Raw genomic sequence first — 69,058 nt, 5'->3', positions numbered from 1 at the left:
ATAGGAAGTGCTGATCAGAGGATGAGGTACAGTTGGGGCCTGGGATCTTTATTGCATGAAGACGACGGTGAGCCTGCCTTCCCGCTGGGAAGGGTCTTCTCACATCATATGGGCAGAGAGGGAGGGAGCACTGGTAGTGTGAGCCCCTGGGCAAGGTCCTCATCCATAAGGACATTGGTTTTTCTGTAACTGCCTACTAGATAATCATTGTTATTGCTATCATTCAGTTGCTTCAAGAATATTCCCATAAAGAAGCTGTGTTATTTCTTCCCCACTCCACATCTAGTCAAGTTCCCTAGTGTTTTTTTCATCACAGCCTTGTGAAAAAAAAACAAACAAAAAACTACCAACCCAGCTGCTGCTCCATAAGGACTAAAGAAATTATTTGAGCCACTAAGTTGGGTTTGGGGAAAATCCATCAGAGAGCCCATGCTGTGGACTTCAAGTACAGTGGGGGGAAAAGCCCCGAAGAGCAAGGATTACATGATGGCTCATTTCACCGGGTGGTACCAAGGGCACTGAGCCTGTTGCTCTGGCTGGTGGCTAAGTGCTGGTGGTACCAAGGGACTGAGCTTGGGGCTGGTACTTTCTAAACATGGACAGGATATTTTTTTCCAGTACTTCAGGTATCCATGGAATGTGCATGCGTCTAGCCCGTGGGGAAGGCATAAGTGGCAGCCTGGTTATAAAGTACATCTGGTGCCAAAAAGACATCACCCGCCCCATCTCTGCTCCCTGTGACCCACTTGTTCTTGAAGTCCTCCACCAGGTCCTGCATGTTCCTCAGCTCCGAGTCCAGGCGGCCCCTCTCCCCCAGGATGCTGTCCAGCTGTCTCCTGAGGTTGTTGATGTACTGCTCAAACAAGGGCTCCAGGTTCTGCCTCACGGTCTTGGTGCCCTGCTCCTGGAGCAGAGTCCACTTGGTGTCCAGGACCTTGTTCTGCTGCTCCAGGAACCGCACCTGGAGAGGGCAGAGTTTGAAGGTGGAGAAACTTGAATTTCATGTTTCGATGATCAATTCACCAGTTTTCCTCCCATTTCATGCTGGTCCCCTACACCTTTCCATGCAGTGCCTGGTCCCGGGCCCCAGGAGGGGAGGTCCAGAGTGAGGTGCTTGCCCTCACTCCTCTATGGGAGACAGGACACCCAGACTGCACTGGACACAGCTGGGCAGCTGTGAAGATCCTCAGGCTACTGCCCGATGAACTCCTCTACCTTTCTATTCAGTCAGCCCTGTTACAGGAAGCACAGAACTCTTCTCTTGGCCCCACAGTCAAAGAGCCTGTCTGAGGTCATCTCTGAAGGGGAAGAGTAAGACCCTCTCTTCTAAGCGGCCAACAAAGTGGTCTAACTAAGAAAATGGGCCACAAATCCAGGACCCAGAAAAAAATATAACGGCCAACTATGAAGGTATTTGCACAAAGTCAGAAAACCTCCCTTCTTCCCACTTTCTTTGGCATTTACTCCACACTCACGGTGGTTTTTCACAAAGGATCCCACTCACCTTGTCGATGAACGAGGCGAACTTGTTGTTGAGGGTCTTGATCTGCTCCCGCTCTTCAGTCCGCACCCGCTGGATGGCGGGGTCGATTTGCAGGTTGAGGGGAGTCAGGAGGCTCTGGTTGACAGTGACCTCTTGGATGCCTCCGGGGGGGCACACGGGGAAGCCAGGACCACCGAAGCCTCCTCCAAAGCCAGCGCCGCCACCAAGCCCAAAGCCTCCACCAGCTCCACCGCCAAAACCAAATCCACTCCCGGCTCCACCTCCGAAGCCATAGCCGCCTCCGGCACCAGCACCTGCACCAAATCGGTTCCTGAAGCTGCCACCACTAGCGCTGATGGAGATCCTCTTGGAGCCTCCCAGGTTGTAGAGGCTCCGGCTGCCATAGCCACCTGCTCCGCAGGCACCCCCTAGGCTGACCCTGCCAAAGCCGCCACCGCCACCCCCGGACCGGGACACGGAGGTGAAGCTGGTGCGGGAGACAGACGGGGTAATGGCAGAGGCAGCGCTGAAGCTACGGCTGCCTCCACTCCGGAAGGATACACTCGACTGGCGAGACATGATGGCTTGTTCCTGGTGGAGCAAGAGTACCGGGCACTAGGGGCTGGGAAGTGCTGGAGAGAACAGAGCTCAGCAGGACGCAGAAGGTGGCTCTGTAACCCAGGAACTGCAATCCCCCCTTTTTATTCTCTAGAACTGGGCTGGGCGGGAGAGCTGTCGAGCTGTGAATGATTAAGTGGGCTGGGCATGCCTGGGGGCAGCCGTGAGCTCACCGTCACACTTGCACAGTGGTGTGGGGTGCAAAAGCTTGCTTCCTGGCAGGCTGTGCTCAGTTAGGAATAACCTTGCCTTACAGCGCTGATGTCCTGGCAGAAAGCTGGCGATGCTGCCAGCCAGTCTCTCTTCACCAAGGGGGCCCCGGGGCTGCGAGCACCCAAGAAGGACAGCTGAAAGTAAGGGGGCATTTGGCCAATGTCCGGAGGGCTCCTTACAGGACCAGGGATATCGTCCGCCATCTCAGCATGGTGTACACTGTCCGTGAATTGGAGGCCAAGCCAGTCCCCCACTGGCAGGGATCTGCTCTCTTCACTCTTTTACGCAGAGGGTTGTTGCAGTGACCTTGGCACTTGGAGAGGCAACGTGACCTGACATCTCAGCTATGTGCTAGAGGGGAAAATAGACTTCTGTCCTTTACTGCAGAATTCCCTTTCTTGGGGGAGGCAAAGTTACCATCCTGGAGCCCACTGGGCAGATTCTCTGGCAGAGTTTGGGCCAGAAAGGCTCCCCAAGCCGCAAGCTCCAGAAACAGAGAATGTGGGACATTCTCAGCCCTGCGTCTAGATCACTTTGTGCCCTACAGGGGCAGGCTGAGCCCTCTACAGCTCCTCCTGATTCAGTATTTTCTGTGGCTTTGACCTTTCCCCTTGCTCTTTGGCCTCGCCAGGACCCTGCAGGGGCTTAGCAAACCCCAGGGGCCCCATGCAATCCCTCATAAAAGGTCCCTAGACTCAGCCTGGCAGTCACGTCTCTCTTCAGAGGGAGCTGCTCTGCTTCGCCCCCCCCCCCAACCCCCAGCTGTGTTCCAGCAAGCCCTCAGTTATTCCACTAGGGAAGAAATGAGTCATCGTATCTGTTGGTACAGGCTGAAGGCTGCCACAAACACATACCTGCAGGAGCTTCTAATCTCATCAGGAACATGTTGAGAATCTGCCGGCCTGTTATAACGGAGAACCGCCCCGTTGCGAGCCGCGGGGACCGCTGCACTTTCTCTAAGCGCCAGCCCGAGGTTTCCTTGAAGGCCAGGGGAATGGAAAATGGAATTCTAAGTCTACGGATCATCCTGCCAAGTAGGCCCCATGGAGCAGATCTGGGGGACCAGTCAGCTGGCATCACAGTCGGCCACAGCTGCCTTAGGGAGGACTCCTTCAAGACCCCTCTGCCGTGCTTGTCCAGGTGGGCCACGGCACCACATGGAGGAGAGGGGTCTGCTTAAGTTTTAGCAAGTGTCCATCTTAAACCACACCCCTCCTTTTGGCCGCAGACCTGAGTCGGCCCACCTCTCGGTCTCCCCAAAACAGAAGCAGGACTCTAAGTCAGCACAGCACTGGGCCATTAAGAGCTGGAGCGGGGTGGGGAGCACCCCTGGGGAAGTAGCGGATGGATTGAGAGCCTTGGGGCTGAGGGAGTACATTCTCAAGAATAAAGGAATGAGGACCCAGCCCAGACTCAAGAATCTCTAGTCAGGCCGGCAGTTGGGTCCACGGAAGCCGCAGCTGTGGGAAAATGACTCGAAGCTGCCGGGGATCAGCTAAGATGTGCTTGTTCACCACAGAGGGCTGCGATGAGCAAGCAGTGGACAGGTAAATCCAGACAGACAGACCGATGGCCAGAGCTCACCTCACAGGTCTTGAGCAATGAGGTCTGGGTTGCCTCCCCGCCTGGAGAATTCCTGAGACTCTCGGAGATTGATTTTACCGAGTTCGCCAGTTTCACACTTTGTTGCCCCTTGGGGAACAGATGTGAGTGTCTTGGGGACCCTGAGACATACTGGGGGACTCTCAGCTCCTGAGAGATCAGATCCAAGCTGAAAGCAGGTGTCTGAGGACTCCTAGCATGGTTCTCCCTCTCCACTGGGAGATCACCATCTGGGTATGCACCCCCCACCCCCGCACAGGTCCTGGGTACAGTCCACTGCCCTTGGGGCAGCCCCACCCCTCCCGAGACACGAGGACATTCTCTTCTCTCCATCCCTCCTCCTCCCAGCTATGTAGAGGAAAGAGAGGGACTCGGTGGAACAGGAATGCATTCCGGCCAGGCTGAGAATCTCTAGAGTGTGCCAGGCTCAGAATCAATGCCAGGGACCAAAGGTGTGTGGGTGGCGAGTAAATGTGGCAGGGAGTGTTTGGGTGCTTGACTTGGGGTGGGGGGGAGCGGCACTTTTCTGTCCGAGTTTTGTGGGAACCCTCCCCCCAGCAGGTAGGGCAGCCCCTCCTGCAGTGCCAGACATGGACAGCTATAAATAATGGGGGGTGGCGGGGGGAGCCAGGCACCGGTAACACCACAGTGTGGGAGAGTCCCACCCCGGCCTGGCATGTCACTGTGGCAGGAAGAGAAGGATTACACGGAGCTCGTCCAGCTTCTCCGCTGGGCACCCGCAGAGGGAGTTACCAAGTCATGGCAGCTCACGTTGCCTAGCTTTTCGCATCAGCAAAAGACGAGTGCAGGGCTAAGTGAGCTGTAGTGGCTGGCCCGGCAGGTCTCCCCGCAGAGGGCGGCAGGACACCCTAGCCTCCCTCACAGCGGTGTGCCTCACAGAGCAGGCGGGGAGAAGGGTAAATCCAGATGTCCATTGGCAAAGGTTGGGCTCGTCCTGCAATGCCAGGCCAGGGTGCCCTCCTCGGAGCCCCATTGCAATCCTTATGCCTCTCATAGAAGATGTAAGGGGTAGACCCTACAGGTAACAAGCTGGTTTTGCACACAGCCTCCAGGTCTCACCGAACCAGACACTCCCCAAGGTTAGGGAACACACCTGGCTCCCCTTCACATGGCCACCCCACGCTCAGCCCAGCCCGACGCACTGGAGGTGCTTAGCAAACATTTTTTGAATTGAACTGGCAGACATAAGGCATTTCCCTCCACTCCTTCCCCAGATCTTGGTGTGAGGCTCTCCCTAGCCCCATGCCAAGTGTCTGAGTCCCATCCACCTGCTTCTGTCCTGGGTCCATGTTCAGAAGGCGGATCTCTTGTCCCCTGTAGCCTGGGCACCCTCTGAAGACAGAGCTTATGACTCTTCATCCTTTGCACTTTGCTCCATTCTTCTCCCACCACTCCTGGCCCTGAGAGCACTCGGCACCTAGCAGCCCCTGTGCCCTGCCCCTGTCTCCCTGTACCCCTCCGGGAGAGAAAGAAAGTTATAGTGTCCTCGCCTTTGCAGGCTTTCTATCCCATGCATGTTCAGCACAAAAAGTGGGGAGCAATAATTGGAGCATGAATCACCCTATTCACTGGGCAGAAGCTGGGAGCGCAGAGCCAGATCCGCCAGGATGGGCAAGGGCAGATGGACCATGTGCCAGCCCCAGCGCCTCCGCATAAAGCCCTGCCTCAGGGAAGAACCAACGGAAGAATTTTCCTGCCTCCACCCAAAGTCAGCAGAATCTTGCCCCCACCTCAATTCTGCGTCCCAGCTTTGATCTCAGCTAGAATCTCAGGATTGCAGAGCCATAGAGGAGCCCGGCCCCTCTGCAGACTGGGGAGCTGGGTACACCACCCCACCCTCCTGTGGCATGTGTGCTGGGGCTTCCTTATGCCGCTGGGAGGGCCACCCCACCTCTCCAGGACTGTCAAACCCCACAACTGAAAACAGACCTGGGTAGGAACGCAAATGTCCACAAGCAAAGCAACCACTCTGCCTTGGCTGGGGTGGTTTCTGGAGGTGGTGTCCTGTTGCTGTTACTTGGGTCATGGTGGTAAGTGGGCCTTTGGAGCTGATTTTTCTGGTGCAAGGACTTCACACAAACTGGGCTGTAGCATAGGTAGAAAAGCTTGTGGGACTACTCTGGGCTATGTCTTGGTCCTCAGGTAGCCCCTTGCACTGTTGGGACCCCGGACGCAGCCTAGCCTTGCCCTGCAGTTTTCCCCCATGGTACTGGGAGGAAGCACGATCAGCAGATGCAGAAGGAAAGGGGCCGTGCGAGCTGGAGTTGTAATTTCAAGCTGGCTGGGGTTGGCAGGAAGGGTGGGGCAAACACGCAGGGGGCCCTGGGGAGCTGCCTTGCCCCCCCGACACACACACTGAGCAGGCGATTGGCGCTTGTGGGACAGAGCTCTGAGCTGCCCTCCGACAGGCCCCTGCAAGTCTGGGGAATGCTCTTCCCTCATTTGAAGGGTGTTTTGCCAATGGCGTACCAAAGCCTTTGAAAATCCGCCGGGGTTGACTGAAACTATGGGCTGGAAATCAACAAATACTTGAATTAGTCAGAGGGACTTTAAAAAGGATACACAGCAAAACCCTCTGTGCTTGGCTTTCTCAGGGAGGGTGCTTTTATTTTCTTAATAAACACTTATAGAGTCCTCACCACATGCAAGACACTGTCCTACAAACTTCGCACTGTACACCTAAAATGGTGAAGAAGCAAAGAAGGGCTTTTACCGTTTTCTTGGCATTTGCTTTTGTCCTCACACGTGGGTATGAGTGTGCCTGGAACTCTGCGAACTTGCGCACTTTCTCTACGGAGGAGAAGCAGGGACCCGACTCATTTATCCCAGGTTTCTATCCTGTTGGGGTCAGAGGTTAGGGATGCAAGGAACCCCTCTTGCATCCCTAACCTGCCATGTTCTTTTCCTCCCTGCTCCTTCCTCCTCCCTTCACCGCGCCACAACTAGGGAAGGGAAAGAGAGGCAGAGGCCGGGGCTGTCCTCTCCGACGGAGCCTCTGCTTGGTGCACTGCTTCTCGTCCTGCCCTAGGGTAAGGCACAGGGACAGAGACTGGTTTCCATTTGCCCCCCCAACAGCCCCCCGCCAGTACTGTGTGAGATGTAATCACGTGGGGTGAGCCGGTGCAGACAATGGTGTGGGGGAGGTGGGGAGAAGAAGATCCAGGGCCATCTCAGGAAACACACTGGAAGCTGGGACAGTCCTGGAGGCACACGGACATCTTCCCAGCCCAGGCACACCCTCCGCGTGCTCCCCAATCCTGTCCTCACTCCACATAGGCACAGAAACTGCTGGCCTCGCTCATTGTCCACTGGGACCGACGGTCACTGTCGAGGGCCCGTGAAAACAGGTTAGGCTTTTCCAAGAGAGACACAATGTCCAAGGCAACACTTGAGAAAATACTTGTACCAATCATTTCATCATTTCTTCATTCAACGTAAGTGTTTTGAGCAGTCAGGGGAGGTGCCATGCACTGGGCTGCCACCGTGGGAGTGCGGTAGTAAACAGGACAGGCCCGCGGGGGAAGACTCAGGGTCTGAGGACAGGGCTAGGTCTCCCCGATCTCCTTGCCAGGCCCTATCACCCGCCTGGGGACAGCAGGTAGTCATGCAAGGGCTGGGTGGAGACTAGCCTCTGAGCCAAAGTCAGTACCGAGGCCCTTTCCCCCCAGGGCATCTGCCCCTGCCAGGCCTGGTCCCTTCAGGCTGTGGGTGTTGGTGCCAAATGGGAAGAGGAATGGGTGACGGAAACCCCTTTCCTCCTGCCCCTTTCCCATCCCTCCTCCTGCCGATGGAAGGAGTGAGAATCACACACTGTTCACCTATGTCCAGACCACATCGTGCTCTCAGCTGGCTGTCTACTCCAATCTATATCCACTGGAGCTGTTTTCAAGGGCTCGCATTGTCCCTCATCCCACCCAGTCCCTGGATTCCCATGGCCGTTCAGCCTCAATTCCCCTGTCCAGCCAGGTGGATCCATTCACACCCTTACCCCCGGGCCCACCCTCTCCCCGCCTTCCATGCTAAGAGGGGCAGTTACACTGAGTGTTGCCTCTGTCTCTCCATCTGTCTCTGTCTCTGTCTCTGTGTGTGTGTGTCTCTCTCTCTGTCTTGGCTTCTCTGCCACAAAACATGAGGCAGAGACCCAGAGGCTTCTCAGGCAGTCTGTTCCAACGGGGGTCTGACAATGGCTAGATGGGGTGCCTCCCTGACCCTGGACTGTCTGTGATCCCAAACCACTCGGTACATGGGATGGGTCATGCTCAGGATGTGTTCTGTGGTACGATAGAAGACAGTAACAATAGGCACACTTAGACAGCACTGGCTGAGGGCCAGGCACGGGTCTGGATAGAGTAACTCATTTAATCCTTACAATGTCATGAGGTGGGCCGGTTATTATCCTTATTTTACAAATGAGGAAATTGAGGCCCAGAGAACATAAGTAGCTGGTAAGTGACGGAGCTGCGATATGAACACAGACAAGTGTGACTCCAAAAGCCCTTGTCTTCACCATTGTTGATGCTCAGGTTGTTGGTCCATGACCCTGACTTGACCTGACGAGGACCTCAGCAGCGGCCCTGGTCTCCGGCCAGCCTGTGAGGGCAGCAAACACAGAGGGCCTCAGATGCCACTCATCAGTCAGCATGTGTCAGCATCTTGCAGCAGCCCTAGTGGGGAGGAGGCTCCATCCCTGAGTGGGGATAGAGGGGTGGTCCTAGGGGAGACCCTTTCCCCGTCAGGATTGCCAGGACCCGAGGTGGGGTAGCTGGGACTCTGGGGCAAGACTCCAGAGGATTGTGGTCATCCTATACAATGTCCCTGGGGCGGAAGTTTGGGGATCGCCTACTACCACTCCTCTCCCTACGTCCCTGACACCAGACAGAGGGCAAAGGCCCAAATGCCTCTACAGTAGTCTATCCCAGATGGCCGAGATGTGTCTGACAACCACTTCTCCCAGTGCCGCATGTGTGGCCCCGTGTCTTGGTTCGGCCTCCAGCCTTTCTTTCTATTGCTCATCTTTCCCACCCTTAAAACTCTCTACACCAAGACACCCAGATAGGGTCCCCCAGAACCTTGCTCTGGTTGAACAGAGGCCATGAAGTAGAGTGGATAAGAAGGGGTGACCCAGCCTGAGGGTTATTTGGCATTTTTTATTCTTTGGGAAGAATGGGTTACCAAGTGGTCTCATAGGGATTAGACCAACTCCTTGAGTGAGGCCACCCTACTCAGAAAAGAAATGAACCCCGTCTCACTCAGATATGTGGCCTCATTTCTTTTGGTGACCTTGGGCCTGATTTCCTTTCACTCTTTTTTGAAATAAATGGCTATGGGAGCCTCACTGTATGCCTGAAATTGTGCTAAGATTGAACATGCGTTGTCTTATTTACTACTCACATTACCAGGCAGTAAAGCTATTATTATCCCTGTTTTCTGAACCTCAGAAAGGAATCGTGTCTTGTCTAAGGTCATTGGCTAGTAAGTGGCAAACCTGAGATTAGTCCCCAGGTCTGGCTGTTCCTAGTGCCTGTGTTCTCAACCAGCACCCAAGTGGTGATGCCCAGAGGACCCCAAGGAGCCCAGCACCCCTGTGATGTCCATCAGCAGCCCACACACCAAAGCCTCCTCAAATTACCATACCACCTAAACGAGAAAGGTGTGCTGCCCTACACACCAGCTCTAAGCCAGCCCTGACATGCCGTTGCCTCTTCCCAAGCAAATCACAGTCCCTAAACCCCAAGCCCTGCTCATGCAGAAATTCTGGAGGAACCCCTAGGGCTATCAACCCCATGATGCCCCCGCAAGGTGGGACTTCCTGACTCTGGATCTATGAGGCCTGGGTGTTCTCCACTCAACCATCAGCCTTCCCAGACAGGGTATGTGTCAAGGAGTGAACAAAAGCTTCATTCACGATGACCCCCCCCACCCCGCCCCCACCATGCCCTACTTCCCCCCTCAGCGACCCAGGAGCCCCAACCGGTTTGAGTCTGCCTCAAGGGCCTGTCTCACCCATCGACCTCCTCACCCTCCAGACCTCCCCGGAAAGGGCAGTCTCACCATTCAGGGCCAGGGAGACACTCGGTGGCAATTGATACCTCCCAGCCTTCTAGAATGTCATGACCTATCCCACCTCTCAGGCAGTCCCTAGCTGCCAGCTGACCTGGGCATCCCGGAGGGCTGGGGCCCCTCACTCTGGCGCCAGCCATGGCCTCCTGCAGGTTGGCACACTGCCCTCAGCAGAGAACAATAACGTGTTATGGTCTGCAAGACCTCAGACATAACATGGCTCCATTGTTCTGAGTCTGGAAAATGATCTCACATTAACCCTGAGAATTGAAGTTATCCCCAATCACCTGGTAAAGCGTGGCCTTCCTTTGCTCAAGAACACACAGTAGCTTCCTATTGGCCTTATACTCACCTCCTCATTCCTCTGGATCCCCCTTCCTCACCATCCTTACTACCATCTGGGGTGGGCACAGGTCCATGCCCTAATCCCCACAACCTGGACAATGTTATGTTACCTGGAAAAGGGAAATTAAGGCTGTAGAAAAAATTAAGGTTGTTAATCAGCTACCCTCAAAATTGGGAAATTACCCTAGATTATCCAGGTGGGTCCAACATAATCCCAAGGGTCCTTGAATGTGGAAGAGGGAGGCAGAGGGGAGGTCAGAGTGACATCAAGCCAGAAGACCACCATGGCCATCTTTGAAGAAGGAGGATGGGACCTGCAAGCCAAGGCAGGTGGGTGGCCTCTAGAAGCTGCAAAAGACAAGGGAATGGATTCTCCTCTAGAGCCTCCAGAAGAAACGAAGCCCTGCCCACACCTTGATTTTAGCCCAGTGATACCTCTTTCTGACTCTGACCTCCAGAGCTGTGAGATAACTTTGTGTTATTTCCACCACTGAGTTTCTGATCATTTGTTATAGCAACAACAGGAAACAAATACACTGTCTCTATCCAGATTCCGCTTTGGCCAGGAAACCTACTCTTTACCCTCCACACCACACCCAGGTAACCCTCTCCCAACCTCAAGACCTCACCCCTGCCTCCTCCACCTAGTCCTGCCTACCCTTCCCTCCCAGTTCTTCTCCTCACAGCCCCCCTGTAAAAGCTGCCCATGGCAGAGAACCACCCTAGGTCTCATTTTCTTGCCCATTGCCCATGTTGTGCCACCAGGCACTGGAGTAGGTCCATGGAACAGCAGTGAACAGGCTGTGTTCACCATCCATTGTGGTTCCTCTGCTGGATGCATGTTTTTCTACCCCGAGGACTATATGCATTCTGGGTTTTTGTTCACTGCTCTCAGTTGGAGAGTTCACTCTAGATGGGTCCCTGAGTCCATCTTCTTCAGTACTGACCTTTCCCTCCTGACGCCTCCACATTGCCTTGCCCCAAGGTTCAGCAGGAGCGGTGCCTGGCACAAACTGACAGTAGCAGGTGCTTACTCATTGGCAGAGGGTAGAAAGTACCTGGGCTGGAATTAGACCCATCCATTGGTTACTATTTGATGAGGGTGAACCATCAAGTTCATGTCTGCTCTTGGGCTGGGCCCAGCCTGCTTGGAAAAGACCATCCAAATTGCCAGGCTTCATCTTAGTTGTCTTGAGGGGATTGGTCTTGGCAGCCAGTGGCCTCATTTCCTGGTCACCTGAATTTGCTCATTCCTGCTTTTATCCATCTCGGGTTCTCCCCCTATCACCTGCCACCAACTATAAGTCTTCACGCTGGTGTGGCCAAGAAAGGCAAGATGGCAATTCATAGGAAAGAGTCTCTGACAGTTGGTGAAGAGTGTGTTCTGGAATATGACACCACAGCTGGTGTCTCGCTGAGGACCTTGGCCTCATGGACAAATGCAGTGGTCCAGTTCCTTATGAGGGAGGCAGTGGAAATGGCCCCACCCTTGCCCAGACAGTCCCCAGAGGGCTTACTCCAAACAGAATGGGCTTTGTTCATCTTCTCAAAGCCCCGTAGTCTTCTTGGTTGGCCGAAAACAGAGAGTACCCTGTCTTTGTATTGGGATCTTGACCGAAGTTCTACTCTTTGAAAAGAATGGGGCATGCCTGATATGAAAATAGCTCTGGGCTCCTCAGGAATTCTGCCCTCCCTGTCACCTTGCACCCTCACGAGGATTCCCACAGCCTGTGTCCTCTCCACATTGCTCCAGGGAAATAAGCATGGTTGGCTCACGGCTCTTCCACTGGTGAAGGACAGCCCCGGATGGAAGTGGAAGGATCTGAGTAAACTGATGTTTGGCTTTACTCCCTGAGGAAACCTGTGCAGCATGGCTATCCTAACACCCAAACACAGGGTTCAGATTGCCAAACTGGGCCCCACCTCGTGAGTCAGTTGGGCCTCCAGCACCATCAATTACCTGCCTCAGTGTGGTATGGGGATTCAAGCTGGGCCTCAGGCTGGGCAACAGGTTGGCCATGTTCTTCATTCTGACAAGCTCAGCTCCAGGCTGTGGTTGTTTTCCGTGGACCAGAGTCTCGAGATGTCTGAGGCAGGGTCTCCATCCGAAAGTCTCCTGAGGGAAGGAGCACCTTCTGTCAGGTTCCACAGAGTCTCACTCTCCCTGCTCTCATTCATTCCATTCCTAGCAACCAGAGTTGGCCTCAACTGGCCTGCTAAGCATGTCCCCTCAGGCTGGGCCCTGGGAACACTGGCATGAACCTCACCTCAGCTGCCTCTGAGAACATGGTGGTCGTGTCCCTCCTACCTTGCCTCATTGGAGAGTCACACTGTACTTGCTAGGAGGAATCCGAAGGGTTACCCTTCCCTGGCCCTACTGGAGGCCAGTGAGGGGACCACTCTCCCCTGCCCCAGGGCCCATTTTCAGACAGTTCCCATTAGAAGAAAACCCTTCCTCACTGCGAGTTGAAGTCGCCTCCCCACAACATATGCTTCTTGGTCGTGGTTCTGCTCAACGGAGAGACACAGAATAGGCTCAAATTTCTCTTTCCTTCTGGCAAATGTTTCCACATTTGGGGACATTTTTGAGTTGCTACCCCCTCTCTGATTTGGAGGACACTGACTTCCAAGGAGAAAAATGTGGTTCTATCCCAAGCTGTTTACACTGTGGCAGCTTGTCCAACCCTGCGCTTCTCATAGCCCTCGGGAGCTGGCTCCGCCCTGGCAGCCAACCCAGAGCTGCGCTGGGATAGCTGGCCTCCCCAGCCGGTGCCTGTTTGCCCCTCTCTAACGTGTACACACCTCCTCCAATATTTCCCCATCTACAGCCATTCAGGTGCCATGCCAGGATTTTGCCCATATCTACAAACCACCTAGACTGTTATTTTCTTTAATATTTTTGCTTTAGATAAGCTTGCAAGTTTACCCAATATATTTATTTTATAAAGCAACTTTTTAACTATTGAATGACATCTTTTCTAATACACATCAAAATAATGTTGGGACTATAAGACAGGTGATGACAGAGCCTGGGATGGTTTTGTGTGCCAGCAGGCCTGGCCTCCGTGCTTTGGGAAGCAGCCTCTCACGTGTCTGCAGGGAGGGAACCAGGTTCCAGGGTCCCTCCTGCTCATCTCAGCCCCATCTTCAAGCCTCTGTGCCAGACTCCTTGCTAACGTGCCTCCAGGTTCCTCCTTCTGGGGTTCTCTAAAATAGGACTGGACCGTCCCCTCTGTTTCCTGGCTCCCTGCATCCATTCTCCACCACAAGGCCAAGCCTTGCTCTCTGCTCTCAGGCCTCCTCTCCCACCAGGCAAGGAGGAGACCGCTCTGTGGCACTTAGGACAGGGCAGGGGCAGGGGGCAATACCTGGGCTGCATTATGTCCTCAGAATGTCCAGCTGCAAACCCTGGGCCAACAGGTACACCTGACCCAGAGTCAGGGAGGTGGCAAGTCCATTTCTGTAATTATACCATCAAGTGTCTGAAAACCACAAATGAGCACTTAGAAAGCCAAATTACAGTCCTTATAGGGCGAAAGGGTGAGTGTAGCAAGCAGCAGCTTCTGACAGGGCAGTCAAAACAACTGGGGCTGTGGCCGATTCAGCCCAGGTGTGTTTGGGGGAAGAGAGGGGTGGCTTTGGCACCTGACCCTGCCCCCCTGTGATAGGTAGTGCCTACCTAGAGGTGCCGAGAGCCACTGTCACTGACCTCAGGCAGGACCCAGGAGAAATTCCTGAAGAGCTTCTCCTTTGGAGACATTTGCCCCCTCCCCAGCACACCAGGCTCATGACCATGGCCACACTGGCCACCCCCTAAGCACGACCTTGACCATGTGGCATTCAGGCCCCTGCATGGCCTTGAGCATATCTGGCAGTCCTGCCCAGTTCACAGTACTGGCTCCAGGCTCACCGTTTGCTCTCCCACACCTGTATCATCGGCTCCACACAGAGTCCCCAGCTTCATGGAACACCTCTCCCAATACTAGTGTCTCAGACCTGGCTCCTGAAGACAGAGCCAAGCCCTGGGGCAGAAACAAGAGGGAAACTGAAATTTCCTCGGCCCCATCTGCAGCACACGTACACCGTCCAGGTAGGAGAGTGGGGGGGCCATTTCCGGTTCATGCCCTAAGTGCATTTCATAGTCGCTCTGGCCCTAAGTTTTCTTATTTCTATAAAGTGGGGGTACTAATAGAGTTGTTGATGAAGATTTAATAAGGAAATATCCTTAAAGAAGGTAGCCCATGCTCTGGCACCCACTAACTTTCAATAGACAGTAGCTTTTTTCATTATTCCTACCTCTAATATTTCCCGTCTCTCTGATGGGCTCAGCACCATCACTTTGCCTGCTTCATCATCCTGTCCTTTGACACCCACAGCTTGGCCTACGTGCCTAGGTCTGCCCCAGTTGGTGTCCCAAGTGTGGGTCCTTATACTAGGTCACCAGGGCCCCTGCACTGGACCCTTCTTTAGCGGGCCCTGCTTTGGTCCCTTCCAGGTGTCCTTTCCCCACAGAACTAGGAGTCTCTAGGGTCACTGGGACAAGCTCATCTGCAGCCACTCTCCTCTTCTAGGCAATCCAAACCCCAGAATTGCCCACCCACTACCCAGCCCACACCAGGCTTGTGCGGGTCTCTTCCCCAGGTCCATCTTCTGGAGCTCAGACTGCCTTGCTGGTGGCACTCCTCCAGTCTGTCTGCAGCTGTGGCTGGAGCTTGGAAGTGTAGGCCACGGTTCACATGAGGTCTTTGTGGTGAGGACAGAGCCAAGAGTAGGAAGAGAAGGGCAGGCTGTGAGCAGGGATCTGGGGGCCCTCTCCGTGCTGCCACATTCAGACCTGGAACTCTGAGGAGCCCAAGAAGACTCCATTTGAGCCTGGCCTGATGGTCTGTCTGTTGGGGACCCAAAGCCTGGATGTCTCAGCAGGAACAAGATCACCTCCTATACGCTTCTGTACTACCAGCCTTTGGCTCAGTGTGTAGAGGGGATGGGGCTACCTGGGGTGCTTGGGGCTCTCAAGGGGTCAGACGGTGAGTGTATTCTCCTTGGTACTTCAAGTCTATGAGCCGAGGATGGGGATGCAGAGAAGAAGCTACTGGGGTCTTCCCCTGCAACAGCAGATGCAAGGCTGAGGGTCCAAATATCCAGACCCTTTCTCAGAGACTAATAAAAGCTACTTATTTAATCAGTTGTTCTCATTGTTTTTTCTTAGGCATTTCATAGTATTCTTCCCATTTTCCCTGCCATTTTCTGAAGATGCCTTTCTGAGAGTATTGGACCCCCCCCACACGCACGCATCTGGAAATAAGTTGCTAACTGGAATGTGTGAGTTTGGGCATGAATGCATAAATTAAAAACATGCTTATCTATATCAAGTCAAGTGGACCTGATTTTTCCACCTGCTAGCTTTGTGACCATGGGCAAGTTCCTTGACCTCTCTAATCCTCACGTTCCTCATCTACTAGATCTCTAAATAAACTCTAAGAACATTGCCAACTCCAAGACTCTGGTGCGTACCCTCTTTGCTCTTCCTTCCCCCTTATTCTGCAGTCACACCAGGGCAATCATCTCCTGCTCAAAGTGTCCTTCGCATTCCTGCCCCTAAAGCCTGACTTCATCCAGGAAGCCACCACTGCTCTCATCACGTGAGAAGAGATCTCAGCAGCTGTAAGAGGACCTTCTCATTCAACACACAAGGAAGCTGAGGGCAAAGTGAGGCAATGACTTGGAGACAGAGCCAGATGTCCTTTCACCTCTTCACTTCTGGGGTCCACAACTCCCTGGGCCACCATTAGAGCTTGCACAAGTTATTATTTCTGTGAGCATCTGTGCCTCCCTTAGATCATAAGACCTCTGAGGGCCAGAACCATATTCCCACCCTCCCCGCCCTGCACCAGCCCTCCTACACAATCCCTGTGCCAGAGGGGGCCTCAATGTTTTAGTCAGGGTTCCCTAAAGAGACAGAAGTAACAGGAGATAGGTAGATAGATGGATGGATGGATAGATAGATAGATAGATAGATGATAAATAGATAGATAGATACAGATATTCATTATAGGGAATTGGTTCACATGATTGGGAGGCTGAGAAGTTCCAAGATCTGTAGTTAGTAAGCTAGAAACCTAGGTGAGCTAGTGGTGGTGTTCCAGTGGGTATTTGAAGGTCTGAGAACCAGGAGAGCTGATGTGCGAATTCTAGTCTGAGGGACAAGACCAATGTCCCAGCTCAAATTGTCAAGCCAGCAAAGTTTCTTCTAACTCAGCATTTTTGTTCTATTTGGGTACTTAATGGATTGGATGAGGCCCATGCACATTGGGGAGGACCATCTGCTTTACTCAGTCTACAGATTCAAATGTTCATCTCATCTAGAAACACGCTTACAGACACACCTGGAATAATGTTTGACCAAACATCTGGCACCCCATAGCCCAGTCAAGCTAACAGATAAAATTAACCATCACACTCAATAAATGCCTGTTTAGTTCAACAAAGAGAAATTCCATTTTCATCTCTGCCAAAACCCATTGTTCCATTTGAAGCCTCCTTTTATTCTTATGTCTGACCAATGATGTGCTGGGGCAATTTCAGCTGGCTGACAACAGCCAACTGTTAGATTTTTAAGAATTTTGTGAGCTGCTTATTATACACAGCCATAATTTGACTTAAATCATCTAAGCTTACAATTAGATAAATTAAATTAAAAACAAAAGTAAGAAATGCTTAAAAGTCATAACTTCCTAGTTAGGTTACTATTACTAAGCTCTTGAGATGACTTACATCTCTTGAATTGGTATGGTGGAAAAGCTATGCAATGATTGTACACTCTGTAATCAGCAGCATCATATTGGTGACTTGAAATCACCATTATGGGAATATTTACACCAAAGGAATCACCAAACACTACAAATCAGACCTTCATTCATTGTGGTTTTCTTTGTAATTTTAAAAATTGAGATATAATTGACATATAACATTATACTCGTTTCTCGTGTACAACATAATGACTCAATATGTGAACATATTTTGAAGTGATGTATTGTTTTGTTTGTTGTCTAAAGCTATAATGTCTATCACAATTGCCACTAGTCCCATGTGGCCACCGAGCACTTGAAATGTGGTTAGGCCAATTTAGATACATCGTAAACTTAAAACGCACGCTGGATTGGAAAAGATTTAGCATGGGAAAAGAATGTAAAATATATCATTCACAATTCTGACATTGATTCCATGTCAAAACGATAATATTTTGTATATGTTGGGTTAAGTATAATGTATCATGAGAATAAATTTTAGCTGTTTTTTTAGTGGGGCTACTAGAAAATTTTAAATTATATATATATGGCTTGCATTGCCATATATATATAATTTGGACAGCCCAGGCCTAGATTTAATTAAGTATTGGAGAAGATGTTGCACATTAAACTTAAAAGCATGTCATTTCTATAGCCGTTACATGGCGAACAGCAAAAAAAAAAAAACCCTGACAGAATAACCTTCCAGTATTCAAGACCTATAATCTGATTTGCTGAAATCATCACTCACATCTCTGAGATTGAGTGAAGTTCTAACATCCATCTTTATTGCTTTACTTTCAACTTAATCGTTAGGATGAGAATACAGACCAGTGTCCCTGTGGGAGCTCCACTTTTTATTAGTTGCAACCACAGGCTACCATGGATCCAGAGCTTCACAAATCAACTGAAAGCATTTGGTGAGCTCAGCTGGCTTTCTAGAGTTTACCATAAAGAGTATTTTATTATTACTTGTTAACTGTGTACTATCTATTTTATGTATCAGTAAAACTTGTAATAAACCTAGGTACAGCGGCACCTGGCTGGTTCAGTCAGTAGAACAGACGACTCTTGATCTTGGGATTGTGAGTTCGGGCCCCATGTTGAGTGTAGAGATTACTTAAAAAAAAAAATCTAGGGGCGCCTGGGTGGCTCAGTCGGTTAAGCGTCTGCCTTCGGCTCAGGTCATGATCCCAGGGTCCTGGGATGGAGCCCCGCATCGGGCTCCCTGTTCAGCGGGGAGCCTGCTTCTCCCTCTCCCTCTGCCTGCCACTCTGCCTACTTGTGCTTTCTCTCTACCTCTCTGTCAAATAAATAAATAAAATCTTTTTAAAAAATAAATTTAAAAAATTAAATCTAAAAAAACCCCCCCAAGAACCTATGCATATACATATGTGTGTCATATATGTTTGTATGTATATCTATGTATACACATGTTTTTTAGAGAGTTGGCAAAGCTTTTATCAGCACACGGCTGTCTCCAACCTTCCGGCCGCCCCCTGCCCACCGCCCCCCACACCCCGGGCCCTGCCCTCTGCAGCTCGGCCTGACTGTCCCTCCCTGTGCTTCATTTCCAAATCTGCAGACCTCAGAGGTGTGGACTAGAGGGGCTGCCCCACTTTGTTCCATGCAGGATGCCTTTTTTTTCAATCTGTTCTCCTCTCACCTGTCCTGGCTGGCCTCCCAGTTCCAGGACACCAGCTCTGAATGGCCAGTCACAGTGCCACGGAGATGCTGTTGCCGGGCTGGACACTTAGGGGAGCCCTGCCTGCCCGCTCTTGGCCTGGGACTCTCGAGGCAGGAAGTCATCTTGAGCGGTGACTACTGGCGCTCCTGCTCCATGGGGATGTCAGGTGGCCATTCCCAGCCCCATCAGAGATGGGTCGGAAGTGAGGCAGAGGGGTAGCTGAGCCGCAGGGAGGGGCATGGTGCAGGGGCTTGGTGTTCAGAGTGCTGGGACACGGCTCTGTAGGTTTCTGGTACCACCATCATCAAAAAGAGTGAGTTCAGCTCATGGCAGTTCTGTCCTAGACGCTCCCTGCACAAGAAAACATCACTCCTCCCTGGCTCTGCCCGCCCGGGAGCCCAGGGAGGGAACAGACACATCAGCCGAGACTACTAAAAGGCAGTGGGCACTTGGGGGTAAGACTAGCAATCCTGTTTAGAGTAAATCACCAATAGCAACACATACATGTCAGGGGTGAGGCATGGCTTCAGGAAGAGATTCTGGGGGTTTGGTTCAAGGAAACGTACAGGAGCCAAAGCTCCATTATGGTGAGGAGACACTGAGCCGGAAGCCAGGGGCTCTGAATATCTGGGTTAGTTCCCTGAAGGAGGCAAAGTTCAGACACATGGGCTCAAATACCAGAGTCTGGGGTATGAGGAGAAGACAGGAGGAGACAGGCACTCTTGCTGCCAGGAAATCAAATTAGGATCAGAGTGCCCAGGGAAGCCCTAAACATTACCCTTGGTTTCCTAGGTTGTTACCATTGTCTCAATAGTAGTAGTGAGAATAATAACAATAATAGCAGCTAACATTCATTGTGGGGCTGGCATTTTATGTCTCAACTGCAATGGTGCCAGGAGGTAATTCTTCTTCCCCTCTTTGCAGAAGAGGAAACAGACGGAGAGAGGCTAATGAACTTGCCGTAGGGCGCGGCGCTGCCTGACGGCACCTGGGACCAGAGCCCCAGCCCTGCAACCACACACAGCCTCGCCTCTGCAGCGTCGGGCCGGCATCATTGCGAACGCTCATGCTGGGTTCCTATAGGCTTCCCCTCCGTTGCTCCTTCTGATGATTTTCTAAATGTTGTGTAGTTGACAGAGTGATCTCATCCTCCTTGTTGAGATGAGGACACAGAGATCACAAAGAGGTGGCAGCTTGAAATAGTTTTCCCTAGTCCTGCGCAAACAGAGAGTAAGAGCGGTGCAGTGCGGTTTTCACGGGGGGCTAACTTTACTTAAATCTAAAGGATTGAACTTCATTCTGAGAGGCGTCCTTCCCACTGTTAAATTGTCCTTTTCCTTTATGAAATGATGACGGTAGGGGATGGTAATTGTTGCTTCTTTTTCTTTTTTTTTATGTCCCATTTTGGCAAAATGAAAGGCTGGCAGCCATAGCATCTGATTTGAAATCCTAACGGATCGTGGGCTCTCCGGGTCCCGCCCTCCGGGCCTGGAACGTGCAGGCGTGCTCAGGGCTCTCTCACGGCACCCCTCTTCCAGGCCGGGCCATTTACCCAGGGGCACCATTGCTGCTGACAGAGTGTGAAGGATACCCAAAGGGTGGTGCCCAACCTGCCTCCCACCGAGCTGGGAAGACACCTTCCGTTATCCCAGACTGTGGAAGAAGGGGTCTAGAGAGAGCAATGCGCCAGGGCTGACCCGCCCGCTGAGGACCTGCAGAGGGAACACTCTGGGCTTTCTGGCTTCAGAGAGCATGGTATCCCCACCAACCCTCTTTTTCAAATCTGCCTCAGCCTGAATGGGGCCCCTTTCCCTGCTGCTCCACCTGTTTGCTTGGGGAAGAAGATCGAGCAGGGATCTTTTCATCACCCACCCTTGTCCCATCCATTCCTTGTCCTATCCGTCCTAAAAGCCATGATTCATCTACCTTGTCTTTCTTTTGAGGATTTTCTAAGGCAGCCTGGAGGCCCCTCTCTCCTGATTTGGCTGGATTCCAAGACAGAGAGCCATTCAAACAAACAAACAAAAATCAGGACCACGTGAGGGGAGCTAGTTCCTAGAGGATAAATGTTTTCTGTTTCTTATAAATGGAAATAATCCTTGGGTCACCTGTGCTTCTGAATTACCTGTTTCATGGCTCGTCCTTCATTTCTGGATGGCTCTTTCCCCTCCTCCACTAGCGCTGGCGAGAGACGGTATTCCAGTCTAGTGTGGAGGGACGGTATTCCAGTCTAGTGTGGAGGGACAAGAAATAGCTAAGGCAGGGTAAGGGAGAAACTTCTATTACAAAGATAATTTTCTTCCCTCGAGCCATGCTGGGATAAGCCCCCAGCTGATGGAGGGAGCACTGGAGAACTGGGCCAGCAAGAATGGGCTGCAGGACCTGGGAATCTCCAGCCCTGAGAAGGGTAGCTGGGGAGGGAGCCAGACAAGAAACAGTGTTTATTGTTGGGCAGGACAGGGAGCCGAGGTCCAGCATAGCGGCAGGAGGGTGGTCAGACGCGAAGCAGAATTTTTCTAAGGCCAAGTTGTGAGACACGAGGACTCCAGAGCCTCCTCAGAGTGCTCAAGAAAAGTGGAGATGCCTCTGCCAGGGGTGTTTGCAGAGGTATGGCTGTCTTCAGCGGGCTGGACTGGCCACCGTCCCATTGTCTGGAGAAAGGACAGTGCCCAGAAGAGCCCACTTGCATGACCGCAGCCACCTCCTTCATGCTTCTCCAGATTCTTCTTGCTGGTCTGGGACTTCATTTTGATACTTCTGCTCCCAGAGCCCAGCCAGCTTCTCAGGATAAACTGTCCACCCGTCTGCTTCAGCCCCTTTCCTTCAAAAGCGCCCCTCCCCACACGCTGGGTCCATCCCAGGCCACCTCCACAACCTTCTTGAGGCTTCCTCCTTGTCCCCTCCTGCTCCTACTCCAGAGCCAACACCACCCAGCTTCCCTGGCCACCTCTGGCACAGGATACCAGGGCTTCAAGGGGTGGCTTGATCTATGTGCTGTTTTGAACACCCGCCCCCCCGCCCACCATTGAGGGGATCCGCTTCTGTGACTGGCACTTGACATTGGGGCCACAGCCTCTGTGGGCAGCCTACAGTGGGGAAATCTGAGACAGGTTACAGGGCTATTGTAGGCGTAAAAGGAACCCAGCTCAGCGCCCAGGACACAGAGCCATCAGGCTTCAGATGATGGAATATGATGGAAGTTCCAACAAACCATGGGCAGGGAGCCCGCAGGCCATCAGGGAAGGGCAGGAACACACAGCAGCTGGGTGGACAGAGGCAGATGGTTCCCACAATGGGAGGCAGGGCGGGGATATGGAAAGAGTGTGGGCTTTGGAGAGACAGACCTCATGGAATCCTGGCTCCGTGTACTGGCCCTGTAGTCCCAGCTGTAGGTGTCTGTCTCAGGAACAATAACGCCCACCTCCGAGAGGTGACGCAGGTGGCATGCCCAGCTCAGCGAGATTCTGGCTCACAGCAGATGCTCCATTAGCATCAGTCTCCCAGCCCTCTCCTCGGACCCCCATCAAGTATAGGAAAGGGCCGAGGAGGTGAGGCGTCACGGATGGAGAGAAGGAGTGAGTAGTGATCAAGGCCAGGAGGCCTCAGCCCCCTTGGCAGGCACCCCAGGTACCATGTGGGACCTTTTTTGTTCTCCTTGCCCTCCAGAGATGTCCTGAAGGTGCCAGCTTGACCCACGGCAGTCCCTGGCCGTCCCCCAGCTGGACCGATGCTGTCTGGCTTGGCCTGCTGCAGGGTCCCCACCAGGGGGTGTCCCCAGGGCCTGCTCCCATCAGTGGCCACAGCGTGGAGTCAGAGTCCCATGGGGGATGCGGAGGGGTAGTTAGTCCACCAGCTTGTGCTCCTCCCCCTGTATCCTTCCTGAGTGGTCCGTAGAACCAGAAGTTTCCTGAGTGCACGGATTGTACCTTCGCTTTCTCCCTCTGCATCCACTCCGCAGCGCATTACTTGGCTGTGAGGGGAGGAAGGCGGCACGGTGGCACAGACCCAGAGGCAGGACGTGGGGCCCGTCACAATGCTCTTACCCACCTGCCCCTCACCCTCTGTCGGTGCCCCCGTACCCCCTGCCACCCTGTCCCTCAGCACGTGGTCCTTTCACCTGACTCAAGTTTAGGCTATTAGGCGTAGGTGTCCTCAGTGCCAACCCCCCATGTCCCTTTCAGAGCTTGTCCTGCCGTCTTAATGCCTTGGCCCCATCCCTACTCCTTCATTACAAGACCTTGCTACATTGACTGGAGTTTGGGTCTCTTTCTTCACTGATTACATTCTCAGCTCTGAATCCTCGCTAGAATCCCTTCCCTGACTTTTGAAAAGATCTCTGTGAGTGCCTGGGCCCCACCCTGGTAGACCGCCTTAACTGGTTTGGAGTACTGGCTCAGACCTCAGTATTTTTTTAAAGTTCCCAGGTTATTTTTGAGCCTGTGTGAAGAACCACTGCTCTTGGCAACCATGATCAAATGACCACCTAGACTCATGTGACTTCATGGCCACCGTACCTGTGACTCATTGTCATCATTCTCTCTCCTCAGAGCCCTCTCTTAACCCCCAAGTCACCCATCAACTCCTGCCCGGTCTGTAGTCCACAGCCAGCTGAGCCCCCTCACTCTGGCACCTGCCAAGCTCATAACTCAGGTCTCTACTGTGGGCCTCAATGTGGGGCTCTATCTCCCACAGGAAGCGCCACTCAGCCTCCAGTACCTTGATGTACTGCTCTAGAAAACAGACTCCAAACCCAGGATAACCCTGCCCACCCGGGAAACCCCTGTGAGCCCTAGGACACAAAGGGATGTAGGAGAGTTCTTCACTTCCTCCCCAAATCTGGGTGAGATACCGGCAGCATCTAGAGAAGCAGCCTCCATCCCTCCATTTGATAACCTAGCATTCTTCTAAGCCTCTCAACTGGAATGTTCCTTCTGCTATCCCACCTCAGCTCTTACTGCTGCAAAGGTAGCAAAGGCCGCAGGTTTATGTGGATCCTTTGCTGAGGAAATGACAGTGTCTCTACCCAGTTCTGTAAATACACAACACACACACACACACACACACACAACAGTCTTGGCGTTGTTGACCAAGGAAGCAAACTTGCTGCTGAGTTTTGAACCGCTCGCCCTCCTCCACCCACATGGTGGTGTTGGCTTCCAGGTTGAGAGCAGTGGGAGGCTCTAGCTCATGGCCACCTCCTGGGCGGCAGAGGTTCGAGCCTGGCCCTGTGACCTTGGCCTAAGCCCCAGCCACTACTCTGAAGTTCTGTCTGCCAAACCAGTCCATTCATCCCTTTCTCCAATCCCTCTACCTCCAATTTTATAAGCTCCTCAGGCCCCCAAGGACTTCCTGGCTGAGGTTTGCTGGCTCAGGCTGGTCACTGGGTGATCTATCTGTCTGTCTTCCTTACACCCCTCCTCACTCCAGGGCAGACAGCTATCTGGGCCAGTGACTGAAACTCACAGCCTGCCTTGACCCTCAACTCACTTCACCCTAGGCCAGCCTCAGGCTCCAAGAACTCGTTCCCTATCTTAGCATCCCAGCAGGCCCAGAGTGTGGGGTCCCCATGAACTCCACCCTTCCTGGGTGACTCCCCAAAAGCCCAGGCCTCTGAGCAGTGAGGAAAGGGTTGAATAAACACAGACACACCTGCCTGCCACACCCCCAGCTTCCCTCCAGAAAGATCCAGTTCTTAGGTGGAGGCCAGGGTCCCTGTCAGGAGCAGGACCATTTCTGCCAACAGACACAGGCAATTCTTTTGCTGAAAGCCACAAACCACACTACACACACAGCCTTCCCGTGTTCCTCCTTTCTGCTCTCCCTCCTCTTCTCCCTCCCTCCTCCCAAACTCGGCCCCATGCTTCATGTGTGCTCTGGAAGCTGCTTTTTTGGCTCTACGGAGAAAATTCACCTAGAAACACGGGCCGCACAGGCAGTCCGCAGCGTGTCTGGTGTGTGTGCGTCTGTGTGTGCCTGGGTGGTGCTTCCGTGAGTGCTGAACGGGGTACGTGCACACACCTTGACTACTCAGAGACCAAGCCGTCAGATCGTGCTGTTTATTGAGGATGCAATGGGAGGGCCTCTAAGAGGAAAGGAGATGTAGAGGGGCCTCCTCTTCTCTGCTTCTGGGTACAGGAGAGTGAAGAGAGACGTGAGCCGTGAGATGGGGCCAGGGTGGGGTGGGGACTGGCCTCTCTGGGTCGTTGTCCTTCGGCCCTCCCAGCATAGGCAGTTGCTGGGACAGAGGCCCCAGGGTGAGGGATGGGCCTCCGTCTGAGACCCAGGGAGCCGGACAGAGTAGTTAGTGACTGGGCTGGAGGCTGTGTCAGGGGCAGAAGGCCGGGAGCCTGGAGCTGAGCGCATGGCCCGGCTGGGGGACCTCAGCCAAGGAGGTGAATGCCAGGCACGTGCCAGGAGGAATTTCACCAAGTTTAGCCATCCACACCTGTCCAGGCTCGGGAAGACACGGGCTGGGAGAAGTGGGGTGGCCGGGGCAGAGAGGGGGCTCACCGCGGGCTGGGGGAGAGAGCGTGCAGGAGACAGCTAGGGACGCAGGGGTGGCGGGAGGGCGGGGGGGGCAGCCCTCTCTACCTGCTGGCTTTCTTGGCGGGGGCGCTCTGGCTGGAGCCCTTCGCCAGGGTATCCTTGTAGTCGCTGCTGCTGCCCCTGCCCCGGCCGTCCCCGCCGCGGACGCTGCACACGCCGGAGACGCAGCTGCTGCTGCTGGCCACATAGCCGCCGCTCACGGAGCTGGGCCGGAAGCCGTAGCCGCCGCTGCCGCTGCTGCTGCTGATGATGGCTGCGGGGGACAGCGGGGCGGCACCCTCAGGGGCGGGGCCAGACGGGGCGCCTCCCCCCCGGGACACAGGGTCTCTTGGTCCCGGCACGGCGGCCCCGCCCTTCCCCCTGGGGAAAATAGCCCAAAGACCGCGTCCCCCATGTCCTAGCCCCTGCCCTGCCCAGCTTAGCCCCAGTCTGGCTGATTCTTCATTCGCAGAAGCCCAACACTTTGGTCCAGGTACCAAACACCCACCTGTCATTCTGGATACACAACCCCCCATTCTATTAGCCTTTTTGCTAAACTTCCTTTTCAACCTCTCCCTCTCCCTAGCTGTCCTGCAAATGGCATCTTTTGGGGTTCTGGTTTAATTCTTAGTCCCGCTGAGAAATCCAGAGATCCAACACTGTCAGCTTAACCTCCGAGGTCCCCATTCACTGATTCCCTCCGCCGCCTCTAATTCCCCAGGCCAGGGCTGGTCACGACTTGCAGCCCTGGGGTCCCGGGCCTCATGCACACTCATCCTCTGTTTCCCCTTCTAGCTTTCCCAGTGGCCACCTCCGGGGAGCAGGGAGACAGAGTGATACAGAGGAAGCGGCTCTGCGTTGGGAATCAGGAGACCTGATTGCTGGCCATGCCTCTGCTATCTGGCTGTGTGATCTCAAAGTCTTTTGCTCTCTGGCCCTTAGTTTGCTCAGCTACACACACAGGGTGCGAGCGACTAAGGCCCTTTCCTGTGTGCAAATTCTACAGTTTTAGGTCCCAGCATACAAGTACTTACAGATGCTGACCGGGGAGGGAAATTCTCCTGACATCCTGTAAGGGAGAGAAACAAAATAAGAGCAAGCACTCATCCAACCCACAATCTATTAACCTCAAAGCTAGTGTCCCTACCGGCCTGATGTGGATTTCTGAACCCAACGGGCACCTGTGGACATTTCCTGGGCTTTTTGGCACAAGCAGAGCTTGAGAAGCCGTGGTTGCTGCCCTTGAATCTTTGGGGGTAAGCAGGCAACAACCTAAATCAAACAGTAGTTGGCACGAGGTACACGTGCAGGGTGGCATGCACATGTCCCAAGGTCAGCCCTGGGCACTGAGTCTTTCCCATCTGCTGAGAACACTGGGGAAGCTGGAATGGTTGCCCTGGGACATCTCTGACAAGCTCATCTTGTACCTGGACAGGTAAGGAAGATGGAACAAGAAGGCCTAACATAGTAATGGGGTGGTGGTGTTTTTTTTTTTTTTCTTTGGTTGGGGTGGGGGTGGGATAGTATGCAGAGGAATACCCGGGAAAATTGTAAGGATGGAATAAGCTAATCCCCGAGGCACAGTACCTGGCATGAGTGAGGGCTCACGCCAGGGTAGGTATTATTACTTACTGTTATTATTCCCATCATCACCACCCCTTCACTTCCAAGGAGTCATCTTTTCTAAATGAGTGTGTGCTAAGCTTTCTCTTTTGTCCTTCTCAAACCCCTGGGGCTCTCGTGCCAGAGCACCCCCTACCTGCACTCCTCGCTCTCCAGCAGCTTGCGGTAGGTGGCAATCTCCATGTCCAGGGCCAGCTTCAGACTCATGAGCTCCTGGTACTCGCGCAGCATCCGGGCCAGCTCCTCCTTGGCCTGGTGCAGGGCTGCCTCCAGCTCGTCCAGCTTGGCCCGGGCGTCCTTCAGGGCATTGTCACCCCGCTGCTCAGCATCGGCGATGGCCGTCTCCAGGTTGGAAGCCTAAACAGGGAATCGGAGAAGCTAGAAAACTGGAAGGGGTGAATAGAGTCATCCACATCCAAATCCCACTAGTGCTTGGAACTCCTGGATGGAGATGCCCACTTCTACCTTTCCCACCTCCTGCTCCTCTTCTAGGCCGGAGCCCCTTCTGGGGGCAGCAAGTCCTTCCTAGCTCTATCTCCACTTGCTTGTATTTAGGCATTGTGGTGATGAAAAATAGTGCACCCTGCCCTCCTGTCCTCATGCCTTCCTGTGACCATGGCCAGTTCAGTACCACGTCACTTCATTACAAAGACATTTACTTGGCCACCCATGTGCCAAGGATACAGAATGAGGAGGAGTAAGATTGGCTTTCTGCTCTTGAGTTGTTTAAAGTCTGGGAAGAGAGATCCTTGGAATGTGGTGTTGTGGGTACAATGAGAGCGGCCGCCCAGGTGCATAGGACCACAGACGAGGGGCGCAGGGAAGGAGATTCCCCAGAACCAACTACTCTTTCCCAAGTGCTTACTGTGTGCCTAGCACTACCCTCAGCCCTGACATGCCTTTTGCATACCTTAGCTCATGCAGTCCTTACACCCCCCCAGCGCAGAGAGGACAACTAACTTGCCCCATGTCACAGAGTCACTAAGTGTTAAAGCCCCTGGGAAGGTGGAAAGAGCACTGGACTTGGAGTCAGAGTGGGTTCGGATCACAGCTCTGCCATTCGCCAGCTTGCAACCCATTTAACCTCTTGGAGCCTCCGTGTCCTCATCTGTAAGGTAGCGCTTGCCTCAGAATCTTTGAGATGATTCAGTGTGATAAAATGATAGGAGCTGTTGCTGTTGTTATTCTATAACCTCATCCTGTCTCCCCACATACTCAAGCTGAGACTGCAACCTAGAGTCCCAGAAGGGGACTGAGCAAGGCCTTAATGAATAGTTAAATAGTTACAGGAGGCACTTTAATGGGTGCTCTTTGAGCCCACTTAGCAGTCATTTCATCAACAAATGTTTATTAAGCTGCTACTATGTGCCAGGCACTGTACTAGATGCTGGGAAAGCAATGGGGAACAGAGCAGCCAGCTCCCTGCCTTCCTCCAGTTCCGTAGAAGAAGGGACAGGCTGGTGTGGGGTAATCATCAAAGTGTGACAAGGATAAGAGAAGCACAGATGCCAGGAGGGCATGTGATTAGGGCAGAGGGCACAGGGGGGTGTGGTCCTAGCCCATCCTGGGGAATGAGAGAGACGGCTTCCTGCAGGAAGGACTTCAAAGCAGAGGTTCTTGGGGTGAGTGGGAGATGAGATGCCCCAGGGATGTCTGCTCTAAGTATTTGAGGCAGTGACCTCATTGGCCCCTTTCCTCTCATGGGCAGAGATTTGAGAGGCTGATATCCTTGGCCAACTCATTCCCCCTCCAATTATGCCCTCCTGCCCCAGGCCATGGGCAACCTCTCCCCTCACCTGCTTCTTCACATTCTCAATCTCTGAGCGGATTCTCTGGATGAGCCGGGTGAGCTCCGAGATCTCGTTCTTGGTGTTTTTGAGGTCATCCCCGTGCCGGCCCGCTGCCAGCTGCAGCTCCTGGAACTGGGGACCCCAAAGCACAGTGCCATGGTGAGCATGATGAGTGTGTCATAGGACTACATGATGTCTCGGGATTGCTGAAGTCATGGGGGAAGCTCATGGTGGACACTTAACTGGACATGGCCTCTGTTCTGGGAATGATCAGGCCCAGCCTTCATGCCTGCTGGGATTGCCCTCCCCGGTCCTGCTTCAGCCCAGCTCACCTTGGTCTGGTACAGCGCCTCGGCCTCTGCCTTGCTTTTCAGGGCGATCTCCTCATACTGGGCACGGACCTCATCAATGATGCTGTCCAAGTTCAGGTCCCGGTTGTTGTCCATGGACAGGATGACAGACATATCACTGATGTGGGACTGGATCTGAGCAATCTCCTACATGGGAAACAGAGCTGGTCTCAGGACTTGACTATCAGAGGCTAACACCCCGCCCCCACCCAACCCCTAAGCAAGATTAGCAAATCCAGGTGATGCTAACTTAGAGGCTCTGGACCAAAGCTGTTGCTCCCTGGGCAAAGTGAGTCCCCTCCAGGCCCCAGATAGAGTCCTGCCACCATGAAGCCAGGACCTGGACCATTTCCTTTCCAACCAGAGGGTGGAGATTGGGAGCCTCTCAGGCTGAAATGGGAGATGAATGGCTAGCCAGGGGGTCTCCCTGAGAGCAAAGAGCCTCTCCCAGCCCCCAGAACAGGGTTTTACCCACTGGCTGCCCACAGAGCGGTGGGTGGAGACACAGACTTACAGCTTCATAGAGACACTTGAAGAACTTGATCTCCTGGTCCATGGAGTCCACTTTGGCCTGCAGCTCCACCTTATTGGCATAAGCCGCATCCACATCCTGAAAGATGCCCCCCCGCCAGCATCCTTTGGTCACTGCCAGTGCAGCCAAGAAGGAAACACCCACACCAGCCTGGGTGCCCTGCACAGCGAAATAGCTGCACTTTTCTCTCTGAGAGGCTCATGGGAAAGGAGAGGACGGAGCAAAAGGCCCAGCCCTCCCCCATCCTGAGACCCCGCTCCCTCAACAGGGATGGGGTACCCCATCTAAGGAAGGAAGCCCCATCCAGGCTGCTGTCAGTCATCCCTCGGATGTCTGAGTCAGGCCCTGTGGATGCAGGGGGGGCCCTGTGTGTCATGCTCTGCTGTTCTTCACGGTGGACATGAAACACTCAGGAAGGTCATCATCTCTCTACCTTTTCATTCCCTTTCTGGATAGTCCATTGTGGTTTTCCTCAGCCTTTATGTCATTAGTTTGGAATCAGCTCTCTGACAGCAGAGCACACTGGTAGGCTCAGCTCTCCCTGGTCCCAGGCCAGCCCTGGACTCAAGGCCTGTCTTCCCCCTCACCTTCTTGAGCAGCACAAACTCGTTCTCTGCAGCTGTGCGTCTGTTGATTTCTTCCTCATACCTGCAAGAATGCCAGGGCTCGGTCGGTGAATACATCTCACTTAGAACTCTCTCACTGAGAACACTCTTTCACTCAAGGAAGACTCTAAGCAAGAGGCAGGCTTCCATTTGAGGGACAGATGCTAGTGGGCCACAGAGTACTGGGCTGGTGGGGCCACCAGGCAAGGAAGGCTTCCTAGGGGACATGGTAACTAAGTTTAAAAAAAAAAAAAGGTGATTATTGAAGATCCGGCTACAAAAATGAGGTAGGAGCATGTGGAGTGAACGTTCTATGGGAAATCTCAGAGGAAGCAAGAAGCAAGCTCCTCCTTGAGAATTTGAATAAAGCCTTACAAATGAATGGGAGTGTTTCCTTAGTTACTCCTCCTGGCCATTCTGGGAGGTGGATGGATTTAAACCCCCTTTTACCAATGAGGACCCAGAAGCTCCAGGAGATTATGAGTAGCTTACCCAAGTAGCTTACCCAAGGAGTAGTTTCCTTCATCCAGCCAGAGATAGTCTTTTGACCACTGGCCAACTAACTGGACATTTGTCCTAAGTGCCAGACCAGAGGCTGGAGGAGCAAGAAGCAAGTTCCGGAGTTGTGTTGGAATAATTCTACTTGGTACGACAAGGAACACTGCCCCTCATCTCCAAAAACTTTAAGCCGGGGTAGCTGCCGCTCCCGCAGAAGGATCTCAGAGGGAAAGGGGCAGTGGTCCAGCTGCAGGGGGATCCCTTCCCCACTCACCTCTTCTTGTAGTCTTCCACCACATCCCGCACGCTCCTCAGCTCCGAGTCCAGCCGCACCCTGTCCCCGGACAGCGTCTCCAGCTGCTTCCGCAGGTTGCTGATGTAGCCCTCAAGGATGGGCTCCAGGTTGTTCTTGCAGTTGTTCAGGTCCAGCTGCTGCAGCAGCTCCCACTTGGTCTCCAGCACCTGGTTCTGCTGCTCTAGGAACCGCACCTGGGACCCGAAACACAGAAACTGTTGAGCCCCCACGGAAATAGTCACACCTGTCATTCACAAGGCTCTGTGCCAGTGCTCCACCTGCATTTTTCCCTTTATCCCCACACAACAGCTGCACGAGGCAGGCAAGTTGTTAACCCCATTTAATGGGAAGGAAACGGAGCCTCTTTCCAGGGTCCAACAGTTTGATAAGTGAGGGAGCCCAGGAATGAACCCAGACATGTGTCCCCATAACTCATGCATCCAGTCACTCAGAACCCATTATGACCAAACCAGCTCAGGGCAGGGGCGTTCCTAAAAAATACCAGGACAGAGTCAGGCTGGGTCCATCTTTGGAAAGGTTGAACATTCTGAAGAAAGGAATCTGCTCTTCATTTTATAGCCTATCAAGCTCAGTGAGGCTCAATGGGCCAAGAGCTTCTGGGTATTCTAAATTTCTGCATCAGGCCCCAACTCCACCATTGCTCATGCCCTCCTTCCTCTGCCCTAGTTATGCTCCTTAGAAGCATCTTCCACAGAGCAAGCATGGCACGTGGGACAAGATGGATAGACAGTGCGCCCCATGCCACTGTCGCCTCACTGGGCCAGGAGACTGACCAGAGGGAGTAGATCTACATACTCTTCTCTTGTGTGGTTTGTGGGGGGCACGATTTTTAAAATATGACTTAATCCACATGAGCACAGCCACTGTCTAAATAAGGTTGTGTTCCTTATCGTCATAAGCACAGGACCTCAGAAAACTGGCTGGGATTCAGCATTGAGATGGGATCAGCCACCAAACTGCTTGCCCCAGCAGATCATCCAGGGTTGGTTGGTTTAACCAATCCTGACTCTTTCATGTATATCCCTAAGACTGAGCCTTAGCCATGGAGCAAACCCTACGCCTAGGACACCACGGTTGGCATCTGGACTACACACTGGACAATCGGGATCACTGATAGGATGTATCCACATTCTGGAGGAGTAAAGAGCCACAGAGACAGTGCTGGCCTCTGAGGCAAGCAGGAGATCCTCGGAGCAGGAGTCTAGAGCTGGGGTGTGGGGCAAGGGGACCGGTAGGCTCCGATGGCCACTGACCATTTCAGCCATAAGCTTTGTCCTTGGCTGACCCACCCTTGGTGCCTAACTGTCATGTAGCCAACATAGCCCCCCAAGTCCCCAGGACTGGATCTCACCTTCCTTCCCTCCCACCCTCACCCCAGATGCCATACCCTGCAAGGCATGTCCCTGCATGCTTTTGCTGACTCATAGAATGGGAGTAATAATTTCTCATCTACCATAAGTCAGGGTCCTATCTGGCCTGGAAGATGCCTTGAGGCCTCCTCCAGACCTTTGGATCTTCCCCTTCTCAACACTCCTCCCCCACCGCTCTGAAGATGAAAACGGTAGTAACGATAACCAGCACTTGGGAGCACTTCGTCTGTGTGAGGCACGGTGCCAAGATCTTCACATGCATTTTCTCTCATCAACCTGACAAAATTCCTGAGACATTGGCTATTATCTGCATTACGGAGATAAGGAAACAGAGGTGCAGACAGGATAAATAACCCTCCACACAGCTGCTCCATGACTGGCTTAGCCAAGACACGGCTGGTAAGTGATGGGGCCAGAACGGAAGCCAGGTCTGACTTCAGAGCACTGTGGAGACGTCCTCCCCACTGCACCCTTCTGCCTCTCTCGAGAGTCCTTAGCTGATTGAAAAAAATACCCATGGCCGAGCCATCCGGGAATGACCACACACGGATGCTCCTGACCCATCCAGTCAAATGACTAGTGCATGAGACCTGCTCACGATGGATGGGAGGAAGACTCTGGGGCAGATTCCCTCTCACGGGCTTTTTCCACACACACAGCCTGCATGGACCCCAGGCTTAGCAATGGCACCAAGCTGACCCTCAAGTAAGAAGCAGGGGTCTTTCCTTCGGAGCTCCCGCCAGTAACCCCCATAAGCCTCTGCCCTTAGAGACAGACCTCCCTCGGTCTTCTCTTGGGAAAGACTGCAGGGAATCGCACATAAGTCACCCCGATGAAAGAAAACACCTGCTTCGTCCACATTCAGTGCCTCCTCATATCTAACCTGAATCCCTTCTGCTGTAGCAGAAGCTCATGCTCTGAGAAGAGAAGGTAGACCCACCTTGTCGATGAAGGAGGCGAACTTGTTGTTCAGCGCCTTGATCTGCTCCCGCTCCTGGGCTCTCACTTTCTGGATCTCCGGGTCCAGCTCCACGTTGAGGGGGGCCAGGAGACTCTCATTGACAGTGACCTGATGGATGCCTCCAGGTGGGCACACAGACGGACACACGGGCCCCAGGGCCACACTGCCAAACATGCTGCCAGCAAAGCCACTGGCCCGGCCCCGACCAAACCCATAGCCTCCATTCTTCCCGCTGCCGCTGGCCACGTTGAGGGAGATATTCCGGGTTCCCCCCAGGCTGTAGAGGCTCCGGCTTCCGAAGCCACCGCTGAACCCTTTGCCCCCTGCCCGGTAGGAGGGTGAGCTGCCCCCTGAGAACACTGCTGAGCAGCCGCTGAAGCCCCCCTTGGTGGCAGCTCCCGACTTGCAGGTGAATTGGCGGCTCATGCTGGTGGTGGAGATAGAATCAGATGCAGGAGGGATGAAGACCAAATCCTACCCAGGCTCTGCAGCTTGCAGTGAGGACTGGCAGGCACCCTTCCTTATATGTGCTTGGCATTGGGGCTCGTGGATGGGCAGTCGAGAGCTTAATTCATGGGTTTGGCTTGCCTGGGAGCAAGAAGTCATTTTCTCCATGCTGAGCTAGAGATCAAGCCCTCCCCACCTCTGAAACAACATGAAACCTTCAAATTGCTGGGCTTGCAAGCCTTGCTCATGTAATTTGGGTTTTATCTAATTAACCTGCTGTTATAGGGTAATTTGCCCCAGGCCCCAGCCTCTCCAGGGGGATGTCACTGGCATCTCACCAACCCTATCCTGATTAATCTTCTCTGGGTTCCTCCTGGGGCCTCAGGGAGCTAGAAGGAGATGAACTTCCCTGGACAGGGCAGGCCACTGGGTAGAGTATCTGGGGGCTCCAACCAGAGGTGTGTCCTCCTCTTTCCCGGAAAGAGCCCCTTCATTCAGGCCTCCCGGAGACACACCCCACTGGTGGCCTCTTCCCCTAACCCGCTGAGGACAGTGGCTGTGTCTGCTGGGGCATGAGGGGTGGAGTGACCCTCTTCCTGGCACGGGACGTGAGCCCACGGAGGGTCATATGCTTCCATCAGTTCTCCAAGAACTGGGATCTATCTCCACACTTCACCTCTTTCAAACTCCCACAAGGCAGGCTGGAGGCTGCGTAAGGCACGATCGCTGTCTGGCCCAAGCGCTGGACAGAATGAAGAAAAGGAGGATGGAATTGGGGCAGGTGGCTGAAAATTCAGGGGGTCAACTCAGAGGAGGCAGGGAGATGGCGGAGAGAGGCTCGCCAGGGCCTGGAGGCTCAAGGGAAGACTCCTGGGGGGGTCCGTCTGCTCATTTCTGTCTTTCTTCCGATGTATATGTGTTAGTAAGAGCAGGAGGAGCAAGCTGAGGACAGGAACTGTTTGTTTGTTTGTTTGTTTGTTTGTAAACATCTGTTTAGAGTTCAAATGGAGGAGCTGCTGTCCGGATGAGACTGAACTCCTATGCTTCTCTCCAACGCATGCGAGCCAGGGCTGCAGGCTGGCTGGGGGCCCCCCGGAGAGCAGGTGTTTCCACAGTGACTCTGTGGGCAGCTCCCATGAGGTCCCTCTGAAGGCTGTGACATATGTCATCTCAGTGTTCCTTTGTAAGGAAAGTCCATGGTCCTCCAGCTCAGAGACCCCCTAGTTACTCCTCCCGCCCTCCCTCCATCCTTCCTTTTCTCCCTCCAGTAACCTCTACTGAGAGCTTCTGTTGCCAGGCACGTGCCCAGTGTAGGGGACATGGGGGCTTGTGGTCTAATGCTAAAGGCTTTTCCCAGCTCCTGGAACACATCTTAGCCTGATGTCCCCCTCGATGGCTTCGCTGGCTGTATGTTTCTGGGACGTGCGTGGCAGCTCACCAGTCTAGCCTTCGACGTCCCCGCAGCTGCTGCCCCGCCCCGCCCTGTCCCACAGCTGCTGTCCTTGCTGTTCCCTGCCTCAGCCAGGGACATCTCACCCACAGGCCTCATCTCCAAATACCTCCACTAGTTTTGCCACACTATCCCTACCCAGTCTGAAACACCTCTCCTCCCCAACCCTTCTGATCCAAATCCTCTGCTCTTTCAAAACCCCACTTCAAACCCTGGTTTAACCTCATCTCCTCCTCTGTGTGCTGGACTCCTCTGTCCATTGAGACCTGTGCTGCCATGTTCCCTAGGACTTGGCACCTGGGTGAGCGCCCCATGTCCCCCAGTTGGCTCCTCCCTCTGTACCTTTCCTCAGGACCCCAAACCAGCCTCTGGACATCCCTCCCCAGGTGTCAGAGGACTGACAGTGTTGGGGGAGGGTGCATCTTCAGGGAGCGCCTGGGCCTGCGTCCACCTAGAATGCCACCAGGTAGGAGCCCAGACCAGGAGCTGGCTGCAGGGGTCTGAAACCCACTCCACCACCCAGCAGCACTTAGCCGCTCTAAGCCTCTGTTTCCCCAATGTAAATGGGGTAGTAAACTCCTCATGGGGCAGCTGTAACAATTACATGCGCTAACCCATGAGAAGTGCTCGGCATGTGCCTGCCGCTTAGTCAATGTTTAACCGATATTATCAATGACCAAAAGTAGGGAGTAAAGTAGAAGTTAGGAATCAACCTGTCCTCTCCTCTTCTGCTCTCTCTCTTTCTTCCTGTCCTCTGGGAGAGGACATCTGGATCAGCACAGCTCCAAACAGTGTCATCTGCTGTTGGAGGACAAGGAGGGACTAATGTTCCCAGAGATCCCAGGCTTAAGGAGTCTCTCCACTCAGACCATTTCTGATCATGGAAAATTCGCCATTAGAAAGAATAATAATAGCCACTGTTTAACAAGTGCCTGCCAAGTGCAAAACTCAGTCAGAAACACATTTCAAACGTTAGACCTGTTGCGATTGATCCATTTATCAGATATTTACTGAGCACCTACTAGGTGCTGAGGGGGGCAATACAAAGTATCCTGTCCTCAAAGAATTTAGCTTCTGGATCCATCCAAATGCAGGTGTCCCTGGGAAAAGCATCTCATCAAGCTATTAACAAGTCATTAACACCTTAGCGTGGATTAGTTAATCAGGTACTGGCCATCGGGAATGAAACACCCAATGTCGTTGATGAGGATGATGATAGGAGAGGAAGGAGGAGAATTTTGGGCCACCCACAGGAAGGGTGGGCCCAGGTAGAGCTCCCGGGGTGCCTGTGTTTTTGCTGGAGGAAAAAGGGAGGGACGGAAGGAAACCAGGACAGAGCCACAGTTCAGCCAGGTTACGAAGGCCCTGCCCTAGCCTTAAGTCTCTGGGGAGACTCAGGGGTATGAAGAGGCAGAGCCCCCTGCTTTGGGAGGCCCCCGATGCTGGTGGGGGAGACAGGAGACAATTTCCCACTTCCCATGTCCCAGCTTCATCGTCCCCTCACACCCTTCAAGGTACCAGGATCACTTGGTTTTCTAGCTGAGAATTAAATTCTGAGCCAGGCACAGACATCTCTAAGCCTCAGTTTTACTCATCTGTGAAATGATGGGGAAGTGTGTCAGATCAGAGAAACGCCCAAGTTTCCAGGACCCTGTAGCTTTCCTTAGACGCTCAAGGAAAATTTAAATTGCTTGTTCAATAAATTACATTTGTATGGCTCTTGGTTTTATAGCCAAAATGTTTTATTTAATTTACGCAAATAACTTGTAGCTTTTTTGGTGTTTTTTATTTCTACATTTGTGATGATAAGTTGGCCACGCTTGTTGTGATCCCATGGCCCCAGTCAAGACCCATTGGCTCCTTACTCTCAGCCTTCTGGGGTCTGATAAACCTCCAGAGAAGGCCTCAGAGGGAGAGGGGCAAGAAATCTAGTACAATCCAAGAGGGTAATTGCTGGATGAGAGAAAAAGAGAAGACACAGAGGAGAGGGGACACTGAATCCACAAGGACTGCCTGGAGGAGGGGGTTTGGGTTCTGGTCTGTTAAGGGAAAAAACCTTGGGTGGACCAGCAATGGGGAACAGGAAAAGCAGCCCAGGAAGGGCATTTGTGAGGAAGGACCCTCCAGCTGGAGCAAGCGCTGGTGAAGGGCGACCACGGGTGATGACTCCTAGAGCCCAAGCTGTGTATGTGATAGGGTGAGTGATAGGGAGGCGTTGAGGGCTCTTGAGCCAGGCAGAACCTGAGCAATGCAGTTTGAGGAAGCAGAATGTAGCTGCTGGTGGGTAGGAGTATCGGGGGTGGGGAGAGGCTGAAGGCACTGGGAGAGGGGCAGGTGGTTCTCTGAGCAAATAATTGTCTCCAAAATTAGAGAGAATGAGCTGAGTTATGTGGATGACATCAGCTCAGATCCTGCCAGCCCTCCTCAGCAGACTGACTCAGGAAGGGAGCATGCTGCCTGTGAACCCCGCCACAGGTCCCCCTCCTCGTACCCCTGTACCCCGTGCAGTTGCAGGCAGGTGGGGCACTGAGCCCCAAGCCAGCTGGATGGAGCGCAGTCCCTGGGGGACTTGGCCACAATCAGAGCCACGCATCTGGGGGCAGGACAGCTGTTTAGCAGGTTTGCACCTGGCAAGACTGAAGGTGAGCTCATCCCAGAGGAGTTGGGATATAAAGGATGGAGAAGGGCTGTCCTGCCAGGCACTCAGCTCCACTCCCACCTGCAGTGTGGCTGCCAGAGAGGCTTCCTCCTCACTCAGCTCTGGGGCCAGGAGCATCTCCTTTGAGCTTTGCTGGCCATCTCCTTCCTCCAGTCCCACCCGAAGCTTCTGGTGAAGGGTGTGGATTCGGGAGTCTGAGGATCCCGGTCCAGGTCCTGCCAGGTAACCATGGGCAGGTCTCCCAACTTCCTAAGCCTCTGTTTCCACAGCTCTAAAAAGGGGGATGCTCATACCTGCTGCACCTACTCCCAGAGGTGGATGGGAGACACCGCGTAAATGATGATGATGAGGATGATGTTAATTTTACTAATGACAGCTACCGCACGCTGGGAGCTCTGCCGGGCACTGCTCTGAGCACGTCCCATGTATTAACTCATTTAGTCCTCACAACAGCCATGTGACGCAGATACTATCATTACCCCATTTTACAGATGAAGATACTGAGGCACTAGGAAGTTAAGTAACTCACTGGAGGTCACACAGCTCACGAGCAGAGGAGCCAGGGCTCGATCCCAGCAGCCTGGTGGTAATGTGCACTCTTAGCCTCTATGCTGCCCTGGCTTGTGTACAGATGTCCTGCGCAGGTGCTGTCCTTCTCCGGGTGCACGGGACCGGCTCTAGCCTCCTCCAAGCTCGGGTCCTGAGTCCCCACTGTCCCTCCACCATCTGAACCTCAGCGTGATGAACGGCGCTCGCCAGGACTGACTTCCTCCCACTCCTCCTCCTGCCCCAGACCCTCCAGCCAGCAGGATCTGACCCCGTGCTCTCCTTCTCAGCCTTCTTTGCTCTTCTGAAGAAAATTAATGTAGCGTCTGGACATCGGTGAGGATGGATGGCGGGTGCCTATGAGGTGGTTATGGGTTTTTCACACACATCAGGTTTTTCCCTGATGTCGTGCTCTGGGCTGTTCTCCCAGCCTCCTGCCCACTAGGGCAGCTTGTCCTATCCTTTAAGACAAACTGAGACACACCTCCTCTAAGAAGCTCCTTCCCGATTTCCATGCCCTTCCTGCCAGGGTGGGCTGCACCTCTCTGCACACGCCTGATTGCCCAGGTGCTGTGTGCATCCCTCCAGAATGATCGAAGAGGTCCCTCTAAGGTCAGGCAATGCCTTTTGCTCCTGTGGCCCCAGGCTCCAGGGCTTGTGCCAGCTGACAGATGTGCTCCAGCGCCTGTCAGAGGGTGCATGTGGGTGCGCATCTGTGTGGGGGTTGTCGTGAACATGGACATGAGCACCGTGGGTGTCTGGCCCGTGGGGAGGGGCATGGCTGTCCCAGTGATCTGCGGCTGACATCTACTGTGGTGGGCCAGAGCCCGACTGTACCAGTTGTTACGTATTTTGAGTATCTTCTGCAGACATGGGCCTGTGAGCCGGACAGCACGTGTCTGCGTACGTCTACACTGGCTTCTGACGACAATCCACCTAACAATGGGTCCCTATGGGATTAGCTCTCTGTTCCTCTCCATTAGTGACACACAGGTGACTGTCCCATTTTCATCATATTCTTTTTCTTTAAAAAAAATAATAATTTACTTATTTATTTGAGAGAGAGACCACATGAGTGGGGGGGAGGGGCAGAGGGAGAAGCAGGCTCCCTGCTGAGCAGAGAGCCCGACGCCTGGCTTGATCCCAGGATGAATCGATCCCAGCACCCTGGGATCATCACCTGAGCGGAAGACAGATGCTTAGCCAACTGAGCCACACTTCTTTTTCAAGAATAGCCAAGGGGGGAAACATGGTGACTCCCAGCTGGTGACCAATTGAGGCAATCACATTCATTCATTCATTCAACATCCCCGAAACCATGAAAATAGGAGAGGTTCTGGCTAGTTGGGCCTGAAAGAACATCCCTTCCTGGGGACAGCAGGATGGACAAGGTGACTTCTCAAGGTCACAGAGCATCCATTTCACTGAGAACTTCTCTACCAGGGAACACGGATGAATCAGTGAGAGCCTCACACAATACCAAGTTTGGAAGCTAGGGAGAACATTTGTGAAGGTGAGGAAATGGGAAGGTTCGAGGCCAAGGGAAAGGCACAGGGAGGAGAGGCTGGGAAGACCGGCGGCTCCAGGAGGCAGGGCACACACATTGTGACTGCCTTCTTCTTTCACATTCCGTGATTCATTCTTCAATTACGGAGCAAGCGCTCTGGGCCAGAGGAAGATAGAAGCTGACAAATCCCCAGGGCTTGCCCTTGGCCAATCGAACGGAGGGCTAGTTATCTCTGTCTCCCTACTGGGCCCCACTGCTCCCCCATCTTGATTCCAGGTTGCTATTTGCCACATAGTGGGAAAGTCCAGGGGCAAAGTCCAGGGACACGGTTTCTTTGGCCTTTTCCTTGTTACCCATTCCTGCCTGAAATTTTATTTTTTATTTGGGTGAGATTCACATAACATAAAATTAACCATTTTAAAGTGAACAATTCTGTAGCATTTAGTGTATTCACAATGTGGTGTAATCACCACCTCTATGTCCGTACATTTCATCACCCCAAAAGGAAACGCAGTACCCCCTAGCAGGCACTCCCCATTCCCCTTACCCCAGTCTCTGCCACTGTCAAGTTTCTATGGATTTACCTATTCTGCACATTTCATATGAATGGAATCATACAATATGTGACCTTCCGTGTCTGCCTTCCTTCACTTAGCATCACGTTTTCAAGATTCATCCATATTATAGCGTGTGTCTGTACTTCATCGCTTTTTATGCCTGAATAATATCCCGTTGCAAAGTATATACTACATTTTTTTTTATCTATTCATTCATTATGGACATTTAGGCTCTGTCTTAGTCCTGCCAGGCTGCTATAACAAATACCACAGACTGGTACCTTATAAACAACAGAAATTTACTTCTCACAATTCTGGAAGCTGGGAAGTCCAAGGTCAAGTCACCGGCATGGTTGCATTGCAGAGGGGGCCCTCTTCCTGGTGCATAGCCAGCAACTTCTCCCTATGTCCTCATATGGTAGAAGGGGTTAGGGAGCTCTGTGGGCTCTCTTTTATTAGAGCACCAGTCCCATTCATGACCTAATAACCTAAGTACTTCCCAAAGACCCCACCTCCAAAAACCACCATCTTTGGGGGTTAGGGTTTCAACATGTGAATCTGGGGGAGACACAAACACTCAGACCATAGCAATCTGTTTCCACCTTTGGTTATTGTGAACAATGCCACTATGAACATGCATGTACAAGAATTTGTTTAAGCACCTGGTTTCAATTCTTTTGGATATATAGATAAAGGAGTGGAACTGCTCATATACCAGTCCTATGTTTAACTTTATGAGGGACTGCCCGACTGTTTTCCACAATGGCTGAACCATTTTACATTCCCACCAGTCATGTACAAAAAGTTCCAATGTCTCCACATCCTTGCCAACACTTTTTACTTTCCATTATTTTTATTACTGCCGTCCTAGTGGGTGTGAAGTGGCACCTCATTATGGTTTGGATTTGCATTTTCCTGATGATGAGTCATGTTGAGCATCCTTGCATGTGCTTTTTGACCATTTATATGTTTTCTTAGAAAAAAAGTCCATTAAAGTCCTTTACTCACGTTTTAATTGGGTTGTTTGTCCTTTTGTTGTTGAGTGCTAAGAGTTCTTTGTATGTTCTGGATACTAGACCCTCAGCAGATATATGATTTGCAAATGTTTTCTCTCATTCTGCAGGTTTTCTTTTCACTTTCTTGGTAGTGTCCTTTGATGTACAGAAGTTTTTAAATTTTTATGAAGTCCAACTTTCTCTATTTTTTCTTTTGGTGCTTGTGCTTTGGTGTCATATCTAAGAATCCTTTGCCACATCCAGGGTCATGAAGATTTATCCCTTCATTTCTTCTAAGAGCTTTATGGTTTTAGCTCCTATATTTAGGTTGTTGATTGATTTGACATAACTTTTGTATATGATGAGAAGTGGGAGTCCAACTTCACTCTTTTGCATGTGGATAGCCAATTGTCCCAGCATGTCCAGGAATGGTGTTGGCATCCTTGTCAACATGGCCATAAATATATGGTTTTACTTCTCCAAATCTTTTAAACGTATTTGTGCTAGTTAGGAAGATCCTATGAGCATTCTTTCCTGCGTGTCTCTGTTAGGTGAAGCTCCCTTAAGTGGAAAACCCAGCAAAGAATAAAGCCAGTCCTTGCCCTCGAGGCCCCCAAGTCTGGCACTGAAGGAATCAGTCACACAGAGAGATTATCTCAATCGCATGTGGAAATGTCATGTTGGACGTGAGTAGTGGACACTGCAAGGTTCTAGAAAACAGGCGCTCAGCCCAGCCTAAAGATTCATGAAGGTTTCCAGGAGGAGTGGGTACCTGGATGGAATGTCAAAGGAGCAATAAGAGTTGTCCAAGTAATGAAAGGTGTGAATGAAAGTCTCCATGCACAAAGACTGTGAGCATAAGCATCACCCGGACAGATGACTCAGCCCATAAGTGGACCTTCATTGGAGGTCTACACAGAGCAAATGAACTGGATGCTTACCCTCCCAGACAGTGTGGACACTTCCTCACTCCCCTGGGCAGCTCTCCAATCAAAACTTCCACGTACACCTCTTCCTTCCAGTTTTTTTTGCCCTGTGTGCTGAAGTCAGACCCACAGAATTGGAGTTGGTGACCACGGTCCTATCTCTATGATTTGCTCTCTTGGGCTTCAAAGGAAACTTCAAATTCAAGAGCACAGTCATCCTTGTGCACTTCTCAGGATCTTAATTAAGCCCCAGATGACAAAGAATCTCTCCATTTCTCAGGCAGATAAACCGCAACCAGAGAGGCTGCCCCTCTGCCCTCCTCAATACCCAGCACAGGACATGTTGCCTCAGTCTCCCAAAATCACATCTACCTAGCCTCTGAGTCCTTCACTGTGCACCCAGGACTGGGCACAGCACCCAAGCCTCATAACCCAATGGTCAGAGGCATACCAGCACTGTGGTCCTGGAGGAGGCAACCCCACGGATGGTTCATGGTTCCTCTAAAGGCTGTTTCAGGTTGTGGATCCCACCCACACCTCCCCTCCCCACAGCCCCTCTTACTGGATCACTGGGAATCTGGTCTTCGGGGAAAGGCAGAGCATCAATGCTGGGAAGGGCCTTAGGGTGGTCCTGGGGTTCATGACCCAGGGAATCAGTCCATGGATGGGCTTTGGGGGGTTTGCAAACCTCTGAACAGGTAGACATAATTGTGTACCTTTTTCAGGGGGAAAAGGCCCATAGCTCACATCAGTTGGTCTGAGTGTAACAGGTGACAGGTTAGTGGCTGAGCCAGAACAGAATCCCCTTAACTCCCAGGGCACTATTCCCTGTACCCACAGTGACCACAGCAATGACATCAGAGGGAGGCATTTGGGCAGAAAGCCCACCAGACTCTTGGACTCTTGTGTCTCCCAAGGTTTATTGCATCTTGGCACACCAGAAGAGGACCTCCATAATACATGAAAGGCACAATGAGGCCAATGGAGGAGGCAGCTTGGGGTGAGAGGCCCCGCCCTCGGAAGGCCTGCCCCTGTTACCCTGAGGGCTGGAGGGGCAAACTGCTTAGGACACCCATGCTACTAGATGGATCAGAAAGCCCATCAGAGGGCTGAATTCTGCAGGCCAAAGCTATCAGAACCCCACCCAGCTCCACTAGCCACTTCAGAAAATTAAGATCTCCCAACCCTCACCAAAATAAGCACACAAAACTTGTCCCTAAACCTACTGTGATGGTGTGATTTAAGTTCTCTCTCCAGGAATCTATGTGCTCATCTTTCTAGTTATTTGCTTAAACTTCCTCCTCCTCCAGGAGGCCTTCCTTGTTTAGCTTCTGCGTTCTGGTCCCTTCTCAGTAATGCTACATGGGTCTTCCTTTCCCTGATTTGTACCAGGACATGGCTTTGCATGTATGTCCATTTCTCCCATCAGCCTTGAGATCACCTCCAGAGCAGCGTGCTCTGATCCTATTCCAGACTCCCTAAAATCTTGTGCACGTGTGTGGGGCGGGGCCCATTATCGTTAGGGGGTGGGCTATTTGGTAAGATTGACACACTGACAAGACACACACTGATATCACCCAAGGGCAATTTATTGAATATACAGCAGAAATCCAGAGTCTTTAACTAGAGCAAAGGAGGAATATTCTTAGGAATATTTACATCAAGAGCCATGACTTCTGGGCTGGGCAGTACCATCAGAGATAGATCAAGCTCCCCTCACTGAACACAGCTCATAGCAACAGGAATTGAGAATCACAAGCACTGCAGGGTACGATCCTAGTGAGAGGACTAAAGATAAATCACATACCCACAGTCCTTGACCAAAAGGCAACATAATCATGCTGCCCTCATCAAAAGAACCGAGTGTTTGAAAAAATTCCCTTTGTTACAGAGGCAGTGATATGCCATGGAAAGAATATAGACCGTGGAGTCAGACAGACCTGGGCGCCATTCCCGGCCCGGGGAACTCAGTGGGTAACAGGGGGGCGGGTTCTACAGCCTCTCAGAGGCTGGGGCTTCTCCTCTGTCCCAAGGATGCCGATTGCACCCACCTTGCAGACTGGGCAAGCACGAGAGGCAACGCATACAGGGAGCCTGGCACATAGCGGCCACAGATCATAGGGTAGTAGCTCTTACCAATAATAGAGGAGTGGGTGGGTGACACAAGGTGGCAGGAAACCCCCAGTTCTCTGTCACTTGGCTTCGCAAAGATGGGTACAGCTGGTAGTCTGAGCATATACACTTTTTCTCCTGAGTAAGGGGGTCATTCCGCAAAGAGCTTTTGGAGGGGACAGGCAAAGCCTGGCTGACCGTTCGCCTCTTGGGCACACATCTCCATCCTCACCCCGAAGCTGGGGTTGGGGGCGGGACCTCCCAGACAGCTGCTGATTCAGCCTAAGCGCAGAACATGACTATTCCTCCCCCCCTCCCCACCCCCGGGGAGGACCATAGCTTCCCAGGGCCAAGAAGGTAATTATAGGCTGTGTCCCAAAGCCTCCTGTCAGCTGAAGGCAGTAGGGAAAACAAGAAGTCACAGAGTCCACACAGGACCTGAGGAGACAGAGAGGCGACGGTGCCAGTCAGAGCTGGACAGTGAGGGGAACCACAGCACGGGTGGCTGAGTGCGCTACAGACAGTCCCAGGACTCGGTGGGGGGGAATGGGGGACAGTAGACATCTCTGGGCTGGGTGGAGGCGGCAAGGGCATCCCTTCTCCCAGGTGCTGAGGGGAGGGGGCCCCTGGGGCTTATCAGGCAGCTTTCCTGGCTGGGGCGCTGGCAGAGGAGCTCTTGCCCTTGAGGTCTTGGGAGTCCTTGAGGTCTCCCCCGCGTGCTCCCTTGGCCCTGGTCTGCCCGGCCCAAGCGCTGCCAGAGCTGCCCACCACGCTGCCGGCCCCGGCGTCGGCACTGGCCGAAGAGTTGGGGTGGTAGTAGCTGCTTCCCCTGCTGCTGATGATGGCTGAGGAGGCGGGGCCAAGAGCAGAGAGGAAGGGCAGCAAGGGTCAGTCAGAAAAGGAACCATCCCCCCTTGTCCCCAGCAACCCTCAGCAGTCAGGGAATACCACCAAGATGAATGAGCGCCGTGATGTGCCGGGCTCTGAGTAAGGTGGGGACCACATGACACAGACGTGATCTCTGCCCTCCTGGAGTTTCCTGGACCATTTGGCCCCCAAATGCACATTTTCAACCCTCTCTCTCTCTCTCTCTCTCTCTCTTGATGACAATACCCCGGGGAGAGACACGGAGGAAATGGGGTGGGCATGACTTCAGCACTGTTGTCATGGGACAAAGGGAAGTAGGTTTTCTTTGAAGACAGAGAAGTTTCAAAAGACAGTAACAGAAAGTCCCAGATTGGGGGAGACCATGAGTGGAGGGGGCATCGCCCTACCCTGGGGTCCCCGACTTTCCCATCCAGCCAGAATCCCCACCCGACCCATCTCTCAGGGATACTTACAGATGCTCACGGAGGATGGGTTTTCACCAGACATCCTGTAAGACAGAAAGTTAGAGAAGGATAAAACCTCAGCGAGTGTCTACCCTTAGCTAAACCTTGATGGGCACCTGCTTTACCATGTATATTATTTTAATTCATCCTTAAAACACTGTGTGAGATGGAGATTATAATCCCATTTTACAGGTGAGGAAATAGAGATGCAGAGACGCTAAATGATCTGCCAGGACCACAGCTTATATGTGCCAAAGCCAGTGAGGAAATCTGGTCTGTCTGATCTTACTTGTTCTTCTGCCTGTTTCGGGTTTGAGCTCCCCTCGCAGGGAGCAGCAGCTGAGCTCCCCAGTCAAACCACCACCCTGTGCTCATCTCTTTCATCTTCCACTTCCCAAATGTCCCCAGCCCAGCAGAGAGCCACCCACAGCCCCTTCTCCCTAGCATTCCCCTCCACCCCGCACCTGCACTCCTCGCCCTCCAGCAGCTTGCGGTAGGTGGCGATCTCCACGTCCAGGGCCAGCTTCGTGCTCATGAGCTCCTGGTACTCGCGCAGCATCCGGGCCAGCTCATCCTTGGCCTGGTGCAGGGCTGCCTCCAGTTCGTCCAGCTTGGCCCGGGCGTCCTTCAGGGCACAGTCGCCCCGCTGCTCGGCATCAGTGATGGCCGTCTCCAGGTTGGCACACTGAAAGCCAAAGAACAGGGAGATCATCAGAATGCAAAATAGTTTTTAGATCTTCTGGGTTAGGTAGCACAACCCCCTCACTTCCCAGATGAGGCCCGAGGTGACAGCGAGTAAGGCTGCAGAGGCAGAGCTAGAGCTAGGCCTCCTCTATTTTCTGTTGCAGATGGATATTCTGTGAGAAGCTGCTGAAGCAGTTGCATTTCATGAATATAGGAAGAAACTCGTGATGTTTGCAAAGTTGTCTAGTCCCTGCGGTTGGAGGCCACCAATGGCTCCAGGTTGAAAGTACAGGAGAATCATGCTGAGACCCCAGCCAGGACGCCTCTAGGGATTGGACAGCATGCCAAGGCACCACTCTTGTCAGATTCCTGTCTGCAGGACAGCTCCCAGTGGGGACCCTTGCTACCTATAAGCACCAAGGGTGAGTGTTTCTGGAACACTCCAGCACTCTGCAGGGAGGGTCTGGCTAAATGCACCCTTTCTCAGCTTGAATAGGGCGTGGAGGTTGTAGGGACTCAGGGAGGAGAGTGGGCACTGCTCTTTCATGTTGGTGTTCTATCACTAGTAGAGTTGACTTGGTTCTTTGGGGAGGACACAGGAAGAATTCACCACCCCCTTAATATCATCTCCCCACTGACATGGTGTTTAAGCTCTGCTGCTTTCAGGGAAGACAGGATTCCCTAGCTGAAGTGGACATGGTACCGTGGTACAGGGCAGGGACACCCAGGAGGGCTTCATCTGCTGCTGTCCTCCCTTGGTCACCAGGACAATGCCCCCACCCTGAGGGCAAGAACTTAATGTGGCCATGGAGGGGCCCGGGACGCATTCCCCATGCACCCCCCTGCCACGTGTTTTGCGTGTCCAGTGGGAGGAGGAGGCATGGGACCTGCTGTCAGAGGGCACATCTGAAGGGGATGTAGAGCAGGTTTGTTGCACACAGAAAAGGTCTGAGAAAGAGGGGGAAAGAAGGAGGAAAACTGATTTCCATCCTGACTGTTGATAACCAGCTGGAGACCTTGGGCAAGTCACTTCCCTCTCCTTATCTGCCCATCTTCTTTATCTGCAAACTGGGAGTCGGATGAAGTAAGCTCAAGGCACTTCCCAGCTCTTAGCAGAGTGTCAGCTCCGACCACGGGTACAGAGGCAGGTGGGAAAGAGGGACAGTGGATGGCTGAGGGGCTCCCAAACCCAGACTGGGAGATATGCTTTTTACTAAAGGGTGGGCTCCAGTTTCTCCATCACAGAGGATGAAATTGAACTTCACAAAGAACTTGACATTCTTTGTGAGGTTGCTGCCCACCTGCTTTTTTACATTTGCAATCTCACACCGGATCCTCTGGATAAGCCGGTTCAGCTCTGACATCTCGTTCTTGGTGTGTTTGAGGTCATCACCATGCCGGCCTGCTGTCAGCTGCAGCTCTTGGATCTGGTTTCCAGAGATAGAAAGTTGGTTATGAGACAGGACTGCACCCCCCTGCCCCCGATTCGAAGTAGAGGAAGGGTCCTGAGCAAACAATTCCATGGTTGGGGCCAGCCAGGGGAGATGGCTCCAGAACAGGACGTGTTGGAGCCGGGGCCTGGGCATCCTTCCAGCTATGTGGTGGTGGTTCCGACCAAGAAGTCCACCCACATCTCTAAGCAGAAACTGTGTGTTGGACCCATCCTTTCTCATTGCCCTGCCTGTAATCTTTCCTGAGCTGCATGAAAGAAAGGTGCAGGTCACATTTATTAAGCACTTCTGAAATGTAGGAAGAGCTCTCCACTCATTAAACACCTCTTTACAGAGGCCTCTGTTAAAGGCCAGATTCTGCTCCAGGTGCTAAGGATGCAGCAGTGAACAGGATCGGTGAGGTTCCTTCCCTCACGGGACATACATTCTCCCACAGCCCTTTCTCAGTGACAAGTGGAGGGCCAGGAGGGGCATACTGAAGGCAATATGTACCCTTGGGGTGGTGGGATTGTTGGCTCAGGGCTTGTAGCTCATATCTTCCCCTCTTCCCTTGCCCAGTCCTCCAGAGAAGAGGGGATGATGTATCCAAGGACAGGGGATGCGGAACCTGTGATCTTTGCTGTTGATGGGATTTAACAACATGAGGAGTGCCAGAGCAGGGCAGGTGTGAAGCCCTGAAGAGCACGCAGGTAAAGGGTCTTCTCTAAGCATAACTCCCATTACCCAGAATCCACCTAGACTTCCACTTCCTACTCTTGGAAGTCCAGAAAAGAGCTCATGGCTTCCTCTTCACTCCCTGTCCCACCCTGGGTCTCCCATAACTACTCTCCACCATATTTGTTATTCTCTCTCCTTCTGCCCCATGATGACATGACCTAATCCCTGGAAACACATTTGTTCTACAGCAGAAACACCTCTCTTCTTTATTCCATCAGAAGATTGCCTGTCCCTCTCTGTTGAATATGCCCATCCAGTTATCTTTGATAATAGTCTCTACTGAGAATTCTTTTTGAATAGAATATCGTTAAAGCATTGGTTATAACCATTCTTTCATTCAGCACATCTACAAAGGTAGCTCTTTCATTCACTGGTGGAGGTGTCCCTTCCCAGGAAAGGAGAGGCTAGTGGAAGACAGAGATCCCCTTGGTGCCCACCTTGCTCTGGTATAGGGCCTCCGCTTCGGCCTTGCTCTTCAGGGCAATCTCATACTGAGCTCGGACCTTGGCAATGATGCTGTCCAGGTCCAGGTCCCGGTTGTTGTCCATGGACAGGATGACAGAGGTTTCACTGGCATGAGTCTGAATCTGGGCTATCTCCTGAGTTGAGAGGTGAGGACAGAGTCAGGGTCCCCTAGCCTCCCTTTGTTGCCTATTCGTCTTCTGGGCTGAAGTGGTGGGAAAAAGTGCCTGCTCTAGGTCTGAATGTTGGAGCCTAGGGAGAAGGCTCACAGCAGCAGGATGCACCCCTCATGGGCAGTGGGCAGTGGAGACATTTCCTATAATTCACAGAGTCAAGAACCTGTGCTTGAGTAGGACCTCATGGGGTCATTTTTTTCTGCCTGAGTGCAAGATCACTATCATAGCCCAGGTGGGATTGTCTCTTTTGTATATGGCTTCTGGGGACCAAGATCCTACACTTCCATGGCCTCCCAGTGCAGAGTTTTGCACCTTTCTATCAAAACATCTTTAATTCTGTTTATCCTAAATCCCTCTTATTGACATCTCCCCAGAAGAGCCAGGTGAGGCCGTCACTTGGCTGGGGTGGGAGAAAGACAGGAGCATCCTCACCGCATCATACAAACACTTGAGGAACTTGACGTCTTTGTCCAGAGAATCTACTTTGGCCTGGAGCTCCACCTTCACTGTGTAGGCTGCATCTGCATCCTGCCAAAGGCACCCAGAACATTCAGTCAATACAACCTTCATCTCATGAGTTTTCCCTGTCCCTGCTCCCAGAGCCATCTGATTTCCTATTGTTTGCCTGCAAAGGGAAGCATATAGATGAATAAAACTTTTTCTCATACTCAATGACTCTTTGAAAATAGAGAAAGAGGAATATTGCTCTGTTACACTGGAGAAAACAAAGCCCAGAGAGGCAGAATGAGTTTCCCCAAGTCACATAGGAGGGCCAAGCTGGACCAGAGTTTCTCTTTTCCCAGACCAGAATTCTCTCCTGTCTGTCTCTGTCCTTTGCCTGGCTGTGTATCCCGCCTCTTTAGCTTGCTAGAGGCCAGAACAATGACTCCATCCCCACTCAGGCATCAGCCCCTCCCCAGAAGGCCTGGGCTGGAGTCCTGAGCAGAGCTGGTTGGGATGGGGATGCAAAAGAGAGCAAAGGCTCTTCACTTCCTTACCTTCTTGAGCACCACAAAATCGTTCTCAGCTGCTGTGCGCCGACTAATCTCCACCTCATACCTGTGGGCAAAAAGAGAAGATAGCAGGGGCCTCAGTCCCCTGGGCCAAGAACCTCCTGTTCTCACTGGTGGGCAAGTGCTCAGGATGCAGAGTCCCTGCCGGATCTCCTAGAGGTGAGCGCTGCACAGGCTGGGAGTGGCAGGACTATGTCCCTGAGTTATCTCATTAATATTCCACTCGCTGGATGCTAGGAAAATATCCAAGTGCCTATTAGTTTCCCCAAACTGGCCATTGAACAAGTCACTGGATCAATGAGCATGGAACTCCTTCCTATCAACCAGGTAGGAAGTTCTCATCAAACAGGGCAGGCTGTTCCCCCATAACCAAGGGAGGGGTGTGAGCCCCTGGCCCTGGTGCTTGCTCTCTCCCCTCCTAAAAAGTGGCACAGAGATTGGGTTTGCCCAGGAGCCTCTGGGAACATGACCCATGACCTTGGTGGGACCTGCTCCCCTCTTCTTGTAGTCCTCCACAACGTCTCGCACCATCCTCAGTTCCAAGTCCAGCCGTATACTGTCCCTGGACTGCCTGGCCACCCAGAGAGGGCCCTCATCTTGCCTGGCTAGGGGAACTCAGGATGGGCCATTCTTACCTGAGCTCAGTGCCCCTGAGGCCAGAGGCAAGTGTCCCATGGCTTGCTGGGAAAGCCTAGCTCTGGCAGGCCAGTCAGCCTATAGGTGTTGTGTCCTGCTCACCTTCTCTTGTAGTCCTCCACTGCGTCCCGCACGCTCCTCAGCTCCGAGTCCAGCTGCACCCTGTCCCCGGACAGCATCTCCAGCTGCTTCCGCAGGTTGCTGATGTAGCCCTCGAGGATGGGCTCCAGGTTCTTCCTGCAGTTGTTCAGGTCCAGCTGCTGCAGCAGCTCCCACTTGGTCTCCAACACCTGGTTCTGCTGCTCCAGGAACCGTACCTGGGACCACAATGGAAGTGATCATGTCCATGGACATAGACTATTGACTCTCAGGTTATATAGATTTTTCTAAAGTCATTAGGCTCAGATGTTGACTCTCCACTCATGGAATTCCATGCAAACTAGACCCTTTGCAAGTGCTCATCCCATAGCTTTCTAGACAAAACCAATCCCTGAAAACTCACGGAAGAAGGAAATGCCATAACTTTCTTTCATTGCCGGACTCAGCACCCAGGAGATGCTCCTCCTGATGACTCAGGTAAGTGTTTCTTCTATACCGTGAGCCCTCCCTTCCCAATGGTGTTGATTCTACCAGCTCTTCATCTTCTTTAAAGGGCTGGAGATTCGTCCAGCTGTCCTCCAGAAACCCAGAACTTCTTTCTCAAGGTGGGGCTACCCTTTACTCAATTTTCCACCCATCTCTGCAAAATCCCCCAAGGAAGCAACACATTCATTTATTCCTTTGTGCTACCCAGCTTACAGGACGTTATGATGGGGGAGTCCTTCCTGAGGCCCAGTTGCCACCTTTCCATCCACAGTGCCCTGTCCACTCCCCGGCAGCAGGGAATTGCTCACATCTCACTGAACTGTCTCATCCTCCTCCCATGAAACCCACCTTATCAATGAAGGAGGCAAACTTGTCATTCAGAGCCTTGATCTGCTCCCGCTCCTGGATGCGCACTCTCTGGATCTCTGGGTCCAGCTCCATGTTGAGGGGGGCCAGGAGACTCTTGTTGATGGTGACCCGGTAGATGCCCCCGGGTGGGCACATGGATTGGCACACAGGCCCTGAGGCCACACTGCCAAACATGCTGCCAGCAAAGCCAGTGGCTCTCCCCCCTCCATACCCAGAGCCAGTCCCAAAATTATAACCTCCAGTCCGAACACCACCAGCAGCCATGTTGAGGGAAATACACCGATTCCCTCCAAGACTGTAGAGGCTCCGACTGCCAAAGCCAGCCCCAGGTCCTTTGCCAACTGCACGGTAAGAAGCTGCACTGCCCAGAGCCTGCCTCAGCACCACTGCTGAGTGCCCACTGAAGCCACCCTTGTCACCACCAGGCTTGATGTTCAGTTGCCGATTCATGCTGGGAAAGATGGAGTTAACAGAGTTAGAGAAAGCAGTCAGCAACGGATAGAGAACACTCTGATGAGGCGCCCAGAGTGCTGCCTCCTTTTATCCTGTCGAGCCCAGGACACCGGAAAAGGGCGTCTCTCCACTATCTCCTTTCTTTGTGCTGAAGGGCCAGGAGCCATGGGTAATTTGTAGAACAGAGATCTCCAAGCTCTTTGCGGCAACAAAGCGTTTCTGATAGCCAGCAGAATATGCTGCCCTTGCAGACTGGATTGGTCTAATCGGGCATTTATCTGTGCTCTTAATTAGGGACCTGGAGATTTATCCCCTTCTGAGATCTCCTAGCTTTCGTTTTTTCAGGGCTGCCTCCTTCTTGCTTATCTATGAGCAAGGAGCAGGGGCAAATGTCTGGCTTTATCCAGAAAGGGCTCATCCAAAAACCCAAGGTTTCCTCCCAAGAGAATCCATCTCCTAGTATCTGGTCTTGTTGAGGAGCCAAAGTGTTCATGCCAGAGAAGAGGAGACTCAGAAAGAGCGTGAGGGGTGTCTTCAAAGATCTAGATCCAAGCAGAATTTCCAGGCATCACTCTTTGGGTCGCTAAGAACCCCAGCTGTCCAGTGGTGGAAAACACCCCAGGAAGATAGTGGAAATGACCCCACAGAGTCTGCATGGTCCTCAGCAGGGGTATTGTCTGGGGCTTTCCGTGGGCGAGGACTGGGTAGTGGTGACCTTAAGGTTGCCTTTTCAACAGTGAGAACCTTTTCAGGCAGTGGGCAGTTCCTGCAGCCACATTTTTGCTCCCAAAGTTGTCCGCCCCATCCTAGGAGCTCAGACATTAGCTCTTCTCTGGGAGAATGTTTCCCCAACCCTTGGGCTCCCTGTGGAAACATTCCATGCCCAGGGACCAAGAAACAGAAGTCCCTGAGTTCCACTCATTGGTTCGGGGTGAGCTGTTCTGCCAGTTTCCAGATCACTTCAGGAAGTCACTCAAGTTGGGGACAGAAGAGAGCAACCTTTTATTAGCTCAGGTAGTCCTGGCAGGGTGAAATGTTACAAAATAACTTCAAAAACAGGCATCTGGTAGCTACCCTAATGCAGGACATTGACCACTTCCTTTAAGTAAACTGAGCAGCCTCAACCCATTTGGATCAGCTACAGAGTGGTAGACCAGTGCTCCCACTGCAGGGGAGGAGGGTGGAGATGGTGAGCTGGCCAGCAGGATGGAGCCAGGAATGCTCCTCAGAGGGTCTTCCCTTCACATGGTGTTCTTCTCGCATCCCAGAAGGCAGCAGTGGGAGCTCCTTCTCTAGGAACCCCGTCTCCCCACCTTCCTGGCGGGGCCAGCCTCAAAGCATGGGAGGGCATAATTTAAATGGTTTCTTGTGGTTTTCTAAGCCAGACTGCAAGTGCTGGTGTGTGCATATCAACAAACGGTGTAAGTCCCTCGACCAACATATGGCCCCAGCCCCCAAGGAGGCTGAGGACCAATGAGAGGAATCTACATAAAGAACTGAATCTGGGGCCCATGCTCCAGACTGACAGAAGAGCGTTGTGAAAGAAGGATTTGGAGGTATGATGGGGAAAGCAGGCTAATTTTGATTGGGGGTTTTTAGGAACGTCCAGAAGGCCGAGCTTGTACCCCCTCCCCACCCCAGCACTCATGGCAAGGGCTGCTTCGGAGCAGCTGCTCCCAGGCAGTGGGGACTGACGTACTACTTGTAATAACAGCGATGGTGGCAGCGACAGTACCCACCGTAGTGACCGTGAAAGTAATAACAAAAAGGGTTCACATCCGTTGTTCACATTGCATGTGCCAGGCATCGTGCTGAGGACTACAAGGATTTCTATTTCAACCCTGATGCTACTAACTTCACTTGACAGGTGAAGAACTGGAGACTTAGAGATGTTAAAGAACTTGCCCAAGGTCACTCAGCCAGTTCATCAGAGCTGGGACTGGAATTTGAGGGTGTCTGGTCTCAAGGTCATGTTCCTAAACAGCATGTTGTGTGATAGGATGACAGCTAGAGTGAAAACACGGGGCTTTCCGTGCTGGGGGCTGGGGATTAAGGGGGGCAGTGATGGTGATGATGGTGATGGTGGTGTCATGGTGATGGTGGTGTTGTGGTGGTAACTGTGACACAGAAGGAAGAGGATCAGGCAGAGGGGGATTTCCGGACAAGTGTCATCATGGTGGCCACGCACAGGTGCCCCTCCTAGCTGACGCTAGAGGACGTAACTGCAGGGCATTGTCTCTGCCTACCCCGTGGTGTCTCCAGCAGTCCCAACCTTCGCTGTGTTGGCTACCTTCTAATCAGTCACCACACTCCACACCCCAGTCTTTGGGTTCGTTGGACTAATGGGTGTCCCAAGGCCTGAAGAGATCAGTCATTCAATAGCTATAAAATTGAGCGCCTACTGTGTGTACTGCTCTATGCTGGACAGTGAGAGAGAAACATCTAAGACACTCTCCTCCCTTAAGAAATTGAAATTGGAGTGGAGACAAAATATAAGCGTGTGAAAGTTGTTTTGTTGTTGTTCTTATTGTAGGTTTCACTCCACATGCTTGCACTGGATCGAGTGACTCAGACAAGCAGTTACTGGAATTCTGATTTTAAAAAATCAGAATAAAATACATGGGAATTTCTGGGGTGGGGTGAGGAACTGGGAGGCAGGCTGGGCTGCACAGGGGCATGAGAGAAAGATGGTGGAGGAGGTTGAGACACCTCCTCCCTGCAGACAGTGCAGAATCATGTGAGGGTAAAGAGGAGAAGAAACTTCACATTTTAGGTTAATGAACAGGTTCTGTGTTGCATGAGATCAGGTCAAGGAGACAGGTATCCCAGGGAGGCCCAAGGGAGCTGAGCCTGTGAGCACCACAATCTCCTGCCATCTTGGCTAAGGATGCTCCTGGAGGGTAAGAGCATCACTCTGCAGGGCACACCACACTGGTGGTAAATTCAGAGCAGGGTCTTGAATAATCCCAAATGGACATAACCAAAGTCATGTGTGTTTGGTTTGAGAATGGATACCGAAGGCCATTTTTCTCTAGTCTATTGGCCTTTTGACTACCCCTCAACACAGTCCAGGGAGGCAGCATTCTGTAGATAAAGATCATTAATAGAGAGAAGAAGATACCTGAAGGATCCTTGAGCTAACTTTGGGGTGACAAGACTTGGGGACAAACCACAGCACCTTAGAAATGGGAAGGACTTGAAACTGAATTCTCTGATTTCCCTTTGAAAGTGAGCTCAGTGCATAAACCTAATACTCTCAGCCTGTCTGAACCAGTTTGAAAGGAGGCTGTTCTTCCACCCTCATCCACATTCAGCTAGCTCAAACAATAGAGTTCATCTGCTTTTCTCCCATGCTCCCCACACCCGCTCCCGACATCCTTCCCCTCCCTGACATGAAATGCTCTGCATCCTAGAGCATCAAGTCCGACAGCAGATGGGACATGCACCTGTGAGGTGGGGCACAGCCCGCTGTGGCAATCTGGGGCTCTAGACGCAGGACTGGAGGCAGAGGGGCAGGTGCTGTGGAAGGAGTGAGGCAGAAAGTTCTGTGTTAGTGAGAAGGGGCCCAGAACATGAGGCAGAGCACCACAGACAGGATGATTGGGAGTAGCTCAAGACCATTTTGTAGGGGGATCAACTATCCTGTTTGCCTGGGACTGGGAGGTTTCCCTTAAGTTCTACCACCTGGACAGCTCTGCAACACCTGGACAGTGGACCATGCGAACATCCTCCATATCACACTGTACAGAGTAGCAAGTTCTCTGGTAGTTTGTAGGGGTTACTGAAGTGACATCTCCCCCAGTCTGTAAAACTTCAATACCCAAGCAATGCTCTGGTCTCTCTCTATCTCTGCTAGACCCCTCCCCAGCCCACCTCCACACACGTGTTAGTATGAATTCCCCCAGATTAGTAAGGGAACAGGGAGCTGGATGGCATCAGTTTAAATTCTATTCCACACTCACTTATTAAATGCTTGCTCTGTTACAAGGTGCTGTGCGGAGTGAAATCCCAGACAGACCATCACCATGGTCAAACTCCTATTTCTTGGTGCCACATTAGTATAGAAGACATTGGGTAGTAAGCTTCTATTCACCGAAACTTAACAGAGGATGTTTAATGACCTGAAACCTGGTGGTGGTTCGCTTACCACTGCTAGTCTCATAGAACTTTCTATAGGCCCTCCTCGGTATCTCTCCACAAACACCCCTCTCTGAGTCAAGGGTCTTCCCTGCGTCCACTCCTCTAGCATCTAGCATCTGCAGCTCAGCAATGGCATGACTCAGCCTTCCTTCTTCAAGAGGAAAGCATCAGAGCGGTTTAACCTTCCAGGCACCCCTTCCTCTGGGCAGATGCAGCCCCTCACTTGGGTGCACAGCTGGATTCCAACCCCATTTGCCCCCTCACCAGGCCCTAGTGCTGGGCACAACCCTCACGGCCCTCAAGACAGCAAGGGGTGGCTTGCCTGAATCTCAAGGATGGGCTCATGTTTTATAGGTGAGTTGGAGCCTGTGGCCAGAAGTCCCCCTCCTTCCAAGGGGAGGGTCATCGGCGTGTCCTGGCTCCCCTGTGAGTTCTCCCTTGCTCCTCCAGGGCTGGCTAAACTTTGTCTATCTTCCAGTGACCTGGGTCTCTTCCTCTCTGAGCCCCTGGGGGAAGGGGGTGGTATCTCAGCTCCCACCTCTGTCCACTCTGGGCTCTGTTCCCTGGGAACTCTGTCCTGCCCTACTTCCCTCTGACTTAGGGACCTGAAGACTGGTGTCCAATGTTCGCAGCCTGAGGATCCTTTTGCCTTCAGTACATCCCGGAGCCGTGTCTCACTGAACTCCTCCACTCTTGTCGCTTTCTTTCTCCCTGTGCTCTGGCCCCTAAGGCTTCGGTAGCTGGACAGACCCCTAGCCCTTTAGTGTAGATCAAGTACTCCGTAGCTTGTTTCCCCTCTTTTTAGAAAGGAAAGCTCTCTGAACTCTCGACAGCTCCACCCCACCACCTACCTAGTCATCCCAAGGAACTTTCCTCTCGGCGCCAGTGCACAGAGGTATGTGCAGACAAGTGCAGTCTTGCTCTGGGAAGGACACATTTTCTTCCATCTGCTTGTTTCAAAATACCACCAGGCCCCCATTCCTGTACTACTTCCATCTCCTTACCTCAGACCCCTCCACCCCAGCCCCTTCTGGAAGAAGTTTGGAAAGTATTTCCTGGCCCCCCTTATTGCCTGATTCTCTCTTTTTTTTTTTTTTTTGAAAGACAATGGAGAGGCCGGGGGCGGGGAAGTGAAATGCCTTAATCTTTTAATCATGACTGTGAAGCTGGGTGCTTGATGTGCCTCTTCCTTTGCCCATTTCCAAAGCAAACAAGCCGGGCTGTGTGGTGGGCTGTAATTAAGCCAGTCATCACTAATGACACGCTCTCTATCTCCCATCGGAGCACGGTGCAGCCCTGTCCAAACGGGGAAGAGGGGAGCCCATCTCCACCCCCATCAGGAGTGGTGGGCTGGGCCTGGGGGCAGCACCTGCCTCAGGTGTGGGGGGGATGGCCATCCCCCTTCCCTGTGTCCACATCATAGCTGAGCCTGCAGGGTCCTGGGGAAGGGAGTTGGGAAAGGGACAGGAGAAGGGGAGAAGAATCCAGGCAGGACCAAAGCACTAAGGGGCCTGGGTGACCACAGGCAAGGTAGGAGGTGGGAGGAAAAGTGTAAAAGTGGGATGTTCAGAAAGAAATACAAGAAATAAGAAGTGGGTGTTTTAGGAAAAGGAAGCTGGAAAAGATTGGGTCAGTAGAGAGGAATGGGTGGGTCCTGAGGGCAGGGGGCCAAGGCATAGACAGTGTGCAGGAAGAGGCTGCAGGCAGGGGCTTGAACTGAGCCCTGCACTGTTCCAGGAAAGGCACTTCCATCCAGCCCCAGCCTGAGTGGAAGGGGCAAGTTACCTGCTGGCTACCGTGCCCTTGGGCCCTAAGCCCCGCCCTCCAAGACGCCAGCCTGCCAGGGACATAGAGGCTCAGGCAGGTGGGGCTTAGGTGATGCCCAGCGTTAGCACCTGAGGTTGGGGTCCGGACTCTAGTCACAGCTGACACCCAAGTGGAGCCCCTTTGTAAGATGCTGTCAACCCTCCCTTCTAGAGCAGGAGGTCTGGAGACCAAGTCCCCATCTCTCCAGGGTCACGGGCCCCCATGAGGCACGTGAGACTTTATGGCCAGGCTACTAGGTATGACACGCAGCTGTGGGTTCACAAGGCTGGTTGTGAAATGAGCCTGCAGATCAGAGAGTGGGGGACAGTGGCACACACTGTCTGGATGTGGACCCAAGCAGTCTGGATGTGGAAGCCAGTAAACACAGGAGATTGGGGCACACTGGCCCCCAATTCGGGAAAAGGAACAGCTGGGCAGTATGGATTGAGTTGGGGCTGCACGTCGTAACCGAGGCCAAGGAGAGAGTTGAGCGGGACCAGCAGCCATGGGAGAGAGAACCTTCTAGAAATGGATGTGGGCTGGGAGGGCCAAGGGGAATGAGATGGGGAAGGACTGCTGGCCTGGGATTGGAATCCAGCGGGAAGCTAGCCTGGCAGCCGCGCCTCAGGTGTAAACATGAAGTGCTCACTCACTGGGGGCTTGCTTGGTACATTTTGACTCACTTCATCCTCACACCAATTCTGCGAGGTAAATACTCTTATTTTTCCCACTCTATGAATGAGAAAACAAAGGAGCAGGAAAACTGAGTTGCGCAGGTCACAGTGATAAGTAGCAAAAGAAACAAATTCTCAACTGGCCAACTGCAAATTTTGTCCTTACACACAGGGTGACTTCCTGCAGGAAAGTCCCCTCTAGCCCAGATCCACTGTGCTACGGTTTAGGTCATGAGTTGGGAGCAGCTTTAATCTGGAACTTGATGCTGTGTCTGGAGTTTCAGCAAGAAGGATTTAGACCCCCTGAAGGCCCTCCTGGAGATGGATGGATGAGTTGGAAGCAAGAAGGAAGGATTCCAGCAATAAGCCTCTAAGAAGGACCACAGCTACGCAGGGGTGTGGTGTGGATGCACACCAGGGGGCAGGGAGGGGCAAGGCCATGGAAAGTGGTTTACAGGAGAGGAGAGGCTCTCATTGTCTCTGGTGGTTCTGACAGCATTTGCCAAATATGAATGTAAGAACTGAAGGAGGGCACATAAGCAAAGTGATTGTCCTACGAGCAGTTGTCATCCCGAAGGTGGCAGAAGTGGGGGAGGCACTGGAAGAAAGATGGGAGACAGCCAGCAAAGGGCAGCTGAAATTTCAGAGCCACTGCCAAATGTGATGTAAAAGGTCTTTAAGATGCTCCCTGTCTCTAACAATCCATGCCTTTTTCACCTCCCCCTGGAAGCCTTCCCAGATTGTTTGTGCTTAGCTCAGATCCCTTCTTTCCTCTGTTCCCCCTTGGCTGTGCCTTCCCAGTGCCTTCATGCCTGTATCATCTACCGAGACAGAGAGAGAGAGATCTCAGAGGGGACCCTCTTGTAGTAGGCAGAGGTTTGCACACAGTGCAGGTGGGGTTTGGGAGGGTATTGCTGACGGATGGGGGTCTCAGTCCCAGGACCTCCGGATCAGCACCAAGGTTCTCCAGTGCCCATTAAGGAAGAGCTGTCTGAAAGACCCAAGTTCTCTGAGTAGAGGTGAGGAGGTTCAGGCAGTGGCAGCCCCCGTATCCCCCACCCCCTGTGAGAGGAGAGGTCAGAGAGGAGAGGGAGGGGACAGAAGCCAGGGCCTGGGCAACACAGCAGCTGAAGCCGGCCTGGGCATGCTAGGGAGAGAAACGGCATCTCCTCCAGCTGGCAGCCCTGCGGTGGGCACAGAGCCTGTCCAAGATCATCCCAAACCCTCTGCACTGCAGGGAAGTCTTTCCTCCAGGGCCACGGGGAGGGGAGGTGCAGTACCTCGGGCTGATGGCAGAGGGCAGTGTGTGCACAAGCTACACGAGCGCGGAGTTCTTTCTCCTGCTTAGAAGTTAGCAATTGGTGACTGCATGGGAATGGGTTTCTGTGAGAAGACCCAGTGCCCTCCTTCCTGCACTCAGCCCCTCCCAGCCAGGTCCCTGGGCACAGTCCTGTTGTGGATCGATGGGTCCTGAACCAATGCACAGCCAGCAAAGAAGGCCCCTGAACAGAAGTTAATAATAATTATTATAATAACAACTAATATCAGGCGCCTGGGTGGCTCAGTCGTTAAGCATCTGCCTTTGGCTCAGATCATGATCCCCGGGTCCTGGGATCGAGTCCCACATCGGGCTCCCTGCTTGGCAGGAAGCCTGCTTCTCCCTCTCCCACTCCCCCTGCTTGTGCTCCTGCTCTCACTATCTCTCTCTCTGTCAAATAAACAAATAAAATCTTAAAAAAATAAAAATAAAAAAATAATAACAACTAATATCTATTTGCTATAAACTGTACTCCCATTGTCCCTTTCCATATTCTCAACACTCCTCTACAATGAGAACCTTGTCAGTAATGAGGTGTCCTGTCTGGAAGTATGGGCTCTGCGATTGGACTGATGTTCAGCTCCCAACCCTGACATTTACTGGGTGACGTCAGGTGGTTTATTTTACCCCTCTGAGCCTCAATATTCTCATTAGTGAGATGTGCATTATTATAATTGCACCTATAACAATAATAACCATCAGATTGCTGGAAGAACTGAGTTGCCAGGCATAAAGTGCTCAGAAGAGTCGGTGGCCTAGAACAGTGCGTGAGCCAGCTTGTATCAATCCTATTTTGCAAGGGCAGGATCTTGCACTAGGCCACAACTAGCCATTAGAAGAGCCAGGATTGGAGGCCAAGCATATGACACTCAGCCAGTATGCTAGCAGGCGGGCCATTTGCCTGAGACAGTCCTGGCTTATGCCTGTCATCTGAGGGTCCAGTTTAGCATGTGTCCAGAACCAGTGTTCCAGTTTATATACACGGCATATACATGGATGTATATAAAACTCAAATTTATTAACACAAATGTGTTTCATCACTCACAAGCCAAGTCATCAGAACACATGTATATACCCCTAGCTCCTTCTTCCCAGCCAAGGTGGGCTAGACTAAGCCATGCATTCTTGCAGCAAATGTATATTGAGTGCTGTGAGCCAGACTGGGGATCCGGGACAAGGGGCTGGGAGGGAGTGAGACGAGGGGACAGACGTGTGCCGCTACCTGGACACCAGGAAAATGAAGCTCCAATTGCAACGCAGATTTGGGACTGGTGCCGCGGGTGTGTGGGGCTGTGAACTTGAGCAGGGCGCTGAACTATCCGGGCCTCTGCTTGCTGGCCTATAAAGTGAGGGGACGGGGAGAACTGTCAGGCCACCAGCTCTAATGTTTCCTTTCATTTAATGCTCAGTGACTTTGCTTGGGTCCACCTGGAGGGACCAGAGAAAGCATGAGCAGGGGAGGTGGCCTTTCAGCCGGGCCACAAAGGATGAGCCGGCTTGCAGTAAATGGGGCCTAGGCACCTGCAAGTGAAAAATCCTATTTGCAAAGGTCCTTGGGCGTGAAAAGTCCTGGCCTGCTGGAAGAAAGACTGGAGGATGAGGCTTGGGATGCCCCGGGAAGAGAAAGTGTCACGGGCACCTTGAATGCCCCCCTCGAATGAGGCTCATCCTTGGAAGGGTCTCGCCCTTGACGATTCTCCTCTTCAGCACCTTGCTCAAGCCGACTGTGGGAATGGATTCTGAGAGCACAAACACCCTTGCGAAAACCCATGCGCACCTCAGAGAGCACCCTTCTTCCCGTAATTTCTCTTCAGAGCAGGAATCGCCGCTTGACCACGGGTTATGGATTATCGTCGTTAGTTGCTTATTTTCCCTCTGCCCACGGACTGTACATTCTATGAGAACAACCCCTGTGCCTGTTCATTTACTCCGCTATTCCTAGTGCCTGGATTGGGTCGGGCCACGGCTACTACACACACGGCAGACTCGGACGCATCCAGAAGCAGATATGCATGCAAGCCTCGGACTTTGGGGTGGAAAAGAACTGGCTGGAAGAAGAAAGCAGGGCCTCTGTGGGGGAGGAGGTTTAAGTGGGTTGGCAGGAGAGCGAGGAGGGTAAGGAAAAAGAGGGACTGACTGCTCTGGAAATAAGAGGCACTTAGTGTGGGGCCATGGGCACTTCTGGGAAGCAAAGGGGGAAGACACCCCGAAGCTCCCATGCCTGCCCATCCCGGTGTGCCCGGGCTCCTTGCTCACTGCAACGTGATAATGCCCACCTCGCACTGTGTGGACTGGTGGCCCAGTGCCCGGGAAGCCCCGAGCCTGCCCAGAAGCATGTCAGTAACAAATCTCAACTGTCCCTACCGGGCCAGAACCGGACAGCAGAGACTCCTGCCCAGCCAGAGACCCAGAGGGAAGCAAGAATTAGACGGAGAAAAGTTAGAGGGGCACTGTGGATGCCGACATCCCGGGCAAGACATTCGACACTGAGAATCCCATGGCACTGAGCGTTTATTGCAGGAGAAGCAGAGAACTGGACATGACCCAAAGCAGAGGACAAAGAGAGTCCCTGGGCCGCAAAGGCCCCAGAACGGCATGGGGACAGAGGGGTTCACACCTGGCCGCAGGGAGACATCCACGTAGGTGTGTAACCTCTGCACTGGGGGTGGTGAGCCAGTGAAAACCGGCCAAGGAGGAGGTCACCGGGAGCACCCGACTGGACTTCCCACCTCACAGCGGGCACCACCTAGGACCACAGGGCGAGAGGATGGTGCGGGCATCGTGGCCACAGAGGAAGGGCTTCCTGGTCTGGACGGGGCGGGGCAGGGCAGGGGCGGGGTGCAGGGAGAGCAGCTGGGCCCTGCAGCTTTCTGCTCACAGAGCCAACCGCCCGCCCTGCCAGCCCTTCACCTCGAGGCCTTCCTGGCTGCACGGCTGCCCCCTGAGCTCCTGGGCAGGGGATCCTCGAACTCACTGCCACAGCTCCCTTTGGTTTTGACGTCCACGGCCACAGGCTTGAAGCTGTAACTGCCCGAGGCGCCAAAGCCCACGCTGAAGCCAGCCCCTGCTGCCGCCGCGCCCGTGTTGTTGATGATAGCTGCAGCGGGCGAGAGACGACGCGGGGCTGCAGGCCTTCCTGGGGCATCCCGGCCACTCCCTCGAGGCCCTCCCCGGTGGGGACAGAGTCCCTCGCTGGGTACTTCCAGTGTCCTCAGACGTTCTCGGCAGCACGGATCGTTTCTCAAGGATTTGGCCCCGTGTATTTGACCTTTTCCCGTTAGTCTGTGTCCCTCCACCAGCATCAGACTTGGAGCCTTAGCAGGCTCTGTCCGTGAACTTCCCCCACAGGATGGGCCCATGACCAAAGGCCCTTCACGGAGGCCCCTGGCGCCGGCCCCACGGAAGGGGCTGCAGGCCGAGCCCCCCTCTCCTGGAGCAGCACGTCGCTTGCACCTGCACCGTCTCCAGCTTTTCAATCTGCAGAAGGTCTGTTAAAGCCGCTTCCACCGCCCCGCCCTCAGTCCCTCCGACCCCCCACCCCCCGTCCCTCTTACTGCAAGCTGGAGCCTTAGTTTTGGTCTGGCCTCAAGAGAAATACAACATGGCCAGTAAGCCTCATTCTTACAAGAGGTTTTTGGATTATACACTGTTGGGTATCCTTTGATCTTTCTATAGGCTGTACATTGGTATTTCCTGGTACTATTTTTCTCCCATCACTGCTTCTCATCGGTGACTAAAACCAGCCCCCTCTTGCTGCCCTTAAGTCTCTCCTGAACCCTCTCTAGTGTCATGGAATTGGAAGCTCAGACTTCTGGTAGGTGACCACGCACAGAACCCAGGCCTGCAGGTACTTACAGATGCTCACGGAACTGGGATGTTCACCAGACATCCTGGAAAGAGAGAGGGAAAGCAGGTAAACGCTCTGTAATGCAGCACTGCATCTCTCCGGGGGCTCACAGAGGTGCCCCTCAGAACGCACACTGCACCCCATCCCAGCCTCCCTTCCTCCCACACACCCCAGCGGGACCTCTGCTGGGAAGGCTCACTTCTCCATCCCTCAGAGTGGCTCCGGGTGATCTGGTGGATGGGGTCATCGTGGCCCTGCTCACCTCAGTCATGCCAGTGGTCTCACACAATTAAGACGAACAAGTTCACCTGCTCGCCGGGTCCCAGGCTTTGCCAGAGTGACCTGGCACTTAGCTGACTCCTGGAAGCCATCTTGCCCCTCCCCGCCTCACACCCTTAAGCATGCAGCACAAAGGGCCAGGGAGGCTCTGTTTCTCAAAAGGGGCTGATGTCAATATTTCCTCTCCCACCTCCTCTTTGGGATTTTTACAACTCAGTCCTTCCTGCAGTCTAACTTTGGTCTTTCCTATTGCACTATGTCAAACCCATTCCCTGTAAGGTTTTACCCAGTAGGACCTGAACAGAACCAAACTGTTTGCCTTCAGTCTTCCTACTAAAGCAGAGAGATAACTGCTTCAGATAAAAGATAATCTGGCCCCGAACCTGCACTCCTCGCCCTCCAGCAGCTTGCAGTAGGTGGCGATCTCCATGTCCAGGGCCAGCTTCGTGCTCATGAGCTCCTGGTACTCGCGCAGCATCCAGGCCAGCTCTTCCTTGGCCTGGTGCAGGGCGGCCTCTAGCTCGTCCAGCTTGGCCCGGGCGTCCTTCAGGGCACAGTCGCCCCGCTGCTCAGCATCGGCAATGGCTGTCTCCAGGTTGGAGCACTAAGGGGCAAATGCATTCAGTGCTTTGAGTCAGAACACAGTTCTGAGATCCTGCTCAGACTACCTCCTCTCATTTGGTCCTGCCTGATGGTAAATGCTTTGAGGTCCTCCTAGTTTCTCCACCTCTGGACATCACTAGCGATGAATCTGTCCTTCTTCTAACTCCAGGCACGGTTCACCTCCGCTGATGCATGGGCACATGAAGATGGCGTTTCCCTCCCTTGGGAGAGAGGAGGAAAGGCACCGAGAAGGGGAGCCTCCTGGGCATGTGGCCCCTGTCCTCTCCCTCCTGGTCTGTAGCACTTGCTGCAAGATTCTAATGCCACCCCCAAAAAGTCTTGGGGTGACTGGCTTAATTATGCCCCACAGTGTAGAGGTTGTCTTAAGAGATCCTGTAAATCGTACACAAAACAAAAACCAAAAAAGAGAGAGAGAGAGAAAGGAGGAGAGTACTAATAAAGTTCCTATTAAGAAAATTTCTGTCCAATAAACCTGCCACACGGAGTCTGGCCTCCAAAATTCCACAGAGAATCATGCTACGGGGCAACACCTTCAAAAGATACTTTTGTGAACAGCAGGTCCCACTCGCTTACAGACACCTGCTGTGAGGTGGGAAGGCAACTTGCAGTACCAAGCTGCAGATGGGGCTCTGTGCCGCATCCAGGAGAAGCTGCCAGGGGCTTCTTGAGTCTTTTAGTCTTGGGCGTGTGTTCCCATCACTTGGCCAAGGTCTTGGTGGATCTTAAAATCTGGCTTCTCTTTTCTGGTGTGTCCCCTTCCTCTGGAGTGAAATTTGCTTCACCCCAAGGAGAGCAGCTGATCCCGAGGCCAGATAGAATTCTAGACTGTTGTCCAGCCGGTGCCACGCCCTCTGCCAGGCAGACCCCTAGCCGTGCAAACACCCACAGTGTTTGGGGTGAGTGGCTCACAGTCTCCCCCGAGATACCTAGGACCCAGCTGTCTGGTCACGGAAGACCATGTCCCATCCTAGGGACTGTGGAGCTCTAATCATTCAGGGGGTGGCCAGACACTCTGTGACCTGAATTCTATCAAACTGTGCTCTGCTCCTTTTCAAATGACTGAGGTCGTGCAGGGTGAGCCGAGGAGACTCCTGGGTCTTTTGAATGTGGCGTGAGGTGAAAAGGCATGAAATGGGGGCGTCCTTGGAAACAATTATCACATGGATCCTGGGATCACTGAATGCCAAGAGAGTCTGCAGGTGAAACCATGAGCTTCTTTGGTGGAAAGGCCAGAGGGCAGGAAAGCACCTTGGCTTGGGGCCCTCAAGAGGAGCTGCGATGGGGACCAAGCATCGAGAGTGACCCCCACTGGCTCCCCATGGAGGACATCTTCCCTGACCTCCCTGGTGGCATTCTGATCACAAAGTCACCTTCTGGTAATTAGCTCACCCAACCATGAACACGTAGCATTTTATCAGATAAATATTATAATCAGATACTGAGGGCGGCCTCAAACACCTTGTGTTTTTCTTTCATTTATGCAAAACTTGATTAAATGAAAGCACCATGAGTTCCTTTTTAAGTGGTCTTTTTTTCTTTCCACTACCATGAGCCGGGTGCACAGAGGAGAGGATGTGTGTGCGTGTGCACATGGTGTATGTGTGTGTGCAGGGCGGGGAGGGGCCACTGAAGAAGAGGACGAGACGACAGGGCCACTTGACTTGTCCAGGAAGCTCGGAGCCTTTGTGCCAGCCTCCACAGACTCTGGGAAACTCATGGGCTTGTATGCTTCAAGAACACCAGTGTGACCCATAGTGCACCCAGAGTCATGGGGTCGCTCAGTGCCAGGCCACCACGCACAGCACAGCCATGGGGATGGACAGACACAGAGCAGAGCCCTGGGCCAAGCCGAGGGTAGGAGGCTCTCTCTCCTCCCCTCTTCTAAGTTTCACGGCTGGGCTCTCCTTCCTCCGCACGGATCCATCATGTGAAACCTCCAAACGGCTCCTTTTAACCTACTGCATCGGGTCTAATCCACTGCCCCACTTCGAAGGTGACCCTAACCTGCCCGTCCTACACGGTGGTGTCCTGCCGCCTGCCACCCCAGTCATCACGGAACTTCCGCTTAGGGTAGGTGCGTCTCCTCCCTGTACACACGCCATGCAGTGTCCACCTTGGACCCCCTGCTCCTGCTGGCTCCCTCACCAGGACCCGTCCCCCTCTCCTTCCCGCCCCACCTCCTATAGGAAGCCTTCACTGAGATCTTCATTCTGCTCTGGCCACTCGGGACTCCTTAGGGAGCAGGCTGCCCAGTGGGTGAAATGTTTCGTCCTTCTATGTGGGTTCAGGCTATTCTCTCCTCATGGATTATACATGCCCTAAAGAGGGGCTGTGTCTTGTTCTTGTTCCATATTTAGTCTCATACCTCTGATGCTCAATAAACCCTGCTAGCTGACTCATTTCATGGAACCCACCTGCTTCTTCACATTCCCTATCTCTGAGCGGATCCTCTGGATCAGGCGGTTGAGCTCTGAGATCTCAGCCTTGGTGAGTTTGAGGTCATCCCCATGCTGGCCCGCGGTGACCTGCAGCTCTTGGATCTGAGGTTGGGGGATGAGAGGAGAAGAGCACAGGACATTTGGGAATTCACCTCTTAAGGGTGTTGAATGTGGGAGGGGGCAGGGGGTTGACACGCTGTTTTCATTGCCTGAGCAACAAAGGCACAGGGAGGAGAGAGGGAGGGGAAAGGGGGGGAAAGACCACCCTTTCCTTCTGGACTGGAAGGCCCTGACCCAGCTCAACAGGATCCTCAGGCCCACAAATGTGAAAGCCTCGGTGGAGTTGGAATTTCCTGTCCTCATTTTGACAAAGCGGGAAATGTGAAGAAAAGCCAAGATGGATGGATGGATTACCCACAGAAACGGTATCAGAGTCTTCCCAGTGTTGTGGCTGGTGTGGCCTCTGCTGTCAGCAAGAGCTAGGGCTAAGGGCTAAGGGCTAAGCCCATATATGCCCCCAACGCACGCCAAGACTGTGGGTGACCTCCCAGCACCCCAGGGAGGCATTTCCACAAGGCCCAACTCCAAGACAAAGGAGGTCTCAACCCAGCCTGCTACCCCCATATCCACACGCACGCATGCACACACAGCACACACACATGCACGCATGCACGAGGAGAGAGAGGCGGCTGAGGTCACTGGGCCTCCGCACACCTGGCACGCAGCCCACCTTGGTCTGGTACAGCGCCTCGGCCTCGGCCTTGCTCTTCAGGGCGGTCTCCTCGTACTGGGTGCGGACCTCATCGATGATGCTGTCCAGGTCCAGGTCCCGGTTGTTGTCCATGGACAGGATGACGGAGGTGTCGCTGATGTGGGACTGCATCTGGGCGATCTCCTGGAGAACAGTTAGGGAGGTGGAGCCAGTTAGAGGGTCTCCACAAGGGGAGCCCTGGCAAATCCCTCACTGCCCTTCCGCGGTGTTTGAACTCCACCTTCAGCAGAGCCCACAAGCGCCTGCCGGGAGTGAGGTGAATGCATTGGGCTTTCCGCCCCAGCGTGGGACTGTCCTCTCTGTCCTGCACTCAGGACTGCTCCCATCCCTCCCCCACGCTCGACAGCAACGGCCACCCTTCATCTGTAGAATTAAGTCTGAATTCCTCAGGTGGCCTGCAGAGCCTTTCCGGAGTCGCCGACCCCCTTCCCTTCTCCAGGCCCCTCATACGTGACCCAGCTCAGACTGCTCATCCTGCTCCTTCAGGCTGCACCTGGGCCCTTCTCAGCATCCCCCAAGATCTTCCTCATCCTTCCCCAGGAACCTTCCCCGGCAGCTCAGGCAGAATTCACTATACCTTCCTCTGTTCTCATCCACAGGTTGTTTTCCCTACCAGACTGTGACTCCCTGGAGGACGGGAATCAACCCTTCTCCATCATGGCCTCCTCAAAGCCCACACGGAGCTGCCAACCTTTGG

At 52.9% G+C, this 69,058-nt stretch overlaps 4 protein-coding genes across 7 annotated transcripts in view; all 4 read right to left on the bottom strand.

Moving 5' to 3' along the window:
- KRT5 (keratin 5) overlaps positions 1–2,173 on the bottom strand; it is a 6,087-nt gene extending 3,914 nt beyond the window's left edge. For 2 of the 3 annotated variants that reach the window (XM_032420507.1, XM_032420506.1), the window contains exons 1-2: positions 1,505–2,062; positions 747–961 (exon numbers count right to left, since the gene is read on the bottom strand). In XM_032420507.1, the coding sequence (XP_032276398.1) occupies positions 747–961; positions 1,505–2,062 (773 nt within the window). Of the gene's footprint in view, positions 1–746; positions 962–1,504 lie in introns of all 3 variants that reach the window. The other variant, XM_032420504.1, reaches the window with a different exon arrangement.
- A 23,231-nt stretch (positions 2,174–25,404) lies between these two features.
- Positions 25,405–33,813, bottom strand: LOC116642302 (keratin, type II cytoskeletal 71). Its single transcript, XM_032420600.1, has 9 exons — positions 33,367–33,813; positions 31,015–31,229; positions 30,225–30,285; positions 29,620–29,715; positions 29,088–29,252; positions 28,762–28,887; positions 27,102–27,322; positions 26,377–26,411; positions 25,405–25,616 (listed from the first exon to the last, which is right to left on the bottom strand). Exons 1-9 carry the CDS (start codon positions 33,811–33,813, stop codon positions 25,405–25,407), a joined length of 1,578 nt encoding a protein of 525 aa, XP_032276491.1.
- Positions 33,814–45,912: 12,099 nt separating this feature from the next.
- LOC116642308 (keratin, type II cytoskeletal 74-like) lies at positions 45,913–52,460 on the bottom strand. The gene is made up of 8 exons (XM_032420608.1): positions 51,990–52,460; positions 51,159–51,373; positions 50,406–50,466; positions 49,840–49,935; positions 49,207–49,368; positions 47,903–48,028; positions 46,382–46,602; positions 45,913–45,961 (listed from the first exon to the last, which is right to left on the bottom strand). Exons 1-8 carry the CDS (start codon positions 52,458–52,460, stop codon positions 45,913–45,915), a joined length of 1,401 nt encoding a protein of 466 aa, XP_032276499.1.
- Positions 52,461–63,307: 10,847 nt separating this feature from the next.
- The window catches only part of LOC116642281 (keratin, type II cytoskeletal 72-like), an 11,372-nt gene continuing 5,621 nt past the window's right edge, over positions 63,308–69,058 (bottom strand). Inside the window, exons 5-9 of one of the 2 annotated variants that reach the window (XM_032420558.1) lie at positions 68,320–68,484; positions 67,566–67,691; positions 64,911–65,131; positions 64,257–64,291; positions 63,308–63,498 (exon numbers count right to left, since the gene is read on the bottom strand). In XM_032420558.1, coding sequence (XP_032276449.1) covers positions 63,308–63,498; positions 64,257–64,291; positions 64,911–65,131; positions 67,566–67,691; positions 68,320–68,484 — 738 coding nt within the window. The remainder of the gene's footprint in view (positions 63,499–64,256; positions 64,292–64,910; positions 65,132–67,565; positions 67,692–68,319; positions 68,485–69,058) is intronic. The other variant, XM_032420559.1, reaches the window with a different exon arrangement.

This window comes from Phoca vitulina, unplaced genomic scaffold, assembly GCF_004348235.1.
Source record: "Phoca vitulina isolate PV1807 unplaced genomic scaffold, GSC_HSeal_1.0 scaffold23, whole genome shotgun sequence".
Lineage (NCBI taxonomy): Eukaryota > Metazoa > Chordata > Mammalia > Carnivora > Phocidae > Phoca > Phoca vitulina.
Note: the sequence above shows the minus strand (reverse complement) of the source record. Positions and strands in the feature narration are given on the sequence as shown.

What these genes read in the sequence shown, in the direction of transcription:
- LOC116642302 (XM_032420600.1), bottom strand. Translation starts at nt 33,813, where the DNA reads ATGAGCCGCCAATTCACCTGCAAGTCGGGAGCTGCCACCAAGGGGGGC. An exon ending in TCAAGTGTCTCTATGAAGCT is followed by an intron (nt 29,253 to 29,619) that starts GTAAGTCTGTGT and finishes TTTCCCATGTAG; the next exon opens with GAGATTGCTCAGATCCAGTC. An exon ending in TTGAGAATGTGAAGAAGCAG is followed by an intron (nt 27,323 to 28,761) that starts GTGAGGGGAGAG and finishes TTCCCTGTTTAG; the next exon opens with GCTTCCAACCTGGAGACGGC.
- LOC116642308 (XM_032420608.1), bottom strand. Translation starts at nt 52,460, where the DNA reads ATGAATCGGCAACTGAACATCAAGCCTGGTGGTGACAAGGGTGGCTTC. An exon ending in GTGGAGGACTACAAGAGAAG is followed by an intron (nt 50,467 to 51,158) that starts GTGAGCAGGACA and finishes TTTTGCCCACAG; the next exon opens with GTATGAGGTGGAGATTAGTC. An exon ending in CTGGAGGGCGAGGAGTGCAG is followed by an intron (nt 45,962 to 46,381) that starts GTGCGGGGTGGA and finishes TCTGTCTTACAG; the next exon opens with GATGTCTGGTGAAAACCCAT.